The following is a 72,089-nucleotide window of genomic DNA, read 5'->3' on the forward strand; positions in this document are numbered from 1 at the left end:
TCCCTTAATGCTTTTAATATTCTTTCTTTATTTTGTGCGTTTGGTGTTTTGACTATTATGTGACGGGAGGTGTTTCTTTTCTGGTCCAATCTATTTGGAGTTCTGTAGGCTTCTTGTATGCCTGTGGGTATCTCTTTTTTTAGGTTAGGGAAGTTTTCTTCTATGATTTTGTTGAAGATATTTACTGGTCCTTTGAGCTGGGAGTCTTCACTCTCTTCTATACCTATTGTCCTTAGGTTTGATCTTCTCATTGCGTCCTAGATTTCCTGTATGTTTTGGACCAGTAGCTTTTTCTGCTATACATTATCTTTGACAGTTGAGTCAATGATTTCTATGGAATCTTCTGCTCCTGAGATTCTCTCTTCCATCTCTTGTATTCTGTTGTTGAAGCTCATATCTACAGCTCCTTGTCTCTTCTTTTGGTTTTCTATCTCCAGGGTCGCTTCCATGTGTTCTTTCTTGATTGCTTCTATTTCCATTTTTAATTCCTTCAACTGTTTGATTGTGTTTTCCTGGAATTCTTTCAGGGATTTTTGTGATTCCTCTCTGTAGGCTTCTACTTGTTCTCTAAGGGAGTTCTTCACGTCTTTCTTGAAGTCCTCCAGCATCATGATCAAATATGGTTTTGAAACTAGATCTTGCTTTTCTGGTGTGTTTGGATATTCCGTGTTTGCTTTGGTGGGAGAATTGGGCTCTGATGATGCCATGTAGTCTTGGTTTCTGTTGCTTGGGTTCCTGCGCTTGCCTCTCGCCATCAGATTATCTCTAGTGTTACTTTGTTCTGCTATTTCTGACAGTGGCAAGATGTCCTATAAGCCTGCGTGTGAGAAGTGCTGTAGACCTGTTTTCCTGTTTTCTTTCAGCCAGTTATGGGGACAGAGTGTTCTGCTTTCGGGCGTGTAGTTTTTCCTAGCTACAGGTCTTCAGCTGTTCCTGTGGGCCTGTGTCCTGAGTTCACTTGGCAGGTCACTTGCAGCAGAAAAGTTGGTCTTACCTGTGGTCCCGAGGCTCAAGTTTGCTCGTGGGGTGTTTTCCTCTGGCGTCAGAGATGTGTGCAGAGTGCAGTCTCTTCTGCTTTCCCAGGCGTGTCTGCCTCTCCGAAGGTTTATCTTTCCATTCTAGGGGATTTGGGTGCAGAGAACTGTTTATCCAGTAGGTCCCTACAGGTTATGGCGGTGCCTCAGGTGTGGCGGTCTGCTGTTCCTGGGCCCTCCTCTAAGGGAACCCAGAGGCCGTATACAGTTTTCTCTTGGGCCAGGGATGTGGGCAGGGGTGGGCAGTGTTGGTGGTCTCTTCTGCTCTGCAGCCTCAGGAGTGTCCACGTGACCAGGCGGTGAGGTCTCTCTCCCATGGGGTTTGGGAGCAGAGAGCTGCTGCAGGCCGGGATCCATGGGTTTGGGAATCCCGGTAAACAGCGGAAGTGCCCGGTCCTAGAGGAATTTTGCCTCTGTGTGTCCTGAGTTCACCAGGCAGGTCTCTTGCAGCAGAAAAGTTGGTCTTACCTGTGGTCCCGAGGCTCAAGTTTGCTTGTGGGGTGCTGCCTACGCTCTCTCCACAGGGGCAGCAACCAGGAAGATCTGCGCCGCCCTTTCTGGGAGCCTGTGTGCACCAGGGTTCCAGATGGCGTTTGGTGTTTTCCTCTGGCATCAGAGATGTGTGGAGAGTGCAGTCTCTTCTGGTTCCCCAGGCGTGTCTGCCTCTCTGAAGGTTTACCTCTCCCTCCCCGAGGATTTGGGTGCAGAGAACTGTTTATCCAGTAGGTGCCTTCAGATTATGGCGGTGTCTCAGGCACAGCGATCCTGATGCTCCTGAGCCGTCCTCTACGGGAACCCAGAGGCCGTATACACTTTTCCCTTGGGCCAGGGATGTGGGCAGGGGTGGGCCGTGTTGGTGGTCTCTTCTGCTCTGCAGCCTCAGGAGTGCCCACCTGACCAGGCGGTGAGGTCTCTCTCCCACGGGGTTTGGGAGCAGAGAGCTGCTGCGGGCCGGGATCCGCCGCAATGACTATTTCTTGATTTATTATTACTACAACCATGACTTGTCTTGATATTTTGAAATATGATCTTCTTACGCAGCTCAGGGTGGCCTTGATTTCCCAATTCTCTGGCCTTAGTCTTCCACCATTCCCTGATTCTCAGTTTGTTATTAGAGGTAGTTGTATGGACCCATTTCCAAATCAAATGTTCTTCTGGCTTTATTACTTTGCCCCTTCCACAGACTTTTATTAATTATGCAAAGTAGATGGTGTTTAATGTTTAACTACTAGATATATTAACTCATCAGTCCCAAAGACAACTCTGTGAATTAAACACTCGTTATCATCCTCACTGTGCAGATAAGGGAATTGAGTCACACAAAGGTAAAATAACTTCTTCACGGTTGAACATCTAACGGGTGTGAGAGCCAAGCTTTGAGTCCAACTACAAAGTAGATTGGCCTATAATGGGTTGGCCTGTGGTGCTGTACATTCAAATGCTAAATTCTGTACCCTAAGGTCTGGTTGCTCCAAGACAAGGAGATCCTCATGTATAACAGGTTTTTTTTTTTTTTTGCCTCCTAAGTTATGCCTGATTGGTTAATAAAATCCCTACAACATGGGCTGGGCAGAAGAGAGAGGACAGAGGAAAGTTTCCCTGGGCTTGGGGGCTCAGGCAGGGTCCACAAGGAGAGGGAAAGGACATGGAGGAGAAGGAAGGAGACACCACCCCATAGGGTAGGTAGATCGTGAGTGTATTGCCATGAGGGCCAGCCTGTCAGAACAGGAGTGACCCAGGCAGAGCATGGCAAGCAATACCTCAGGGTTATTGACAGGGAAGCAGAAAAAATAGCACAGAGGGTTGATGTCTGCCCAGCTCTAGTACTTTAAGGCTTATTCTAAATCTAAAAGTTTTGTGTCTTTTATTTGGGAACTAAATGATCTACGGTGGGGTAGAAACCCCCTAATAATATTTACTGTAGCAATGGCCACTCAATTGTTGTGGTATTTTAAATATAACACACATTGAATTTCACAATTCAGATGCAAGGCTTTTTATGTTTCCAATGTGACTGTACACCTGAGGTCATGTCTAGGTATAGAGACAGAACATGGCAGAAATACCTAGAACATTTTAAGGTCATCACACTGACCAAATGAAAGCCACAGGCTATACAGACTATGATGGATGAGGAGAAGGCTTAGTGCTCTCTGGAGTCCCCTTCCCTAGTCTTGGGATAAGACTTCCAGTAAGCCAAGACCATATTCCTCTTTCATTCCTCAAGGAGCCAGGGGTAGACCCACATGTATGATTTCTTAGCCTGCAGGGTTTTTTTTCCAAGAGCTGCCCTGTTTGAGGACTTGGCAAAGGTAAGCATCATCAGAGGAAGGCCAGCATATGAATTCTGTGTAACTCTGCTCTGACAGCATGTAGCACAATCCTGTCAAGTACTGGAAGCCTTGCTGGAAAGATTAATCAACCTCTAGGATCAAAGGGAAGCAACTCAAGGGCCACATGGCTGTAAATCAAGTCTGAAACCATAGCCCAGTATGGAAGTTCATCCTTGGATCTTATGTCAAACAGCATTAGCATCCACAAGAAACACAAAACTGAAATGGCAAGGTGACGGGTAATGACCTCATGGCAAGCATATCTAAGTCATGTGGAAAGATCCCAGTTCAAAGACATCTAGCAAAGATACATGTCCATGAAGCTTTCACCAAGAATCCCCATTCTGTGTTCTAAAATACTATATATACACGCACACACACGCAGTGAATCCTCATTTATGGTCAGCTATGGGGATTGATTCTCTGGGAACCTGACTTTGAGGTTGAGATACACGTATAAAGGTGTTTGACAATTGCTCTTGGGGACAATGGCTGTGACAAAGAGGAGAGAAGGGGATTGGGCAGAGAGCATTCTGGCTCTAATGCAGTCACAAGGGTATGCAGGCAGCCCTGTGTGGGGCTCAGGAGCTGGCCTGACCATGAAGTCTTAGCCTGCACTGGAACAAGCAGGAGGCCCGGCCTTAAAGTCCCCATTGGCTAAGGACGAGGTTCCTGGTCAGAACCTAGTTATCATATTGTAACCACAAAGGCTCCAATATCGTTCTTCCTGAATTTCCAAGTCCAATCATGAGGATATTTGGGGCTACACTCTGATCTTTTACTCAGAGCAAACATAAAAATCAGGTGGATGGGCAGGGAGTGGAATGGCCTAAGGTTAGGCTAAACCTCAATTTTAATGGGTCCATAAGTTCAGGAGGGAGTCCATTTGGCATTGTCATCTGTGGCTTCTGTGTCCTTATCCCGGGTGTGCTGACTCTGTGAAACAATGCCACCTCACCTCACATATGTCAGGGTGAAAATCATGTATGACTTTTCTGGGAAGAACTCTGCCTTTTCCTACCATCTGGAGTTGTACAACATCACTATGCAAAGCTCAGAAGAGAGTGGTGGAGATTGTGGAGGCCTTAGAAGTTGAGGATTTTTTCTGATTAAGTCACATATTTTTTCCTATGTAATTTTTCCCTTGCTCTTTCCCTAATGATGGCTGACTTCATTCCTGGCCTGTAGTCAACTGGATTCCAAGGTTTGGATTAGGGAAGCCCCTCTTTTTGAGATGACAGGCCCAGCAAGGGATCCCACTGCATACAGGTTCCTATTCCCAAGGAAGTTGCTGCTGCAGAATCACAGCATGGGGGCAGCAGCACAGGACATCTCCCAGCTTTCTCTCCTGAACCTGCTGCAAGTGTAATAAGGCTGTTTGTTTGTTTGTTTGTTTTTTATTGGAAATTCCTACAAAGCTGATCAGAATTAATACATGCCTTTAATACCAGCACCCACAAGGTATTTTTGTTTTTGCTTTTGTTTTTGTTTTATTTCATTTCATTATTTCTGTAATTGTTTTTAGGATTCTTATTGTTTTCTTTGGTAATTCCCTCTAGCTCTTCATTCTGTACCTAGAATGTGAAGCCCATATTCTGCATGGTCCTCTTATTCATGTTAAGGATTTTATTCTTTCCACCAACACCACAGATGATCACATTATTTAGTTTCAAATCAGGAAAACAGGCATAAAGAAGAGTGCTATGCTGTTTGGTCTCAGGTAACCAGCCAATCAGGAGTGTAGGATGGCTTCCCAATGTTTTGGATTAGGTAAGTTTCTGTTATTCAGATGAAAGGCCTCTGCTGAAGCCTCCAGTTGAGTCACAGAGAGCCTGGAAAGACTGAACTGCACCTTGAAGAGTGAAGGCTGGCCCTTCAGTGCCTCTGCAGCCTGAGGCAGAGTTCTGTTGGGAACACAAGAGCACTTGGCCAGAGATCATAGGGTACTGCATTTTGGTTGAACCATGAGACCTGGATGAGCAGAGGCCTCCACAGAGTGGAGTGGTTGCACCTTGAAGGTGAAGGCTGGCCCTTCAGTGCCTCTGCAGCCTGAGGCAGAGTTCTGTTGGGAACACAAGAGCACTTGGCCAGAGATCATAGGGGACTGCATTTTGGTTGAACCATGAGACCTGGATGAGCAGAGGCCTCCACAGTCCTGATAAAGGGAAGCAGGGCCACATAGATGTGAGGGAACAATGGATCTTTGAACTGCATGTTCTCCACTTCATTTAGCTTTGCTGTATACATAGTATATGTAAATGATAAGGCCATCCCACTTTATCACATATAGTCTCTAGATTTTCAAATGTGTGCTAGTTTAAACACAGTAGTGTTAGTTCAGCAATACATTGTGTCCCATTTTCTTAAAGACCTTTACTTTATTTCTATTTATATATTTTTTCTTTTTCATTTTACGTTCTGCTCACTGACAACTGATACCTAATTACTCTCTCCCACAATCCTTCCCCAATTCTCCTGGCACAGTCTTCTCTGAGTGTATGAGGGCCAACTGTCTCAGTACCTCCCTTCTTTTAACAAAGCCTTTCCTGGTTGCATTGGTGAGGAAGCTGGTTTTGAATGCCTTGGACTTGGCTTTCTTCATGCTCCGATTTCCTGGCTTTGGGAAGTTTGGGAAGAACTGTCTGTCAACTTTGTACTTCCTCCAGATGGTACACAAGAGACAATGGTTTTGTGAATATTCCTGAGAATATATTTCAATCAAACCTATCCTACTAATATCATAAAAATGACAAAGGTAATGGGAAGCTACACATCTATTCCATTAGTTTTCAGTTCTTCTCAGAGCAGCAGTGTAGAAGCCCACAAAGCTCACAAAGTTAAGTGAGGTCACGCAGGGGTCAGAAGGGATTGCAGACTGGTACAACCATTCTGGATATCAGTCTGGAGGTTCTTCAGAAAATTAGACATTGCACTAGCTGAGGACCCAGCTATACCTCTCTTGCACATATAACCAAAAGATGCTCCAACATACAACAATGCACACCCTCCACTATGTTCATAGCAGCCTTATTAATATAGTCAGAAAATGAAAAGATCCCAGATGCCCTTCAACAGAGGAATGGAAACAGAAAGTGTGGTACATCTACACAATGGAGTAATACAGAGATATCAAAAACAATGACTTCATGAAATTCATAGACAAAGAGAATGAACCAGAAAATATCCTCCTGAGTGAGTTAACACAATCACAGAAACACTCACATGGTATGCACTCACTGACAAGTGGATATTAGCCCAAATGCTCGAATTCCCCAAGATTCACAGACCAAATGAAATTCAGGAAGGATGACCAAAATGCTGGTGCTTCACTCCTTCCTTTAAAGGAGAAGAAGAATCCCTATTGAAGGGATAGGGAGGCAAAGTTTAGAACAGAGCCTGGAGGAATGGCCATTCAGAGTCTACCCCACGAGTGGCCTATACATATACAGCCTTCAAACTAGATGAGGTGGATGAAGCTAAGAGGTGCATTGCTGACAGGAACTGGATATAGATGTCTCCTGAGAGGCACAGCCAGATCATGTCAAATACAGTGGAGAATGCTAGCAGCAAACCATTGAACTGAGAACTGGACCTCAGTTGGAGGAATTACAGAAAGATTGAAAGAGTTGAAGGGACTTGCAACCCCATAAGAACAACCATGCCTGCCAAGCAGAGTTCCCAGAGACTAAACCACTACCCAATCACTATACAGGGACTGTGCCATGGCCCCATCTGCATGTGTATCAGAGGATGGTCTTCTTGGGCACAAATGGAATGAGCAGCCCTTGGTCCTGCCTAGGCTGGGAAAGTGGATGTTTGGTGAAGGGAATACATTTATAGAAGAGGGGGAGGCTGATGGTATTCGAACTTATTTCTGGAAAACAAGGAAGGAATAACATTTGAATTCAAAATGAAAAATATTCAATTAAAATTCAACAACAACAAAATGGTGTTTAGAGCTTCAAATAAAAAAAGCCACAATCAGGAAACAGAATTGTATGCCTCTGGTTTTCTTCAAAAATGCTCAGGGTCTGCGTCGGTTCTGGGACCAGGCTGGACCAAGCAGGTTCCTGCCGCTGACTGCTCCTCTATTCCTGTTTCCAGAGGCATCATGCAGATTAATATTGGGCCAGAGATGTGGGAAGAGCTGGGCAGAAGTCGCTTTCTGTCCTGTGGTCTCAGGATTATCTGCATTCCTGGGTGTTCAGCACTCTCCGCCGCAGGATTTGTCCTGGGAGATATTACAGGAAAATTAATGTTTATCCCATTAATTTTTTCAATACTGTCATCCACAGAGTATAATTTAGAGGTAACTATATATTTGACAGCAAGCATACACAGTGGGTAGTGTATGCATGATGAAGTTGAAATTCACAGATTTGGGAACACAGTGAACAGTGACTGCATAATTGCCTTTGAATCTCAGTCTGACTGGGAAGTGATTTGATGCCCAGTCCCCATGAGAATGCAGAGATCCATCCCTCCCTGATAGCTGTGGGACTTCAGATGTTGACACTAATAATCAATAAAGAAGGTTCTTAAGGGTGAAGAGTTTGAGATTACTCTTTTATTCACCAGAATACATCCAATTTACTTGATAGTAACCAGATGCAGGTAGTCAATATATACAGTCTATATCCTTATCAAAATAGAAAAGCAAATGAAGAAAACAACAACACATAAATAACAAAACTTCAAATGAATAGAAGGAAAACCAAATAACCAAAACAATTAAAACTCAACCAAACTTTAAATAGAGGAACTGCGCTAAGCATTCTTTCGCTGCTCCTTTTGCAGAATAGACTTATAGCCTGTGGCTTGCCTGGGAGACATAGTAGACAAGCAGTTACTGATGGTAATAATCTTTTCAAGAGGAGTGGAAGTAGGTCTGTTTTGTTGGAGTGGGGGTATTAAGGAAAAAGCCTACCAATACTGAGTATAAATGGTATTACAGACTTTGTTTCAAAGTCTTTCCAATGTTGTGAACTGATCTCCATGAAACTCTTCTGGATGACCCATCAGGACAAGTACAAATTTACACGTGCACAGTCTTTCTGGATGACCAGCAGCTCTTGATTGATGTGCATCCGCACTTCTCTGGGTCCCTCCAAAAGTGCACACTTGCTGGAGAGAGCTGAGGTGAAAGTAAAGCCTACTCAATCCAAAGAAGATAAAATAAAGGAGGAAAGTGCAGTCCACAATTGCTATGGACATTACAGATGAGATGCAATAGTGGTGCATTTGCTGTGCACACTTAATTCTCCTCTTGTAGCACTTCTCTCCAAGGGAGATCTTGTCCTGGTCTGTGTCATGTTCGAGTTTCTGCTGGAGAACTTCAGACCTAGCAGAGCAAGGGAATAAAGGTTTAGTGAGTGGTTGTCATTCAGCTCTCCCTCTTACATCAGCTCTATTCAGTTGGATAATCCAGCATGACCTGTCAGCTGATGTCAGTCCCTGCATCCCAAAGTGTCATAGAGTACCTGCGCTTGGATTTATATCTCAGCTTTTCAAACTGCTAGAATTTGAACTGTGGACTATGCACTGTACCGGAATTAAGAGAAAAATGAGCATATTACAGGTCCAGGTTTATTATGAATAATAACATTGTAGCTGGGTCCGAATCTGAGTTCAAGAATGGTATGAGCAACCTAGAATACCATGTGGATTCCTTCTGGAGAACATGCCCAGAATTGTGGTGAAAGTTCTGATTATGTTAGCACTGAAGGAACCTGCCTAGGTTCAATTTGTAACCACTGAATCTGCAAATACACAGAGAAGCCATCTCACTTCAAATCCATGCTCACCGCACAGATCCTGTAATCACTGAGAATGTGCTCACAGCATACACAAGGAACATTAAAGTTTATTGTGATGGACATACATAACAGCACCCTTGTAAGACTATGGTTATTGTAATGCAATTTGTGAGATGACAGAAGAGAAAATGTCCTCAGATCTTATCAGAGAGTTAACAGGAAGAAAGAATTACAAAATACAAAGAAATCCTGAGGATTATACATATTGTGTCATGGACAAAATTCCCATAAACTGTACCAGAACAATACTCTGGGTAGTTCTTTAGGTGACTGATGGTGAAAACCTTGTCAGTGGTCAGCCATCCAAAAAGGATAGTTATATAGGGACAGGAAATCCAATTGGCTTCTGCCAGTCTGTGTTCCTACCTGATCTCAAAATTATCAGAATGCTTCTACAATGTTCCTCCCAAGCTACTTCCCTGGGTGATTGGTTCTCTGCTTCAGAATGTCGTGCATTCTTTCCTCTAATCCTTCATTATTCTGATCATCAGATGAGTGTACTGTCAATGGAAGCATGCATGCCTGTGTGCACACACAAACACACACACAGACACACAGACACACTAATACAAACTCGCAAACACACAAGCCATTTGTGCTTACACAATATAAACATAGTACATTGCAGTGTTTACTTTCCCTTTTAATGCTTAATATAATGATTCCCCAGGATACTCTGGAGGCATAAAAACAAATGTTGAGGGGGACATGTACATAGTGGTCATAGCCTATAGACAGCTCAGTCAGTGTGCTGCCCTCCAATAAGCCGACATAGAATCAGGGTTCTTTCCCTATTACCTATCTGGCTTAGCAAGTTCCCAAGGCTGTGTAGAGCAGTCTTGTTTCCCAGCAAAGGATCATATGTTAGTGGTGGACTAGACTCCTGTTCTTGTTCACTGTTTCAGACTTTCCCCATAGAGTGCAGCTTCTTCTAATAGGAGCTCTCTTTACCATAGCCTGAGTGACTTCATGCCCAAAGCTATGCCCCCAGAATCATAGGAAATCTCCATAACCAGGATCCATATGAACAATGTTTCTACCTATAATGTGATTGTGTCACAGATATTTGGAGTAAATAAATAAATGCTTACATGGATGATCTCACACTGAGTCATAATCCATTGAAGGGCTCCAACCTCTCCTACAGTTTCCCTCCTTGGACCACTACAACCCAGATGTGCTCTAGTTGCTCTAGTTGGACACCTATTCTTTTCTCTGAGATCTCTGGGTCAACTAACACTTCTGTTCCACTTAAAGAACATGGCTTCTCACAGGCCTTTCTGATCGTCCACTAACAGACCCGTCTGAATTTCATCATTTCTCCTAACTCCATTGAGGCTGAAATTAACTGAGAGACAATGATGTTGATTGACAGCACTTGCAGAATGCTACACAGATAACATAGGGGAGCGCTTTAAATTATCTGTGCACCTAAAGGGGCTCCTGAAACTGCCCTGTTCTTGCACCACAGCATAGCTATGGGGCTTTTGCTGGATGACGATACAACTCCAAGCAACTCAAATTCTCAATGAATAAAATCCAAGCCAAACTCCCAGGGGAAGCTGTAGTGTGCCAAGGTAGCTGGAAAGAAATGGTAGCAGGCAATGTGGAAAGCAACCTTGGAGAAGACACAGTGAGTGACACAACCTTCCAGTGGGCTTTCACAATTCACAAAGAACAGAGAAGGATCATAAATCAGTGGATTTTATAAAGCAGCCCCCCTTACCTTCATGTACTCCATTCCTTTGATGTGCTCCAAAGGATTTTGATGCAGACCAATCATTTTTCCCCAATCACTTTAAAAATCTAACTTTACAAGTGTTTTGGGTTCTTTTGCTGTACAGAGTTAGGTGGAGATTCCAAGTGATTGGGGTGCTATATTTGATATTCATGGATGCAAAGGGAACTCTTACATTCTTTTTCTCATGAAACATGGCAATAGAGACTCACCTGTGCAATTATGCACAAAGAAACACACACACACACACACACACACACACACACACCCCAAAAATCACAAGTCGGCAGAAAACAATGAAGATCCCATCATGCTGGAGGAACAACATAATATAGACTATTCAAAGCAGGTATTTTAAGAGAGAATCACTACTCAGCCATTTTTCCTGAGAGGAACAAAAAGGCCTAGATAGCACTCTTCTTGATGAGAATGGGGGTAGATAACTCTGTTCTTGAAGTCTCAAATATCTCATGGCAATTGTCAGGTTTTGAGAACACTTTTCCACATCCCTGCTTTTCCAAGCATCTACAGAGTGTAAGGTCAAGATATGAACTCTCCAGCAACACTCGAACAAATCAGGACTGACATGCTGCTCCTCAGGCTCTGTCAGGTAACCATGATTCAGGAAGCATGAAGAGATGGTCTCGATATACAGGGAAAATGGGGGAGAAAGAACAAATCCACCAAAAGATGACAATGAGAACCATTTCTTTGGCATTTCCACCAGGCTCTCCTCCTTGAAAACTACTTACTTCCTGAGTCTCACACGATCCCTGTAAGGAAAATGGGCTCTGGGCTTTTGCTTCATCTCTCAAAGCCCTGTTCTAGTCTAAAGAGGGGCTCCCACATAGCACCCTCCATACATAATGGCATGTAGTGCTGTGCTGTGTGATCAACCTATCTCCCTTAATAAACTGCAGATTCTCGAAGAGCAGGAGCATTTGCTTTCCAAACATGCAGTTTCTTGAAAAAGGGCTATCTCCACAGAAAGCCTTGTAAACAATCACATAAATGAACACTTGGATGAGACCTAGGTCAGGACATGGATCAGTCAATAGACAGTTACATTGGTTGTCTATGTTTATGGTAAGACATGAGGACAACCTGACCCTGAGTCCTAACCCTACCTGCTGCTGCTTGGCTCTGGGGACACAGATGTTCATTCCAGCCTCTTCACAGAACCTCTTTGTCTCCACAGAGGATGCTGGCAGTTCAGTCTGCTCCACCAGCAGTTCTCTCTTCTCATTCAGCAAAATCTGTATATTGTTCTTCAATTGAGCTTGTTCACGCAGGAGCTGGGATTGCCTGATGCTGAACCACAAACAAACAATGGTAAACCCAGCCAGCTTCTATTTGCCTGTCACTCCTGCAAGTCCAATCATCCCTTCAAGGGCCCTCATCCCCAGAAATCCCCAGAATAGAGCCACACTATACAAGTTAACACCAATTAGAGGAGGTCAAATCCAGGGACACATTCCCTGTGAATCAAAGTACTTCTGAAAATCCTGACACTAAGACGGTTTATATAAATCAAGGAAGAAGAAATGGTCCATATGGGTGCTTATATGTCCATAGTATGCTGAAAACATCTTGACGGAGTGGGGAAATCCCCTCTGAGGGGTGGTTGAAGATCCAATAGCTGTATAATCTTTCCATGTGTTTCTCATGGATCATAGACATCCTGTCAGAGTTCTAGAGATTCAGAGTTGATTGATATTCCCATTATGGTGCAAACCTTTTCTATCTAGAGGATCCTTAATGGGGAAAATAACAATTGGAAGGTCTTCTACACCCTTCACATGTAGGACAACTGAGTTCAAGAGCTACAAATCTAAGACCCTTGCCACAAGGCAGGCTTCTTGTTAAGAGTCAGACACTACAGAACCAGAGCCCTGACTTTGGTTCAAAGTCACACAGGACAGAAGCATTCCCTGCCTAGTGCTGGGTTCTCATCTCTGTCAGCGACTCACCGGTAGGAACTGTTCACTTGTATGAGCTCCTTGTACCTCTCCATGGCATCACTTATTGAGTTGGTCATCATTTGCATAGCCATCATTCTCATCTCATGTTCAGATTGAAGGACTGGCAATTCGACATCCAGCCTGGGTTAGGTCATGGCCAAAGGAACAAATAACATTTTGAACTCATGATTTCAGAATTAGGTGAAATGTAAATAAAAAATATATAATAAAACAGTTCAAATTCAAGGAATGGTGGAAGGGAAGAAAGTGGCAAACTGAAAAACCAGACCAAAACGCAACAGTGAGACTCAATCCACAGAAAATATTTCCATGTACATAAGCAAACATTTGTTTTGAAATAAGGACTCCTTGGAATCTTGGGGAGATATGGTTCTGCAAAGACTCACTATATAGGAGAGGGCAGAGCCTGAGAGCTGCCTGTTTGGGGATAAGAACGGTCAAGACCACAGTGACCATTTCTAGGGCACAATGAACAATCCCTGGATAGTTAAAAAAATAAAAAACTAAAGATCAAAAGCAGGTGAAACAAATTAGGTAAAATCAGACTGTTCTCTCGATTACTTGAACTCAGTATGTACCACATACTTGCTCCTTCAAAGTATTTGTACTGGTTAAGTTTATTATCCTGGGCACAGGACAACAGAGCCAAGGGACCAATTGGAGGGACCTGACCTTCAAGAGCTGGCCAGGTGAGCATGATGGAATTGACTAGTTCAGGAAGAAAATTCCTCCAGTCTGTGCCACAGCTTTGGGCCCAAGAGAAAGCTGTGATGACATTTCTCTTGTTTTGAAAGCAGGTATACTCAATCCTTGGTTTCTATTGTTACATGAATTCTCAGAGGGCATAAATATGTTTGATAGGGAAGAGGATTTATAGCACCTCCTCCCCTCAGGAGAGTCCTGTGTGCCACCAAGGTATACAGAAGGAGCAAAGTGCTCTGTAGATCAACGTGGGCCCACGTGCTCATCACTATCATGACCTGCAAACTGTCCATCACACAAATACTCAGACCCCATCAAAGGTCCCAGACGTCCTGATCCTGAGGAAAACACCAACAAATACATCCACATATATACATACCAACCCATATCCAAACACATTTAGAATGCCAACTACATCCATGGAGGTGCCATAGAATCAGTGTATAATGAACAAATTCAGAGGAAAAGAGTGATGACCTGCAGGCATTTCATTCACACACACAGTTGCAGTAAGTGTGACCAGGTCCTTCCAGCTGTTGACAGAACCAATGCTAATCCAAGAGGCTCAGGGTCAACTACAAAACAGGTTAACCCCAAACACACAGCACCTAGCTTATCTCACAAGCTAATGCATGCCAACTCTCCTTAAAATCCAGGATGAGAGGTGAAACTCTCTCGTGCTATGAGGAAATCTTGGGTTAGCAGAGAGAGAGCACAAGACAGTGAACAGGTTACTGGGCATAATGACTACCTGTGGTCCCAATCATCATAGATATAAAGGTCCAGGATTTGGTAAAGTTCATCCCTCTCGAATTGACACTTCTGGATTTCAAATTTGAGTTCCTCCAGTTTCTTTACACACTCCACTTGCTGACTGATGACATTTTGGGATGATGCCATCCTACCAAAACCTGTAGATAGATAAACCCAAGTGAATTTGCATATTTGATGGCCCATGGGAGGAAAAGACCATTCTGAATACCAAAAGGCAGTTGAGGAAGATGAAATGGTAGACTGTGTGAATCCCAAAAAGAGCAGAAAGCTATTTTGAAGCTGGACTTTAAGCTATGACCCTCTTCCCAACCTCTAATGCCATACACGTGCCACAGTCACTATTATAGGACCCCTGACACTGAAAGTTATAACCTGACTGAGACATAAACATCTGGGATAATATTATCTCATATCAGATGTGGTGCAGTTAATCCTGGAGTTCATAATGCTTAGCTCCATCAAGCTCTAATCATCTGTGTTCCAGCCCAAAGTGTCTGAGAACTCAATTCATGACTAGGGGTGCATCCTTCCTTGTTCTCGCCATCATAGACTTATGTAACCTACAGTAATCTAGAGGATGAAGTGCTTCAACTCCCAACCATGGATGGTCACATTGTTAATCTCACAGTGCCTCCTCCTGCCATTCATTGACACTCACAGTTAAAAAACTTCAAGAAAAGACACTGAAGGCTTACCACTTTATGTCTTTCTCTCAAATTTAAGATTAGGAACTCCTGACTCTTGGTTTGCCTTTGAGAAATCCCAAGGCTCCTGCTTGTAAGGCCTAGCCTTAGAAGGCACATCTCAAACCTACCTCCTTGAGGATGTTCCCCAACTCTGCCCAGGACTCACCAAGCCTTCCCCAGAATGATTTCCTCCTTCCTGTTTCACTAGAGAGGAGGTCAGCTTCCCTCTGACCTGGTATGGTCTCTCCTTGATCTCCCCTTTCCTTCTGAAATAGCCTGAGCAGCTGGCGAAACATGACTGCTTGTGAACCCAAAGGGAACTGAAGTAATATCCCAAAGGCAGTTGGTGTCACCACAACACTGGTGACATCACAGAAGATTCTAGGGATCTCTTAGATACAATAGATTGCCCAGTGAAGTGCTTACTGGTGATGTCACTGGAAAGTTCTATGGCCTACCTAATAACCAGCTCTCCCCAAACTAATGATTTTCTGTGGGGACCCTTTCCTCCAGTCTCTCATGTGTCGCTGGGAATACCATTTGGCAACCTCTATTTCAAAGCTAGATATTTCTCTCTGCTTCATTAGAAGTCAACAATGCTTTTGCTGGGGAGGGTTGCTTACAACCCTGAATTTGAGAGCAGATTTTTTTTAGCACCCAAATCTCTAGGGACCAAGGAGGAGGGAGACTTTACTTAAAAGTAAATCTACTACTTGAGACAATGCATGTGACACACATTTCCATTCCTAAGGTTTTCCCTTTTTCTGGAGGCCAATATATTTCTTCTATACCTCTGAGTGTATAAAACCTGGAAATATTTGCTTACTGTGCAGTCCTTGAAAGCCGACATTGTTTCCATTTACATATCCATGTATTTCACAAAATCAATGGTCTATAATCCTATTTTTTTTTGCAATAAAAACTCCTTTTCCATGGGAACATAGGGATCAACTACAGGGCATATATAAAAGAATAAGTTTCTGTCCATTTTATATATTATGTAGGATATCTTCCCTTTCTCAAATATAACAAGACAATTAAATTGGACATCAGTGAGCAAATGTCAACCTGGACCTTGTGTTACTACATTGTAACTACGTAGCCATCACTTTTACAATATCATTCTTCCTGAATAGCCAAGTCCAGGCATGAGAATATTGGGGGCTGCACCATGATCTTTTACTTCTAGCAAACATAACAATCACGAGGACGGGAAGGGAGTGGAATGGCGTGAGGTCAGGTTGAAGCTCAATTTTAATGGGTCCATAAGTTCTGGAGGGTGTCCATTTGGCATTGTGATATGTGGATTCTGTCTTCTTATCCTAGGTTTTATAATCCCACCTGAATGTGTGCTATAATGCCACCAAACCTCACAGATGTAAGAGTGAAAATCATGTATGACGTTTCTGGGAAGAACTCTGCCTTTTACTACCATCTGGAGTTATACAACATCACTATACAAAGCTCAGAAGAGAGGGGTGCAGATGTGCGGGCCTTAGAAGTTGAGGATCTTTTCTACTGATTAAGCCACTTGTTTTTCCTATGTAATTTTTCCCTTGCTCTTTTACTAATGGTAGCTGACTTCTTTCCTGGCCTGAGGCAAACTGGAGTCCAATCTTGTGGATTACTGAACCTTCTATTTTTGAGATGACAGGCCCACCAAGGGTCCTACTGCATAGAGAAGGTATGAGTAAGTCTCATGGGCTGGAGTAAGTTAAAAAGGTCTGTGACAACAAAGAACTGATTAAGAAAACAAGAGACCAGCTGCTCATCAAGATCACAGTTGTATGATAGTAAGAAAATGTGAATAGGGCATCAGCTGACAAGATAAATTAGTTTGGAGGTCATAGGCCTAGAAGGGTTATCGTTTGCTCTCAGTGGAGCTTCCATTCTTCCTGCCATTCCTCGCCCTCTGCCACAGGACCAGAGACTTCCCCAGACAACTGGCTGGCCTTGCCAAAGACCTGGCAGGGCTTCTCCCTGCAGAATAGGACATGTAGAGTCCTTGAGGACTCACCAAGAGGTCTCCTCCACACAGGTTCCTTGTTGTCAAAGGGAAATGTTCCTGTAGAATCCTGCCATGGCAGCAGGAATTTCAACCTGGCTGCTCTTGGTCCAGCTCACTGGGTGCAGGCCTGAGGCCCAGGGGTATCTGGGGAAAGAAGCAGCACGCACTACCTCACAGCTCTCTCTTTGTTGGATGCAACTGCTAGGACTGTGATAGGATTTTTGTTTCTTTGTGTGTTTATTAGAAATACCTACAAAGCTGATTAAAGTTGTAACAGGCCTTCATACCCAGAGTGCAGAATGTTTTTAAATCATTGTTGTTCCTGTTTTATGTTTGGATTTTGTTCTTTAATTCCCTCAGGAAATTTCCCTGTGCTTAGAATGTTAAGCACATGCTCAGGAGGGATCGATTATTCAAGTTAGGCAAAGCTTTTGTTCTCACCATCATTCCACAGATGATGCCATTACTTACTTTCAAATAAGAAAACAGTCATAGAAAAGTAAATTAACCTGTAAGCTATCACAGAAGAAACACATCATTATTGTGGAATGGTAACACAGTATTTTGTATTTCCTAATTTATTTTTATTTTAAACTTTTTTATTGGATTTTTTTGGGTACATTTCATTTTTTTTAAATCTTTAAAGGTATCTTTTATTCCTCTCCTCCCATTTACAAGGTGGAATTTCACCTGTGATTGTTAGTCCAGATGGTTTGGTCAATGTGTTAGATATCACCTTGGCCTAGTTTCCTTGGCATAAGCTGAGTTAGAAGCAGACACAAAGGATCAGGACTCAACAAATAATGAATTCCACTACATCTGGATACCTAGCCTCACAGCCAGGAAGGGACTGTATTTCCATTCACTATTTAAAAAAAAGATGCAGTTCATTAACATGTAAAAAATTTCTCACGTATATTAAAGTGTTTACCATGGTCATACAGTTTTTCAAATACCTGGCATTCATCTTTTTCCAAATATTAAACTGTCTTTCTTATTCATATTTTTTGATTATTTTTTGGCATTAGTATCATTTTTTTAAATTTTAGTTTTTTTAATAGATATATATGTTTTATTCAAATGTTATTCCCTTTCCCAGCTTTTGGTCCATAAACCCCCTGCCGTGCCCTCTCCCATATATATGGTCTGCCAATCCATGCCACTTAGAAACCCCTTCCCGGACATTCCCCTGCACTCAGGGTCCAACTTTGTTAAGAACAAGGGCTTCCACTTCCACAGGTGCCCCAACAAGCCTATTCTCTCCTACATATGCAGTTGGACCCCTGAGTCAGTCGATGTATAGTCTTTTGCTAGTGGTTTATTTTGTTAGCATTGCTGTTCTTATGGGGTGGCAAGCCCTTCAGCTCTTTGAATCCTTCCTCTAATTCCCATAAAGGGCGTCCTGTTCTCAGTTCACTAGTTTACTGCCAGCACTGACCTCTTTATTTGAAATGCTCTGGATGTGTCTCTCAGGGGAGATGTATATCCGGTCCCTTTCAGTAAGCACTTTTTAGCTTCATCAATCTTACCTAGTTTGGTGGCTCTATATATATGGGCCACATGTGGGGCAGGCTCTGAATGGCTGTTCCTTCAGTCTCTGCTTTAGATTTGGCCTCCATATCCCCTCCTATGAATACTTTTGTTCCCCATTTTAAGAAGGAGTGGGAACATCTGCACTTTGGTCATCCTTCTTCTTGAGTTTCCTGAGATCTGTAGATTGCATCTTGGGTAATTTGAGGTTTTGGTCAATATCCACTTATCAATGAGTGCATACTGTCAATGAGGGGTGCTGAGAATCTGGAAGAGAATGGGGGACAAGACACGTGACGAAGGACTCCAAGACAAGAGTCTGATCAAGGCGACAATTTTATTTTTCCCCAAGGCTGAATTTGTACCATAAAAAGGGTAACAGAGAGAGGAGAGAAGTAAGAAACAATTACCCACGCCAAGGACACAATATTCATGTGGTCAGGGAATCGGCTGATGTTGACAGGTTGTCAGAAAGGTCACAGGTTTGTCATATCTATTAGTCAGCAGGATGATGTTGGTTTTTCAGAAAGGTTACAGGTCATGACATTGGGTATCTTAACGTCACACGTTATCATATGATTATTCATCTTGACCACCACATTTGTATTAGTCTTCTGCAGCTGGCTGGGGATTTTCCATGAACCCAGTCATACTTAATGCTAACCATAATAATAACATCAATAATGGAGGGCTTCAAGGCCATCGCTCCCAAGAGCATACCAAGTGTGTTTTTCTGTGATTGGATTGGCTCACTGTGGATGATATTTTCTAGTTTTTTCCATTTGCCTATGAATTGAACGTAGTCATTGTTTTTGATAGCTGAGTGGTACTCCATTGTGTAGATGTACCACATTTTTCGAATCCATTCCTCTGTTGAAGGGCATCTGGGTTCACTTCAGCTTCTGGCTATTATGAATAAGGCTGCTATAAACTCAGTGGATCATATGTGTTTGTTTTATGTTGGAGTATCTTTTGGGTATATGCCCAGGACAGGTATAGCTGTGTGCTCAGGTAGTGCAATGTCCAATTTTCTCAGGAACCTTCCGACTGATTTCCAGAGTGCTTGTACCAGTTTGCCATCCCAGCAACAATGGAGGAGTGTTCCTCTTTCTCCACATCCTCACCAGCATCTGTTGTCACCTGAGTTTTTGATCTTAGCCATCCTGACTGGTGTGAGGTGGATTCTCAGCCTGTTTTGATTTGCATTTCCCAGATGACTAAGGATGTTGAGCATTTCTTTAGGTGCTTTTCAGGTATTCTATATTCCTCAGCTGAGAATGTTTTCCTTAGCTCTGTATCCCATTTCTTAACAGGGTTGTTTGGCTCTCTGTAGTCTAACTTCTTGTGTTTTGTGTATACTTTGGATATTAGCCCTCTATCAGATGCAGGATTGGTAAAGATTCTTTCCCAATCTGTTGGTTGCCTTTTTGTCTGAATGACACTCTCCTTTGCCTTACAGAAGCTTTTCAGTTTTATGAGGTTCCCCCATTTGTCGATTCTTAATCTTAAAGTATAAGCCATTGGTATTTTGTTCAGGAAATTTTCCTTAGTTCTTATGTCTTCGGGACCCTTCCCTAATTTTATCTATTACTTGTAGTGTATCTGGTTTGATGTGGAGGTCCTTGATCCACTTGGACTTAAGGTTTGTACAGGGTAATAATGATGGGTCAACTTGCACTCTTCTGCCTGCTGACCTCTAGTTGATCCAGCACCATTTGTTAAAAATGCTATGTTTCTACCATTGGATGTTTTAACTCCTTTGTCAAAGATCAAATGACCATAGGTGTGTGGGTTCATTTCTGTGTCTTCAATTATGTTCCGCTGATCTGCCTGTCTGTATGCCAATACCATTCAAACTATTGCTCTGTAATACTGCTTGAGGTCAGAGATGGTGATTCCCCCAGAAGTTCTTTTATAGTTGAGTATAGTTTTTGCTATCCTGGGTTTTATGGTATACCAAATGACGGCAAATTGTACTTTCTACCTTTATAAAGAATTGAGTAGGAATATTGTTGGTGTTGGCATTGAATCTGTATATTGCTTTTGGCAAAATAGCCATTTTTTACCATATTCATCCTGCCAATCTATGAGCATGGGAGATATTTCCATCTTCTGAGATCGTCTTCAATTTCTTTCTTCAGAGATTTGAAGTTCTTGTCATACAGATTTTTTACTTGCTTGGTTCAAGTAACAGCAAGTTATTTTATATTATTTGGGACTATTGGGAAGGGTGTCATTTCCCTAATTTCTTTCTCAGCCTGTTTACCCTTTGAGTAGAGGAAAGCTACTGAATTGTTTGAGTTAATTTTATACTTGGACAGTTTGCTGAAGTTGTTGATCACATTAAGTAGTTCTCTGGTGGAATTTTCGTGTTGCTTAAGTAGACTATCATATCATCTTCAAATATTAGTGTTTTGACTTCATCCCTTCTAATTTTTTCTCATTGACCTAATTTCATTGTGTGATTGCTATGGCTAGGACTTTAAGTACCATATTAAAAAGTAGGGAAAGATTGGGCAGCCCTGTCTACTCCCTGATTTTAGTGGGATTCCTTCAATTTTCTCAGTTTAGTTTGATGTTAGCTACTGGTTTGATGTATTTTGCATATTCCTATATTTAGATTCAGGCCTTGAATTCCTGAACTTTCCAGGACTTATTAATGAATTTTGTCAAAAGATTTCTCAGCATCTAATGAAATGATCATGTGGTTTTGACTTTGTTTATATGATGAATTTCGTTGATGGACTTCCGTATATTAAACCATCCCTGCATCCTTGCCATGAGGCCTACTTGATCATGATGGATGATCGTTGGAATGTGTTCTTGGATTCAGTTTGCAAGAATTTTATTGAGCTTTTTTGATCAATATTCATAAATCAAATAGGTCTGAATTCCTCTATCTTTGTTTTATCTTTGTATGGTTTAGGTATAAGAGTAATTGTGGCTTCATAGAAGGAATTTGGTAGTGCTCTGTCTGTTTCTATTTTGCGGAATAGTTTGGATAGTATTGGTATGAAGTCATCTATGAAGGTCTGATAGAATTCTGCACTAAATCCATCTGGTCCTGGGCTGTTTTTGGATGGGAGATGTTTAATAGTAGTTTCTATGTCTTTATGAGTTACGGGTTTGTTTCGAAGGTATATTTATTCCTGATTTAACTGTGGTACCTGGTATCTGTATAGAAAAGTGTCCATTTCCTCTACATTTTCCAGTTTTGTTGAATATACGTTTTTGTAGTAGGATTTGATGATCTTTTTAATTTCTTCAGATTTTGCTGTTATGTCTCCCTTTTATTTCTGATTTTATTAATTTGGATACACTCTCTGTGACCTCTGGTTAGTATGGCTAAGCGTTTATTTATCTTGTTGATTTTCTCAAAGAACCAGCTCCTGGGTTTGCTGATTCTTTTGATACTCAGTTATGTTTCTTCTTGTTTGATTTCAGCCCTGAGTTTGATTATTTCCTGCTTTCTACTTCTCTAGGGTTTATTTAATTTTGTTCTAGAGCTTTGAGGTGTGCTGTCAAGCTGCTGACATATGCTCTCTCTTGTTTCTTTTTGCAGGCACTCAGAGCTATGAGTTTTCCTCTTAGCGCTGCTTTTATTGTGTCCCATAAGTTTCAGTATGTTGTATCTTCATTTTCATTTACTTCTAAGAAGTCTTTAATTTCTTTCTTATGTCTCCAATGACCAAGTTGTCACTGACTTCAAATTCCATGTATATGTGGGCTTTCTGTCCTATTTGTTGTTATTGATCAGTAGCCTTAGTCCGTGGTTTTTTGATAGGATACATGGGATTATTTCTATCTTCCTGTATCTGTTGAGGCCTGTTTTGTGACCGATTATATGGTCAATTTTGGAGAAGGTACCGTGGGATGCTGAGAAGAAGGTATATCCTTTGGTTTTAGGGTGGAGTGTTCTATAAATATATGTTAAATACATTTGGTTCATAACTTCTGTTAGTCTTTCTATGTCTCTGTTTAATTTCTGTTTCCCTGATATGTCCATTGATGAAAGTGGGGTGTTTAAATCTCCTACTATTATTGTTTGTGGTGCAAAGTATGATTTTTTTGAGCTTTAGAAAGGTTTCTCATTGTTTAGGGACACAACTGCTATATACTTGACAAATATAGCAATCACGCAGAACATCTGTAGAAAGCCTGTGACCGTTGGCCATATGAGGATGAGTGTCTTTCAAAGATGATCATGATTTTTGGTAAGATCTTCCCTGTAATTGGTGGCATGGCTTCCCACAAACATGGTCCAGTTGTCTAAAATCTACTCCTTGGTAAGAATCTTTTTTTATCTGACTCATACACCAGATGCCAGAACTCTGCCTGTGCATGGTCATAGTCCTGAGGGAGGATCCAGTGGCGAATCTCATCCTAGTCCAGCTTCCCATCCTTGTTCAGATCTGGGAAATCATAGAACTGCTCCCCAGACAAAACCAAGTCTGTCTCAGGGCAATTGTCCTCGTGAGAAAAAGATGTTCACAATGTACTCATCCTGGTCCACAAAACCATCCCCGTTCTTGTCGATATCCTCCAGGGTTTCCAGAACTACAATCTCCTTCATATGTTCTAAATCCTCTTAGTGTAGAAAAGCAATGAACCCGTCCTGAGTAGCTGTCAGGTCACCGTCAAGGCCTTAAACCTCCTCTCATCTCATGGAGGCAACTTTTTAAAGTTGTGATGATCAGAGCTATCTTGGAATTCAGCAAGGTTAACCAGGTAGTAGCCATAGTTGGCCTGATTGTATTCTTCCCAGGAGATCTTTTTGTATATGTCCCTATCCCAATCGTTCCAGAGTTTAGCCACATTTTGGTTGATGTATCTTTTCTGTACCTGTTTGATCCAAACTTTCAGGTCTTCAGTAGTAACAAGGCCACCTCCATCACTGTCAATTGGATCAACAATTTTCCCCAGCCTCTCCTGCTCTCGTCCAGGCTTACTATCAAAGGTCTTGGAGTCCTCCTTGCCCAGGAAGTCCTCATGATTGTACAGGAAACTGTCCTTGTCCTCTGGTTGCCACTCGCCCAGCTCTGAATCGGGACAAACCATGTGCTCCTTGCTCATCATGCTCTTGGCCCTGAACACCAGGACCAGTGCCAGCAGCATCCCATGGGGAGTCCCAGGCTGACACCATACACCACAGTCGTGATCAAAGGGAGGCAGCAGGGAAGTAGTTGCTCAGAGCACCTTAGCCGCTGTCCATCCCCAGAGAGGGCTTTTATTACATTTCAAATGTTATCCCTTTTCCTGGTTTCCCATCCACTAAACCCCTTATAACAGGCCTCCCCCTTCTACTGTTAGGGTGTTACCACCCACCCAAACTCCCAGGCCGACCTGCCTCCCTGTTCTGGTTTCCTCTATACTGGGGCATCAAGCCTTGACAAGACCAAGGGCTTCTCCTCCCATTTGTGCCCAAGAAGGCCATTCTCTTCTACATATTCAGCTGTAGCCATGGGTCTGTCCATGTGTACTCTTTGGATGGTGGTTTAGGCCCTGGGAGCTCTGGGTGTTTCTTACTGTTGTTCTTATGTGGCTGTAAACCCCTTCAGCTCCCTCAATCCTTTCTCTTAACTCCCCATTTGGGACCCTGTTTTCAGCTAAATGGTTGACTGCAAGCATCTGCCTCTGTATTTGTCATGCTATTTACCCCACTCTTTTGAGCAGATCACCACAGAGCAACGAAGATGTATTGTCTTGGCGTGATGATGTATAGACAAATAGTTGATTTCTTAATTCCTAATGATGGTTCTATAAGAATTCCTAAATTAGATTAGTAATTTTAAGCTTTTATAATAGGATTGCTATTATGTTTTCTCTGGTAATCAAAATTGCATTGAGATCTCTTCTATTCTTAAAGTTTCATGAGTGAATTGCTTCTCCAATACCAAGGAGGCATCTACAAATTAGAGCCCATCCTAAGAGGGTATAAACCAATTAACCAAAGTTCATAAAAAGAGAACGAATCATTTACTATAGGTGCAAGGACTGAACATAAATAACTGACTGGATTTGCCTATAGGTAATTTCACTTATTTTTTTCTCATAAAAATTACAGCTTTTAACTCTCCATGAATGTGCGGAGCTGGTGACAGATGGTGACTGTTAATCCTGAGGATTACTCTTCATGGATATGCATGTAAACATTCTCTGTCGTAAACTGATTATCCAACTTATGATTTGAATTCCTGTGCAAACTTGTGGTGAACATTTCACCATGTGATGCTGTGTTCAGAAAGATATACAAATACTGAGTACAAAGAGAGAGAAGCTTTTTAGACAGAACTGAACTGAAGAGAACAGAACTCAAGAAGAACTTAGAAGTAAAGGCATAGCGTTGAGAGGAAGGCCTTGAGAGTAAGGAAATTATTGTGTCATAAGAGCAAGAGGAAAGGAGATAAGAAGAAGAGAGCAAGGAGAACCTCTTTAGTCAAACTTTATGGAGGGAAACTTTTGTCTTTTAGGAAAACTGAAGAACTTAGAAATAAAGGTTAAAATCACTGCTCTTCAGCCTTCAGTCAGGCTCACTGGCTAGCCTGTGCTCTTCAGTCAGGTTCACTGGTTAGCCTCTGCTCTTCAGCCTGGCTCACTGGCTAGCCTCTGCTCTTCATTCAGGCTCACTGGCTAGCCTCTGCTCTTCATTCAGGCTCACTGGCTAGCCTCTGCTCTTCAGTCAGGCTCACTGGCTAGCCTCTGCTCTTCAGTCAGGCTCACTGGCTAGCCTCTGCTCTTCATTCAGGCTCACTGGCTAGCCTCTGCTCTTCAGTCAGGCTCACTGGCTAGCCTCTGCTCTTCAGCCTGGCTCACTGGCTAGCCTCTGCTCTTCAGTCAGGCTCACTGGCTAGCCTCTGCTCTTCAGTCAGGCTCACTGGCTAGACTCTCCTCTTCAGCTGGGCTCACTGGCCGATGGAGCCCTAGCACATTGCTTAACCATCTGCTCATGACTACGTGACCACACTGACCACCTGACCGCCCTGACTTCTTAAAGTCATTCTCTAGAAAGAGCACAAGAAACCAAAGAGAAACACCACAGCAAACTTTTCCCATGGGCTTTGCTTAACCTTAAGTGCTTTCATTATTTCTTTAAAAGAGTGAAATATAATTTAGGCTATTTATATGTCCAAGAGAACTGTGCAGTAGTCATTGCTTTAGGGAATTTGGTGCTCAATCAACAGATTCCTTTATTCTATTACGATGTGATCTGTATGCTGTACGATGTATGTTTAGAAAACACAAAACTAAATTCCTAAATCTAGATGTTTTAAGACATCAGCTCATGGAGAAACATATCTGCTTACCTATCTAGACTGGCCTTTTTTGCTATACTGCAGGTAAAATCAATTTTCCACATTAATTCCATGATTTTCAAGAATGATTAAGAGTAAAATATGTTGAACATAATGGCCAGAAAGGGGGTTCTGTCAAGTTGTGTTATGTGGGTCAAGATACCAAGCTATAACTGGTCAACCTAAAACCACCTGTTCCCAAAACTAACAGAACTTACAGAAAATACATACTTTCTTATCATTCCTCGTCCCCAATGGTCAGTGATTTATTGAGCACCTACTACGATCCTAGCACTGTGCATCTAAGGGTGTAATGGTGAATAAAAAGCTTAATAAAAAGCCTCATTAACTAATAAAGAAAAATGAAACATAACTTTGAAACTCAGAATTCAATATAAGCAAAACCACCATTTCTTCAACTGGTGATTTCTGAAAACTTCATCATTTTTTCCATGGGCTTCGACAGTAATGATACTCAGTCTTGATATTGTAAGTCACAAAAAGCAAGTCACACTTCTTTCTTGGCTCCCACAACTGTCAAAGAGAACAACACTGTCACTGTCCATTTCGCTTCCCTATCAATCCTGCTATGGATGGTAATGAATTCCAGTCTTTTCAATGTGAAAACAGGCCACCACTTGAGGGGAAAGGTTATTAAAATTACCCAAACCCGTATATTCTCTAAAATTTTCACATAGCATTTTACTGATATCACAATGTAAATTCACCACAAATATTTATCCAATGAAAATATTGAATAGCTCTGCAAATAGGAGCGATAATCATATATACTTGAAAACAACTATCATGGAAACAAATGATGTAATAGGAGAAAAGTTACATCACTAAAAAGTACAGAAGCAGCAAAAAAGACACTACATTTCTTAGTTTGAAAGTTAGGTGATACACTTGATCTCTAAAGACAGGCAATGTACTTGATTTTTAAGCCCCTTCAACTGTGCCCTGTCCACACAGAAACTACAGTAGATGACAATATTTTGTAAGATTTATTTATTTATATGTGAGACCATGCAGCTGTCTTCAGACACAACAGAAGCGGGCATCAGTACTCCTTACAGATGGTTGAGAGCCACCATGTGGTCGCGGGCATTTGAACTCAGCACCTCTGGAAGAACACTTGGTGCTCTTACCCATTGAGCCATCTCTCCAGCCCTCACAATGGCCTCTTACACAGCATCACAGTGGTCTATTTCACTAGATGGATCCAGGGTGATAACAGACAAACTTTCACAGTTCCTGAGCACTTCTGAGTTCAAACACCACCAGTGCCCACTCTGTGATGTTGGCACATTCTGACCTTCTCCTAAGGGTTGTCAGCCACAAAAGGGACGGGTTAGCACCAGACAGCATTCACTGCCCAATCCTAAAAACCCCCTCGATTCTGAAAAAGCCACATTCCATGCTTGCTCCATATTTGAGGAAGCCAAATGGTTGATCTGGCTCAAGGCTCCTCTTTTCTTAGCTCATCAACTTTCTTTTTCCTGTTCTTGTCACAAGAAGTATGTTTTTATGCTGCAACTACACTGCAGTGTTTGAAGGAAACCACCATAAACTCTGGGTGTCACCTCTTGAAATTTAAAATTCACAAAACAATTCATGGCTTTCTAATCAGCACCATAAAAAATAAACAAAAACAAGAAAACCATTCCAAAGGAACTTGCTGATCTGGAGGCCTGCTCATAGCAGGCAGGAAAGAATTAAATTATGCAGAACTGTAATCTGCATAAATTGCCTGAGGTATAAGAAAATATATTCCCAAGATCCCCATCCTTTAACATACAATGGAAAAATTACAGGGAGTGTGCCACCAGGCTAAGCTGCCTCTGAAAAGCCTGTCCTGCCCTGGCAGGTACAGGTCATTTAATTCTAAGTCAATCTAGAGAGAGGTGACAACCCCATGTTGCTCTGGGGATGTCAGAGCACAGCTCTCATGCACACTCCAGAGCACCTCTCCATTCTTTCCCAATGCCATAGGCTTTCCAATCCCTGCTTCAGCTCTCCATACATCCCTGAACCCTCCCTTCCCCTACCCAATGGGCTCACTTTGCATTGCCTCCTTCTGCCACTGCTTTCCCAGGGCTGGGGTGGGGGCGGCCCAGAAGGAGCTGTAGGAGGGACGCGGGTCTCCTATGTACCTTGATGATGCTGCTCTTAAGGTGCAGCCCGCCCTGCTTGCTGCTTGCTGTCCCTGGGGAGCAGACAGGAGGTCGGGCTAGGGGTCCGCCCAGGCGCCAGGCCTCCAGGTCCCCTGGCAGGACTAGCCTTGGCTTCTTCCCTGGAAACTTCAGGGTGGAGTCGCCCTTGGAAACCCCGACACTGTCTTAGCGCGCCCTCCCGTGGCCGAGGTGACCCCCAACGCCGTTACCGCCCCCTTCCCTGTCAGCTTCTTCTGATTTTTCTTTTCATTTTTTTCTTTTCTCTTTTTGTTCGCGACGTGGCGCCTGCGAAGAGCTCGTCTCCAGGAAGGAGGACGTCGTGCAGGCAGAATCACCTCTGGGCCCTGCCGGGGTCGGAGAGGGAGAGAGAGGAGTCAGCTTGGGCGGCGGCGCCCCGGCTGCCGGCACCCGCGGAAGGAAAACTCGCCCAGGCACACGCGCTGCTGCCGGCGCCAAATATAACGTGCGCGCCCCGCCCCCTCAGGCCCCGCGCTCACCCACGAGCTCCGCGTGCCCTGAGGCCCGGCTCGGGCGCGGTCGAGCTGCGGGGTGGGAAGGACACGTGTGCCCACTCCGTGGCGCAGACAACACGGGGAGGCGCGACACGCGGAGGCGTGTGGTGTGGATCTCCGGGCTCCGCTCAGGCCAGTCAGTCCCCTCTCAGGTCCCACGGAGGCCCGGGCGGCTTCTTCAGGCCTCCAGGCCCACCGTGACCAACCCGCGGCCATCACAGCCGGAGCTTCCTGGTGCCCCAGGCTGGAGGCTTGGGCATGGCGATTGTGGTTGCCACTCTCCTAGGCTGGCTCAGCAGGGCACAAGCCACCACCTGCTGTCCTCACCTGAAGGCATCCTGAGAGCCCACATCCAGCAGGCGAGCCTCAGGGCGTGGGGCCATGGTCTTGGCTCTGCACCTTGTTGCCAGCCCCTCACACATATGGCAGCATCACACATATGGCTCCTTCTACCAACCGCCACTAATCACCATTTGGACATTCCATTACAGTGTTCTCAAGAAGAAAGATTGCAAACAAACACAAAAAGAATGAAATTTAAAATCTTTTTTATCAGGTTGGAGAGATGGCTTGGTGGTTAAGAGCACTGCCTCTCCATTGCTCCCAAGTTCAATTCCCAGCAACCACATGGTGACCCACAACTATCTGTAGTGGGATCCAATGCCCTCTTCTGTCTGAAACTCTCTTCTGACATGCAGGCACACTCGCAGAGTGTTCATGTACATAAATAAATAAATCTTTAAAAATAAAACCTTCTAATCAGTTAATGTATCTACATCTAGAAGCTAGAAAAGGGTCACAGCAATATTAAAAATAATTCAGAAATGGTAAAGTGATGTACAAGAGTCACAAAATTCACTGGGCAACATGGTATATGCCTGGAATCCCAACACTCACAAGACTGAGGTAGGTGGATTGCCTTGATTTCAAGGCTAGACTAAAGTGTGAGACCTTATATTAGAAAACAAAACAATTGGGGAGGGGATGGAGAGAGAGACAGAGAGACAGAGAGACAGAAGAGACAGAGAGGGAGACAGAGACAGAGAGGGAGACAGAGAGACAGAGAGACAGAAACAGAGAGAGAGAGAGAGAGCTTGATGTCATTTCCTGCACTGATGACAAGCTACTGAAGAATGTGAATGTCTCCTATCAAGCACTGAGATAATCCTAATGACAGAATGGGTTTCTTATTAAGATATCATAAACTATAGATGGAAAAGTAAAGGAATGTATAATAATTAAAAGAGAAATCAGACATTGGAAAGCCTAAATTTAGAAGACTGTAAATGTTGAAGTCATACGGGAGGGGATGAGACGATGTGTGGGAGAGAATAATCAGAATAAATTATATATGCGTATAAAAATGTTAACTAAGACCAACCAATTAAAAGAGAAAAGCAGGTTTATTTTACAATGAAATTGAGCTCCCATATGACACTATGTAACATTTTGTAAATTGATTATATGAATTATCTGCCATAAAAAATCAATTGTTATTAAAGATGTGGTTGTGTTCATATTAATTAAAAATGTTTTAAATTCTTTTTATTTATTTGCTTATTTATTGATTGATTTTTTTTAAGATAGGGTTTTCCTATATAGACCAGGTTGACCTCCAAAAATAGATCCACCTGCCTATGCCTCCAAAGAGTTAGGATCAAAAGTGTATACTGACACATGAAAGTTACATTCTTAAAGTGATAAAAAAGAAAGTAAGTTATCAACTAGGTACAATTATTGAACAGTGATCAAGTGAATGGAAATATCAGAAACACATTTAAGGCATTAGGTCACTGTTGTTAAAAGGATCTTGAGCAGCATATATAATTCAAATCATTCAGGAGACACATTTTGAAAAAAAACAAGAAACTGGGTAAAATGATTTTAATATTTTTAATCTATTAAAAATTGTAACGTGCATTCTATATGAAAGCTGTAAGTGATATACTTCACATTTTTGCTTATATACCATCTTCAATTTTATGTGCATTCTGCAAATATTGTCCGTGTTTATTCAGGCTCTTAATATTTCCCCATGACATTCACAGAAATCATATTGAGCAAACTGTATATGTTGACGTATAATAGAATTGTATTCTACACAGTATAGCATAGAAATATGTATATATAACTTCCCATATATGTGTGTATATACATATGTAAATGGCTCAAGAAAATGAGTATCACTTTATCATTGAAGTATTATTTTCATCAAAATCCTGAGAACATTGAAATGGCATCAAATACTGACCAGATTGGCAAACAAAAAAAAAAAAAAAAAGAAAGAAAGAAAAAAAGACTCCAAAAAAATAAAACTCTTATAAAGAATCTAACGATACTAGCAAAAGATGCAAAAATATTAATGTCTCAATGAAAAGAAAAAGCCCAGATGAAATACTGTATAATATTTTCTCATCTCTAGGATAATGTATTTTTTACAACTATCAATAAAAGTCCTGAATTTTAAAGAATTCAAAAATAGTGCAGTATAATTATGCAGTGGTCAATACTGTTGCATACCATTTTACATAACTGCATACACTCTCGTTCTTTTGTTCCGTGGTCTAGCAAGGAACTCGGGTAGAATTATGGGGAACTTGGGTAGATTCATGGGGAACCACTGCACTGTAGACTTAAACTGGATTAATTTGGGGATGAGTAAGTCATATTTTGTTAAAGTCACTTTAAAAATAAACCTTTGGATATTAGTACGGCAAGTAATTCTCCCTGAAGGAAATACCAGACACCAAGAACCTAGACCACTGCTGTCCAGGAGAAATTTCTAGATGATAGAAATATTCTATATCTGCTGTGTTTCTGGCTATGGATTCTGGCTGGCTGTTTGCCTCCTGGTTTGCCTGCTGTGGCTAAAGAGGGAGATTTTAGTTCTAAGTTAAGTTCATCTCAAATAGCCATGTGTGACCAGTGGGTGCCATTTGGACAGTGTAGCCACAGAAAACTGAAGCAGTGTAACCAAAGACTCACCTAGGGGTCAGTTGACCTCCTAGAAGGTGATGTGGGAAAACGTTGGCAATGATAGCCTCTTGGGGAGCTCAGCTTCACCAAAAGCAAACTGTGAATCCTTTACTCTTCTGCAATAGTCAGAATGTAACTGGTCTCACACCCACCCCAACCCTCACCAAAGACACTTGAGAGGGAGGGAGCTGAACCCACTGTGTGCTTTAGATTTCAGTGTAGAAAGCACTTCTTTCAAAGTGGAGCAGACTGAGATTGCCAAGTCCTTTGTGTGGCTCCAGGGACTTGGGCCTGATGTGGGTGAGTAGGAAATGAAGATTGACATTGGACACACATACATGGGGAAGGCTGGGTCCAAGAGCTGGAGAAAATGCAGCATCCCAGAAGCTCAGCATGTTTATTATATAGAGCTGGCCAGGAAGCAGGGCTGTTGCACAGGGCAGCAAGGAGGTGGGCATTACATGCAGATAAACAAGGAGGGGAGGACTATGCATATGTAACTGACAAGGGGCAGATTTAGCTAATCTCAGTAGGAGCAGTCTCTGCAGGGAGCAGTCTTCAGCCTGTAAATATCCAGATGGGGCCAGGGAGAAAGGTAGAGTTGACTTTTTTTGCACACACTATCAATGCCATCCTGAGAAGGCTTTGTCATGTCTCTGAGCCTCAAGGGGCATGGGGGCCTTTGCCTTTTCCCCATGGATAAATGGCTCTGGGTCCATGGCATGGTCATATCATGTTTACAGCACACATGCACTTAGGGCTGTACTTCCTCAGGGCTTCCTCTGTTCCCACAGTGAGATCTCAAAAGAAAAACAGAACCAAACAAACAAAAAATGTGCTCAGTGAACTGGTTAATTCCCTAAAGTATAAGGATCCAGTGTCCTAAGTCTAGGACTTCCTCAAAGGCTACAGAAAATCCTGTGGACCTAAAATAAGCAAGAAAAATAAAAAGAAAAAAAGAAAAAAACAAAACATAGACCCTTGTCCCCAACATAAAAAATGAATGGGAGAAAAAATCATTAAAGGTTTTCATAGAAAATTGTTTAAGAAAAACACACGGGAATTGTACTTAATAGAGTTAGTGTGCTGAGATGTGAGGCCCACTCACAGCATGCAGCATTTGGAAGTCTCAGAAAACTTAACAGAAGAGGACTCCTAATTATTCTTTGTGACCACTCTCCACATAACTCACAGCTTAATACTAACCTTCATAATTGAGTTGGGGACAGTATTCACAATAGCAGATAATTGAAGCATAAGTACACACAGACACACACACACACACACACACACACACACAAAACACACACACATTCAGGAGCACACACAAGAGAAATGCATATTCTATGAAGTTTCTTGGCATATTTTTATTTGTAAGCCTCAATGCTGGAGTATTCTTGGTTTTGCATAAAGTGGGGGGAAAAGTCAGGCTTCATTTCCCCCTTTTGAAATGACAGATATCTGTGTGTTAAACATACTCTGATGGCTGTCCAGGCTGCCTCGGCCTATTTGACAGCATCCAGGTCACCTTGGTCAGGACAGTGGTTGCTCTTCTTATTGGCAACTGGTTTGCATCACAAGAGTTTTTCACATCCTTACCAATATTAGAAGTTTGGTGACACAAGCAGCTTGAGAAACAGTAAAATTATTGTGGTTTTGCCTTTCTGGAGGACATTAAAATTTACATGGTTTCATATGGCTTTTTTTCTTAGCATTTAGTCCTGCTTTAGCACTGTTCAAATGTGGCCATGCAGCCAGCATCCCTTTGCTCCAGGCTCTCAGCACCCCATTCCCATCACTGATCTGATGCATACTTGGTCCCAGAGATGGACAGCAGAGGGACTTGACACACAGCATCCACTCTGCTCCACTGCTTTGCTTTTTGTAAATTCTTAACATTGGCTATTTCTTGATTTATTATTACTATGAACCTGACTTTTCTTGATATTTTGAGATAGGATCTTATTACGCAGCCCAGGGTGGCCTTGATTTCCCAATTCTCTGGACTTAGTCTTCCACCATTCCCTGATTCTCAATTTGTTATTAGAGGTAGTTATATGGCCCCATTTCCAAATCAAATGTTCTTCTGGCTTTTTTACTTTGCCCTTTCCACAGACTTTTATTAATTATGCAAAGTAGATGGTGTTTAATGTTTAAATACTAGATATATTAACTCGTCAGTCCCCAAGACAACTCTGTGACTTAAACACTCATTATCATCCTCAATGTGCAGATAAGGGAATTGAGTCACACAAGGTAAAATAACTTCTCCACGGTTGAACATCCAATGGGTATGAGAGCCAAGCTTTGAGTCCAACTACAAAGTAGATCAGACTATAATGTGTCTGGTGCTGCTGTATATTCGAATGCTGCTGCTGTATATTCAAATGGTAAATTCTGTACCCTAAGGTCTGGTTGCTCCAAGACAAGTTGATCCTCATGTATACCAGATTTTATTTTGCCTCCTAATTTATCCATGATTGGTTAGTAAAATCCCTACAACATGGGCTGGGCAGAAGAGAGTGGACAGAGCAAAGTTTCCCTGGGCCTGTGGGCTCAGGCAGGGTCGAGGAGAAGAAGGAAAAGACATGGAGACAAGGAAGGACACCACCCCATAGGGTAGGTGGATAGTGAGTGTATTGCCATGAGGGCCAGCATCTCAGAACAGGAGTGGCCCAGGCAGAGCATGCCAAGCAATACCTCGGGGTTATGGACAGGGAAGCAGAAAAAATAGCACAGAGGATTGATGTCTGCCCAGCTCTAGTACTTTAAGGCTTAGTATAAATCTAAAAATTTTGTGTCTTTTATTTGGGAACTAAATGATCTACAGTGGGGTAGAAACCCCCTAATAATATTTACTGTAGCAATGGCCACTCAATTATTGTGGTATTTTAAATATAACACACATTGAATTTCACAATTCAGATGCAAGGGTTTTTATATTTCCAATGTGACTGTACACCTGAGGTCATGTCTAGGTATAGAGACAGAACATGGCAGAAATACCTAGAACATTTTAAGGTCATCACACTGACCACATGAAAGCCACAGGCTATACAGACTATGATGGATGAGGAGAAGGCTTAGTGCTCTCTGGAGTCCCCTTCCCTAGTCTTGGGATAAGACTTCCAGTAAGCCAAGACCATATTCCTCTTTCATTTCTCAAGGAGTCAGAGGTAGACCCACATATATCATTTCTTTGCCTGCAGGGTTTTTTCCAAGCGCTGCCCTGTTTGAGGACTTGGCAAAGGTCAGCACCATCAGAGGAAGGCCAGCATATAAATTCTGTATAACTCTGCTCTGACAGCATGTAGCACAATCCTATCAAGTACTGGAAGCCTTGCTGGAAAGATTAATCAACCTCTAGGATCAAAAGGAAGCAACCCGAGGGCCACAGGGCTGTAAATCAAGTCTGAAACCATAGCCCAGTAAGGAAGTTCATCCTTGGATCTTATGTCAAACAGCATTAGCATCCACAAGAAAAAAGAAACTGAAATGGAAAGGGGATGGGTAATGAGCTTATGGCAAGGATATCTAAGTCGTGTGGAAAGATCCCAGTGCAAAGACATCTAGCAAAGACACATGTCCACGTAGCTGTCACCAAGAAACCCCATTCTGTGTTCCAAAATATTATATATACACACATACAGTAAATCTTCACTTTTGGTCAGCTATGGGGATTGATTCTCTGGGAACCTGAATTTGAGATAGAGATAGATGTATAAAGGTGTTTGACAAGTGCTCTTGGGGACCATGGCTGTGACAAAGAGGAGAGATGAAGATGGGGCGGAGAGCACTCTGGCTCTAATGCAGTCACAAGAGTATGCAGGCAGCCCTGTGTGGGGCTCAGGAGCTGGCTTGACCCTCAAGTCTTAGCCTGCACTGGAACAAGCAGGAGGCTTGGCCTTAAAGTCCCCATTGGCTAAGGATGAGGTTCCTGGTCAGAAACTAGTTGCCACATTGTAACCACATAGCCATCCCTTCTCCAATATCATTCTTCCTGAATTTCCAAGTCCAATCATGAGGATATTTGGGGCTACACTCTGATCTTTTACTCAGAGCAAACATAAAAATCAGGCAGAGGGGCAGAGAGTGGAATGGCCTAAGGTTAGGCTAATCCTCAATTTTAATGGGTCCATAAATTCAGGAGGGAGTCCATTTGGCATTGTCAACTGTGGCTTCTGTGTTCTTATCCCGGGTGTGCTGTCTCTGTGATACGATGCCACCTCACCTCACAGATGTCAGGGTGAAAATCATGTATGACTTTTCTGGGAAGAACTCTGCCTTTTCCTACCATCTGGAGCTATACAACATCACTAGGCCAAGCTCAGAAGAGAGGGGTAGAGATACTGGAGGCCTTAGAAGTTGAGGATCTTTTCTGATTAAGGCCCATATTTTTTCCTATGTAATTTTTCCCTTGCTCTCTCACTAATGATGGTTGACTTAATTCCTGGCCTGAAGTAAACTGGATTCCAAGGTTTTGGATTAGGGAAGCCCCTATTTTTGATGTGACAGGCCCAGCAAGGGATCCCACTGCATACAGGTTCCTATTCCCAAGGAAGTTGTTGCTGCAGAATCACAGCATGGGGGCAGCAGCACAGGATATCTCCTAGCTTTCTCTCCTGCACCTGCTGCAACTGTAATAAGGCTGGTTGTTTGTTTGTTTGCTTTTTATTGGAAATACCTACAAAGCTGGTCAGAGTTAATACATGATTTTAATTGCAGCACCCACAAAGTATTTTTGTTTTTGCATTTGTTTTTTATTTATTTCATTTCATTATTTCTGTAATTGTTGTTAGGATTCTTATTGTTTTCTTTGGTAATTCCCTCTAGCTCTTCACTCTGTACCTAGAATGTGAAGCCCATGCTCTGCATGGTCCTCTTATTCATGTTAAGGATTTTATTCTTACCACCAACACCACAGATGGTCACATTATTTACTTTTAAATCAGGAAAACAGGCATAAAGAACAGAGCTATGTTGTTTGGTCTCAGGTAACCAGCCAATCAGGAGTGTAGGATGGCTTCCCAATGTTTTGGATCAGGTAAGCTTCTGTTATTGAGATGAAAGGCCTCTGCTGAAGCCTCCAATTGAGTAATAGAGAGCCTGGAAAGGCTGAAAGAGTGGTTGCACCTTGAAGGTGAAGGCTGGCCCTTCAGTGCCTCTGCAGCCTGAGGCAGAGTTCTACTGGGAACAGAAGAGCACTTGGCCAGAGATCATAGGGGACTGCATTTTGCTTGAGCCCTGAGACCTGGATGAGCAGAGGCCTCCACAGTCCTGATAAAGGGAAGCAGAACCACATAGATGTGAGGGAACAATGGATCTTTGATCTGTGTGTTCTCCACTTCATTTATCTTTGCTGTGTACATAGTATATGTAAATGACAAGGGCATCCTACTTTATCACATCTAGTCTCTCTAGATGTTAAAACGTGTGGAAGTTTAAACATAGTAGAGTTCAGCAATACATTGTGTCCCATTTTGTTAAAGAACTTTATTTTATTTCTACTTATATATTTTTTCTTTTTCACTTTACATTCTGCTCACTGACTACTGATACCTAATTACTCTCCCACAACCCTTCCCCAATCCTCCTGGCACAGTCTTCTCTGAGTGTATGAGGGCCAACTCTCTCACTACCTCCCCTCTTTTACCAAAGCCTTTCCTGGGGGCATTGGTGAGGATGCTGGTTTTGAATGCCTTGGACTTGGCTTTCTTCATGCTCCAGTTGGCTGGCTTTGAGAAGTTTGTGAAGAACTGTCTGTGAACTTGGTACTTCATCCAGATGGTACACAAGAGGCAATGGTGTTGTTAATATTCCTGGGAGTATATTTCAATCAAACCTTTCCTACTAATATCCTAACAATGACAAAGGTAATGGGAGGCTACACATCTATTTCATTAGTTTTCAGTTCTTCTCAGAGCAGCAGTGTAGAAGCCCACAAAGCTGGCAAAGTTAAGTGAGGTCACACAGGGGTCCTAAGAGCACAGTCCTACTTTCTTAGAGTAACTCCTAGGGACTTACTATATCCACACAGCCATAGCTCCATATGCACTGGACCCCAGCGAAGTGCTCAACATTCATTGCTTTTGTCACTCAGTTTACCACAAATGTTAGAAACCTGAAATGTTCAGGAAACTTGAAGATGTGAATAAGTCCCAGTGACTGGAGTAAGCTCAAACAGTCTGTGACAACAAAGAACTGACTGAGCATCCAAGAGACAAGAAGCTCACCAGGACCATAGTTTTATCCCAGTAAGAAAATTTGAATAATAAGGCTTCTGGTGAAGAGATAAATTAGGAGGTCTAGGCCAAATATTTTAACCTCTGGCCTCAAGGTTGCAGCCATTCTTTCAGCCTTACCTTGCCCTCTGTCCCAGGATCAGAGTTCTCACCTGGAAGCAGGAATATCTGGAAGGCACATAATACATATCCACAGACGACTCTTTGGGTACAAACTGACAGGCAACTTCAAGGCTTAAAGTAATTCTCTCTCTCTCTCTCTCTCTCTCTCTCTCTCTCTCTCTCTCTCTCTTTCTCTCTCTCTGTCTCTCTCCCTCTCTCTGTCTCTCTGTATGTCTCTGTCTCTGTCTCTGTCTCTCTCACACAGTTTTCTGCTGCACACACTCTGCATTCTTTTGTGCACTCTGCCTTTTTTATTGCAGTTTTCTTTTCTCAAACTCCCACAATCATGCACACGTCTGTTCATTACCCTTTCATTCTCACACACGATCTTCATACCCACCTCACACATATCTCACACACACCACATGCACTCTCCCGTCACTCACAGACACACTCTTCACACACAACTCACACATCTCTCACACACATCACATGCACTCTCCTGTCACGCACACACACAGTCTTCATACACACCTCACACATATCTCACACATACCACATGCACTCTCCTGTCACACACACACACACACTCTTCATACACACCTCACACATATCTCACACACACCACATGCACTCTCCTGTCACACACACACACACTCTTCATACCCACCTCACACATATCTCACACACACCACATGCACTCTCCTGTCACGCACACACACACTCTTCATACATACCTCACACATATCTCACACACACAACATGCACTCTCCTGTCACGCACACACACAGTCTTCATACATACCTCACACATATCTCACACACACCACATGCACTCTCCTGTCATGCACACACAGTCTTCATACATACCTCACACATATCTCACACAGACCACATGCACTCTCCTGTCACGCACACACACAGTCTTCACACACACCTCTTACATATCTCACACACAGCACATGCACTCTCCTGTCACGCACACACACAGTCCCACACACACCTCAAGTTCTCTCCTCACTCATTCTCACATGCTCTCCTCATGCTCTCTCCCTGGCTCTCACGTTTGTTCTCAGACTTGCTCTCTCATTAGCTCCCTCATTCACTATCACATTCTCTCTCCACTCACTCTTCACATGCTCGTCTCATGCTCTCTCATTTGCTCTCACATTTGTTCTTACATTTGCTCTGTCATTTACTCTCTCATTCACTCCCTCATGCTCTCTCTCATTTACTCTTCACATGTTCTGTAGCCTTTCTCTTGCCCCAGTCCTTTATTAATAATCCAAAAGCGGGTAGAAAAAAAGACATTTTATAATCATTGCCAAATCAAATGCAAAGTGTAACTACATCTCACCAAGAACTAAGAGTTACAACTGTGCCCCAAAGTTTCAGGCTTCCCCTATACCCAGACCTGTGGCCAATATAATAATAATTGTAAACTTATCATTATTTAAAATTTAACTCTTTACTTTTATACTTCAGAGTCCAAAGCTCCAAGGTCAGCTACCTGCATTTTCCTGTGAAGCTCTAATGATAAATGACATAGGCAAAACTGCCAGGCAGTGGCCAGAAAGAATCAAGGTAACTCTTAGCACAGTAATTCCACTAGCTTTCTGTTCCTTGCACTCAATGACTCTCATAAGAGTTCCAGTAGCTTGACTTAGTTTACTAGTATATTATTTTATATATTCTATACTTCCATATCCAGGAACCAGTCTGAAATATTATGGAAAATTTATATCCTAACTTCAATAACTTTTTCCTTTCTTAGGGTCCCAATGTTGTCTCTAATTCATTTTCTCTTATTTTCTTCAAGCTATCTTTGCAAGTCAAACCTTATTCTGGAACTACAATTGTGCAGTTATTACATTTTTTCCAAGATGAGAACACACACTATGTACCTGGGCAATTAGGGATGTGCTGTGCTGTGCCCCTATGCATCAATTTCAATTGTCTAAGAATCATAACATCAAGGGACATCTAGTTTCACAGAATTCACCAGAGAAGAAGGAGAAAGAAGTAAGAAAGTCAGATACAATAGAGTAATTATGCACACCAAGGCCAACTGATAGGCAGTCACACACAAATGAAATCTAAACAGCCCTCGTCCAGTGATAAGGTTAGGGAAATGGAAACAACCAGTTTTTACAAAGAGCTACTGCGGGCTACTGAGATGTCTCCATCCCGGACTGCTGCAGGCAGCCTCTTATTTCAGATGGTGGGTCCCCTGGAGATATGTGTCTCCTGATAGTCAGGGTTCCAGAAGCCACCCTACTTTACTAGGAGCTGCTGCTGGCTTCTGAGAGGTCTCCATCCTGGCCTACTGCTGGCAGTCCCTGTCATTGTATGTTGTTCCCAGCATTAGTCAGAGCAATCAGACAACAAGAGGAGGTCAAAGGGATACAGATTGGAAAGGAAGAAGTCAAAATATCACTATTGCAGAGGATAGGATAGTATACATGAGACACCCCAAAATTTACACCAGAGAACTCCTAAGCCTGATAAACAACTTCAGCAAAGTGGCAGGCTATAAAATTAACTCAAACACATCCTCTACACAAAGATAAACAACCTGAGAAAGAAACTCGGGAAATGACACCTTTCATAATAGTCTCAAATTATATAAAAATACCTCAGTGTGACTTTTATGAAGCAAGTGAAAGATCTGTGTGACAAGAACTTCCAGTGTCTGAAGAAAGAATTTGAAGGTCTCAGAAGATGGAAAGATCTCCCATGCTCATGGCTTGGCAGGATGAAGAGAGTAAAAATGGCCATTTTTCCAAAAGTGACCTACAGATTCAAGGCATTCCCCATCAAAATTCCAAATCAATTGTTCATAGGGTTAGAAGAAATAAATTGCAAATTCATTTGGACCAACAAGTAATGCAGGATAGCTAAAACTATCCTCAACAATAAAAGGACTTCCCTGGGAATCACCATCCCTGAACTCAAGCAGTTTACAGAGCAATAGTGATAAAAACTGTATGGTAGTGGTACAGAGACAGGAAGATAGACCAATGGAATAGAATTGCAGACCCAGAAATGAACCCACACACCTGCGGTCATTTGATTTTCAACAAAGGACACAAAACCATCCAGTGGAAAAAAGATAGCATTTTCAGCAAATGGGGCTGATTCCACTGGAGGTCAGCATATGGAAGAGTCCAAATCATCACCTTCTTATCACCCTGTACAAAGCTTAAGCACAAGTGGATCAAGGACCTCTACATCAAACCAGATACACTCAAACAAATAGAAGCAAAAGTGGGGAAGCATCTTGAACACAATGACACTGGAAAAAATTTCCTGAACAAAACACAAATGGCTTATGCTCTAAGATCAAGAGTAGACAAATGGGACCTCATAAAGGTACAAAGATTCTGTAAGACAAAGGACACTGTGGTTAGGACAAAACACCAACCAACAGATTGGGAAAAGACCTTTACTAATCCTACAACTGATAGAGGGCTAATATCCAAAATATACAAAGAACTCATGAAGTTGGACTGTAGGGAGACTAATAACCCTATTAAATATTGCTGTTGAGAGCTAAACAAAGAATTCACAGCTGAGGAATATGGAGTGGCTGAGAAGGACCAAAAGAAATGTTCAACATCTTTAGTTATAACAGAAATGGAAATCAAAACAACCCCGAGATTCCACCTCACACCAGTCTGAATGGCTAAGATAAAACACTCAGGTGGCTGAAGATACTTGCAGGGATGTGAGAAAGAGGAACACTCCTCCATTGTTGGTGAGATTGCAGACTGGTACAACCATTCTGGATATCAGTCTGGAGGTTCCTCAGAAAATTAGACATTGTACTAGCTGAGGACCCAGCTATCCCTCTCTTGCACATATACCCAAAAGATGCTCCAACATACAACAATGCACACCCTCCACTATATTCATAGCAGCCCTATTAATAATAGTCAGAAAATGAAAAGATCCCAGATGCCCTTCAACAGAGGAATGGAAACAGAAAGTGTGGTATATCTAAACAATGAAGTACTGTAGAGATATCAAAAACAATGACTTCTTGAAATTCATAGGCAAATAGAACGAACTAAAACATATCATACTGAGTGAGTTAACCCAATGACAGAAACACACACATGGTATGCACTCATTGATAAGTGGATATTAGCCCAAATGCTCAAATTCTCCAAGACTCACAGACCAAATGAAATTCAGGAAGAATGACCAAAATGCTGATGCTTCACTCCTTCCTTTAAAGGAGAAGAAGAATCCCTATTGAAGGGATAGGGAGGCAAAGTTTACAAGAGAGCCTGGAGGAATGTCCATTCAGAGTCTACCCCATGAGTGGCCTATACACATAGAGCCTTCAAACTAGATAAGGTGGATGAAGCTAAGAGGTGCATTGCTGACAGGAACTGGATATAGATGTCTCCTGAGAGGCACAGCCAGATCATGTCAAATACAGTGGCGAATACTAGCAGCAAACCATTAAACTGAGAACTGGACCTCATTTGGAGGAATTACAGAAAAATTGAAAGAGTTGAAGGGACTTGCAACCCCATAAGAACAACCATGCCTGCCAACCAGAGTTCCCAGTGACTAAACCACTACCCAATCACTATACAGGGACTGTGCCATGGCTCCATCAGCATGTGTATCAGAGGTTGGTCTTCCTGGGCACAAATGGAATGAGCAGCCCTTGGTCCTGCCTAGGCTGGGAAAGTGGATGGCTGGTGAAGGGATACCTTATAGAAGAGGGGGAGGGCGATGGTATTCGGACTTATTTCTGGAAAACAAGGAAGGAATAACATTTGACTTCAAAATTAAAAATATCCAATTAAAATTCAACAACAACAAAATGGTGTTTAGAGCTTCAAATAAAAAGAGTCACAATCAGGAAACAGAGAATTGTATGCCTCTGGTTTTCTTCAAATATGCTCAGGGCTCAGGTAGGTTCTGGGCCCAGGCTTGACCAAGCAGGTTCCTGCCGCTGACAGCTCCTCTATTCCTGTTTCCAGAGGCATCATGCAGATTAATATTGGGCCAGAGATGTGGGAAGAGCTGGGTAGAAGTTGCTTTCTGTCCTGTGGTCTCAGGATTATCTGCATTCCTGGGTCGTCAGCACTCTCTGCCCCTGGATTTGGGTCCAGGCTTACCAATTGCTTAAACTCCCTTATACCATGTTTATATGTCCTGGGAGATGTTACAGAAAAATTAATGTTTATCCCAATAATTGGTTCAACACTCTCATCCACAGAGTATAATTTAGAGGTAACTATATATTTGACAGCAAGCATACACAGTGGGTAATGTATGCATGATGAACTTGAAATTCACAGAGTTGGAAACACAATGAACAGTGACTGTATAAATGCCTTTGAATCTCAGTAAGACTGATGCCCAGTCCCGATGAGAATGCAGAGATCCATCCCTCCCTGATAGCTGTGGGACTTCAGATGTTGACACTAATGATCAATAAAGAAGGTTCTTAAGAGTGAAGAGTTTGAGATTACTCCTTTATTGACCAGATAACATCCAATTTACTTGATAGTAACCAGATGCAGGTAGTCAATATATACAGTCTATATCCTTACCAAAATAGAAAAGCAAATGAACAAAACAACAACAGATAAATAACAAATCTTCAAATGAATAGAAGGAAAACCAAATAACCAAAAGAATTGAAAATTAACCAAACTTTAAATAGAGGAATTGCACTAAGCATATTTGCTGCTCGTTTTGCAGAATAGACTTATAGCCTGTGGCTTACCTTGGAGACATAGAAGACAAGCAGTTAGTGATGGTAATAATATTTTAAAGAGGAGTGGAAGTAGGTCTGTTTTGTTGGAGTGGGGGTATTAAGGAAAAAGCCTACCACTACTGAGTATAAATGATATTAAAGACTTTGTTTCATAGTCTTTCCAATATTGTGAACTGATCTCCATGAAACTCTTCTGGATGACCCATCAGGACAAGTACAAATTTTCACGTGCACAGTCTTTCTGGATGACCAGCAGCCCTTGATTGATGTGCATCAGCACTTCTCTGAGTCCCTCAAAAAGTGTACACTTGCTGGAGAGAGGCAAGGTGAAAATACAGCGTATTCAATCCAAAGAAATTAAACTAAAGGAGGAAAATGCAGTCCACAATGGCTATGGACATTACAGATGAGATCAATAGTGGTGTATTTGCTGTGCACACTTAGTTCTCCTCCTGTAGCACTTCTCTCCAAGGGAGATCTTGTCCTGGTCTGTGTCATGTTTGAGTTTCTGCTGGAGAATTTCAGACCTAGCAGAGCAAGGGAATAAAGGTTTAGTGAGTGGTTGTCAATTCAGCTCTCCCCCTTACATCAGCTCTATTCAGTTGGACAATCCAGCATGACCTGTCAGCTGAGGTCAGTCCCTGCATCCCCAAGTGTCCTAGAGTACCTGCGCTTGGATTTATATCTCACCTTTCAAACTGCTAGAATTTGAACTGTGGACTATGCACTGTACTGGGATTAAGAGAAAAATGAGCATTTTTTCCCACTGGTCCAGGTATATGACATTGAATAATAACATTTTAGCTATGTCTGAATCTGAGTTCAAGAGAGGTATGAGCAACCTAGAATACCATGTGGATTCCTTCTGAAGAACATGCCCTGAATTGAGGTGAAACTTCTGATTATGTTAGCACTGAAGGAACCCGTCTAGTTTCCATTTGTAACCACTGTATCTGCAAATACACAGAGAAGCCATCTCACTTCAAATTCATGCTCACCGCACACATCTTGTAATCACTGAGAATGTGCTCCATGCAAATCTTCCCAGAGTACACATGGACATTAAAGGTGATTGTGATGTAGAAACAGAACAGCACCCCTGTAAGTCTATGGCTAGTGTAAGGCAATTTGTGAGAGGACAGAAGAGAAAATGTCCTCAGATCTTTCCGGAGAGATCACAGGAAGAAAGGAGTAGAACATAGCAAGAAATCCAGAGGATCATATATATATTGTTTCATGGGCAAAATTCACATGAACTGTACCAGAACAATACTCTGAGTAGCTCTTTAACTGCCTGAGGCTGAAATCCAGGTGGGGTGGTCATCCACCCAAAAAGGGTATTTATATAGGGAAGGATATTCAAATGGCCTCTTCCAGCCTATGTTCCTACCTGAACATTAATGCTTAATGTAAAGATTCCCCAGGATTCGCTGGAGGCATAAAAACAAATGTTGAGTGGCATATGTACATAGTGGCCAGAGCCTATAGACAGCTCAGTCAGTGATGTGCTGTCCTCCCATAAACCGTCATAGACTCAGGGTTCTTTCTCCATTAACAATCTGGCTTAGCAAGTCCCAAAGGCTGTGTAGAGCTGTCTTGTTGCTCAGCAAAGGATCATATGTTGGTGGTGGACTAGACTCTTGTTCTTGTTCACTCTTTCAGACTTTCCCCAAAGTGTGCAACTTCTTCCAATCGGAGCTGTCTTTACCATAGCCTGAGTGACTTCATGCCCAAAGCTAGAATCATAGGAAATCTCCATAACCAGGATCCAAATCAACAAATTTTCTCCCCGTAATGTGATGGTTCCACAGATAATTTGAATAAGTAAGTAAAAGCTTGCATGGGTTATCTCACACTGAATCAGAATGCATGGAAGGGCTCCATCGTATGGTACACTTTTACTCCTTGGCTGATGGACGTCTGGATAGATTCTCCTTCAAGGTTACTCTGGGACCACAACAACATTGATGCTCCCTAGTTGCAATGGCAATACCTACTCCTTGTTGTGGAATCACTGGGTTAACTAAAACTTCTGTTCCACTTTCTGAACATGGCTTCTCATAGGGCTACCTGTTCTTACACTGTCAGACCCATTTGAAGCTCATCATTTCTCCTAACCCATTGAGGCTGAAATTAACTGAGAGAAAATGATGTTGATCGACCAGCACTTGCAGAATGCTACACAGATAACATTGGGAAGCGCTTTGGATTAACTGTGCACCTAAAGGGGCTCCTGAAACTGCCCTGTTCTTGCACCACAGCACAGCCATGGGACTTTTTCTGGATGACGATACAACTCCAAGCAACTCAAATTCTCAATGAATAAAATCCAAGCCAAACTCCCAGGGGAAGTTGTAGGGTGCCAAGGTAGCTCGAAAGAAATGGTAGCAGGCAATGTGGAAAGCAACCTTGGAGAAGACACAGTGAGTGACACAACCTTCCAGTGGCCTTTCACAATTCACAAAGAACAGAGAAGCAGAATAAACTCATGGATTTTTCTAGAGAAGCCTTGCCCTTACCTCCCAGTACTCCATTCCTTTGATGTGCTCCAAAGGATTTCAATGCATATCAGTAGTTCTGCCCCTAATCACTTGAAAATCTAACTTTACAGGTGTTTTTGTGTCCTCTTTTTGGGGGTTGCATTTCTAAAGGATTTTATTGTCCTGCTTCTACACCATAACAAAAAGGGACCTGCAAGCTCTAGGCCTGTACCATTTGTTACCCCTGTGAAACACAACTCACTTGAACATATTTCCACTCCTCCCCCAGACTTCACAAGATAATTCTGTTCTGAAATTTTTGGAAACAGAATAAATTAGTAATTTAAGTGTCCTTTTGCTGTACAGAGCTAGATGGAGATGCCAAATGACTGGGCAGCTCTATTTCATGTTTCATGGATGTAAAGTGAACGCTTAGAGTACTTTTCTCATGAAACTTGGAAATAGAGGGAAACACACGTTCACTACTGCAAACACACACACACACACACACACACACACACACACACCACACACACCACACACACACACACAAACACACACACACACACACAGACATACACAGATACTCACTCGCATGCACAAATGAAAACTTTGCTCTTATGCAGCACATTTCCTGTTGAGTGAGGAATTAGTGGGAACAATGCTGTGTACAAGTCTCTTAGACTCAAGCAAGATGTGCTGCCCTGGCTTGTACTCATTTCCACTTCAGGAAACATTTCTATGCAGATACTTGCCGGTCCGACAAGTAAGTTACATGTTCTGCACAGATAGCCTAAACAACACAACATCAAATCCCCAAGAGAGAGATTTCTAGGAAAAGACTCCATCGAGCTCTATGCTGACTCATCATAGGCCCCTCACTAAAACTACCCTGTTTCCTTCATAGAAGACTTTGGAAGCATCAGAGAAGACAGTATCTCATGGTCAGTTCCCAGGAACATTTGATCACATTAGAGTTCCTGTGATATTAAAACAACCTCAGTGTCAGTCAGAAAAAGGCCAAATAAATAACATACAGTGAATTTTCTGAAACGCAGCACTGTGTGCAATATTGAGAGGGAATCTATCCTGAAAGAATGCAGTGCCCATGATATAGTCAGCAAAGCAATGTCAGCAGAGGGTTGCACTCTATGATTCCATGCAATATCATGGTGAAGCCAATAAGACAATCCAGAATCTTCCCGGGGGATAACTCTGTTCAGGTAAAGTGAAGAAATCTAATCCTTATTTTTAAAATAGCTGAATGGTTTAAGAATGTGTTGAGACAAATGAGAGAGGGGGCTCCACTTAGAACTGGACTGGTGATGCAAAGACTGCTGGCCAGCACAAAACAGGAAGCTTCATGTTTGTTGAGAGACCTAGGCTTAAAGGACTAAGTTAGATAATGACTGGACAAAACTGCATGTCATGAACTGGCCTCCCCGCATGCTCCCTAAGATGCAGGTCAGCACAGCAATGCACCTTTCTTGGTGAGAATTGGGGTACATATGGATAACTTTGTTCTTGAAGTCTCAAGTCTATCATGCCAACCCTCAGATTTGAGAAACCTTTTCCACATCCTTCTCTTCTAACCAGCTTCAGGTTGTAAGGCCCAGTTATGAACTCTCCAGGAGCACTCAAATAAGACAGGACTGACATGCTGATACACAGGCTCTGTAGTTACCCAAGATCTATGAAGCATGAAGTCACCATCTCCATATACAGAGACATGAGGGGAGGAAGAACAAAAGCCACCACAAATGACAATGAGAACCATTTCTTTGGCATTTCCACCAGGCTCTCCTCCTTGAAAACTACTTACTTCCTGAGTCTCACATGATCCCTGTAAAGAAAATGAGCTCCAGGCTTTTGCTTCATCCCTCAAAGCCCTGTTCTAGTCTAAAGAGGGGCTCGCACATAGCACCCTCCATACATAATGGCATGTAGTGCTGTGCTGTGTGATCAACCTATCTCCCTTAATGAAGTGCAGATTCTCGAAGAGCAGGAGCATTTGCTTTCCAAACATGCAGTTTCTTGAAAAGGGGCTATCTCCAGAGAAAGCCTTGTAAACCATCACATGAATGAACACTTGGATGAGACCTAGGACAGGACATGGATCAGTCAATAGACAGTTACATTGGTTTGTCTATGGTTATGGTAAGACCTAAGGACAACCTGACCCTGAGCCCTAACCCTACCTGCTGTTGCTTGGCTCTGGGGTCACAGATGTTCATTTCGGCCTCTTCAGAGAACCTCCTTGTCTCCACAGAGGATGGTGGCAGTTCAGTCTGCTCCACCAGCAGTTCTCTCTTCTCATTCAGCAAAATCTGTATATTGTTCTTCAATTGAGCTTGTTCACGTAGGAGCTGGGATTGCCTGATGCTGAACCACAAACAAAAAATGGTAAATCCCAGGCAGCTTCTATTTGCCTGTCACTCCTGCAAGTCCAATCATCCCTTCAAGGGTCCTCATCCTCAGAAATCCCCAGAATAGAGCCACACTATACAAGTTAGCACCAATTAGAGGAGGTCAAATCCAGAATCCACATTCCACATGAATCACAGTACTTCTGAAAATCCTGACACTAAGACGGTGTATATAAATCAAGGAAGAAGAGATGGTCCATAAGGGAGCTCATATGTCCATGATATGGTGAAACCATCTTCACGTTGTGGGGAAAGCCCCTCTGAGGGGTAGTTGAAGACCCAATAGCTATACAATCTTTCCATGTGTTTCTCATGGATCACAGATCTTTAAATCTCCTTTCAGAGTCCTAGAGATTCAGAGTTGATTGATATTCCCATCATGGTGCAAACCTTTTCTATCTAGAGGATCTTTAACGGGGAAAATAACAATTGGAGGGTCTTCTACACCCTTCACATGTACGACAACTGAGTCCAAGAGCTACAAATCTAAGACCCTTGCCAGGAGGCAGCCTTCTTGTTAAGAGTCAGACACCATGGAACCAGAGCCCTGATTTTTGTTGAAAGTCATACAGGACAGAAGCATTCCCTGCCTAGTGCTGGGTTCTTATCTCTGTCAGCGACTCACCGGTAGGAACTGTTCACTTGTATGAGCTCCTTATACCTCTCCATGGCATCACTTATTGAGTTGGTCATCATTTGCATAGCCATCATTCTCATCTCATGTTCAGATTGAAGGACTGTCAATTCGACATGCAGCCTGGGTTAGGTCATGGCCAAAGGAACAAATAATGTTTTGAACTTACGATTTCAGAATTAGGTGAAATGTAAATAAAAATATATAATAAAAAATTTCAAATTCAAGGAATGGTGGAAGGGAAGAAAATGGCAAACTCAAAAACCAGACCAAAACCCAACAGTGAGACTCAATCCACAGAAAATATTTCTATTTAAATAAGCAAACATTGGTTTTGAAATAAGGACTCCCTGGAATCCTGAGAGATATGGTTCTGCAAAGACTCACTATATAGGAGGGGGCAGAGCCTGAGAGCTGCCTGTTTGGGAATAACAACTGTCAAGACCACAGTGACCATTTCTAGGTCACAATAAACAATCCCTGGATAGTTAGAAAAATAAAAAACTAAAGATCAAAGCAGGTGAAACAAATTAGGTAAAATCAGACTGTTCTCTCTATTACTTAAACTCAGTATGTACCACATACTTGCTCCTTCAAAGTATTTGTACTAGTAAAGTTTATTATCCTGGGCACAGGACAACAGAGCCACGGTACCAGTTGGAGGGACCTGACCTTCAAGAGCTGGCCAGGTGAGCATGATGGAATTGACTAGTTCAGGAAGAAGATTCCTCCAGTCTGTGCCACAGCTTTGGGCCCAAGAGAAAGCTGTGATGACATTTCTCTTGTTTTGAAAGCAGGTATACTCAATCCTTGGTTTCTATGGTTACATGAATTCCCAGAGGGCATAACTAAGTTTGACAGGGAAGAGGATTTATAGCACCTCCTCCCCTCGGGAGAGTCCTGGGTGCCACCAAGGTATACAGAAGGAGCAAAGTGCTGTGTTGATCAGTGTGGGCCTCCACGTACTCATCACTATCATGACCTGCAAACTGTTGATCAAACAAATCCTCAGACCCCATCAAAGGTCCCAGACGTCCTGATCCTGAGTAAAACACCACATGTACTTCCACATACATGCATACCAACCCATATCCAAACACATTTAGAATGCCAACTACATCCATGGAGGTGCCATAGAATCAGAGTATAATGAACAAATTCAGAGTAAAAGAGTGATGACATGCAGGCATTTCATTCACACACACAGTTGCAGCAAGTGTGACCAGGTCCTTCTAGCTGTTGACAAAACCAACGCTAATCCAAGACGCTCAGGGTCAAGTACAAAAGAGGTTGACCCTAAACACACAGCACCTAGCTTATCTCACAAGCAAATGCCTGCCAAAGCTCCTTAAAATCCATGATGAGAGGTGAAACTCTCTCGTGCTATGAGTAAATCTTGAGGTAGCAGAGAGAGAGCTCAAGACAGTGAACAGGTTACTGGGCATAATGACTGCCTGTGGTCCCACTCATCATAGATATAAAGATCCAGGATTTGATAAAGTTTATCCCTCTCGAATTGACACTTCTGGATTTCAAATTTGAGTTCCTCCAGTTCCTTTACACACTCCTCTTGCTTACTGATGACATTTTGGGATGATGCCTTCCTACCAAAACCTGTAGACAGATGAACCCAAGTGAATTTGCATATTTGATGGCCCATGGGCAGAATAGATCATTCTGAATCCGAAAAGGAGGTTGAGGATGGGGAAATGGTAGAGACTGGGTGAATCCCTGAAAGAGCAGAAAAGCTTTCTTAATGGTTGATTCTTAAGATATGTCCCTCTTCCCAACCTCTAAAGCCATACATGTGCCACACTCACTATTACACAACCCCCGGCACTGAAAGTTATAATCTGACTGAGACATAAACATCTGCGACATTGTTATCTCATATCAGATGTGGTGCAGATAATCCTGGAGTTCATAATGACTTCAAAATGCTTACCACCATCAAGCTCTAACCAAGTGTGGTCCAGCCCAAAGTGTCTGAGAACTCAATTCATGACTAGGGGTGCATCCTTCCTTGTTCTCGCCATCAGACACTTATGTAACCTACAGTAATCTAGAGGATGAAGTGCTTCAACTCCCAACCATGGATGGTCACATTGTTAATCTCACAGTGCCTCTTCCTGCCATTCGTTGACACTCACAGTTAAAAAGCTTCAAGAAAAGACACTGAAGTCTTACAACTTTATGGCTTTCTCTCAAATTAAAGATCAGGAACTCCTGACTCTTGGTTTGCCTTTGAAAAATCCCAAGGCTCCTGCTTGTAAGGCCTAGTCTTAGAAGGCACATCTCAAACCTACCTCTTTGAGGATGTTCCCCAACTCTGCCCACAGCTCACCAAGCCTTCCCCAGAATGATTTCCTCCTTCCTGTTTCAGTAGAGAGGGGGTCAGCTTCTCACTGACCTGGTGCGATCTCTCCTTGATAAACACTTTCCTTCCGAAATAGCCTGAGCAGCTGGCGAAACATGCCTGCTTGTGAACCCAAAGGGAACTGAAGTAATATCCCAAAGGCAGTTGGTGTCACCACAACACTGGTGACATCACAGAAGATTCTAGGGATCTCTTAGATACAATAGAGTGTCCAGAGAACGGCTTACTGGTGATGTCACTGGAAAATTCTATGGCCTACCTACTAACCAGCTCTCCCCACACTGATGAATTTCTGTGGGGACCCTTTCCTCCAGTCTCCCATGTGTCACTGGGAATACCATTTGGCAACCTCTATTTCAAAGCTAGATATGTCTCTCTGCTTCATTAGAAGGCAACAATGCTTTTGCTGGGGAGGGTTGCTTACAACCCTGAATTGGAGAACAGATTTTTCTTAGCACCCAAATCTCTAGGGACCAAGGAGGAGGGAGATTTTTCTTAAAAGTAAATCAACTACTTGAGACAATGCATGTGACACACATTTCCGTTCCTAACTTTTCCTTTTTTCTGGAGGCCAATATATTTCTTCTATACCTCTGAGTGTATAAAACCTGGAAATATTTGCTTACTGTGCAGTCCTTGAAAGCTGACATTGTTTCCATTTACATATCCATGTATTTCACAAAATCAATGGTGTATAATCCTATTTTTTTGCAATAAAAACTCCTTTTCCTTAGGAACATAGGGATCAACTACAGGGCATATATAAAATAATAAATTTCTGTCTGTTTTATATAATATGTAGGACATCCTCCCTTTCTCAAATATAACAAGACAATTAAATTGGACATCAGTGAGCAAATGTCAACCAGGGCCTTGTGTTACTACATTGTAACTATATAGCCTTCACTTCTTCAATATCATTCTTCGTGAATAGACAAGTCTAGGCATGAGAATATTGGGGACTACACCATGATCTTTTACTTGTAGCAAACATAAGAATCAGGAGGATGGGAAGGGAGTGGAATGGCCTGACTTCAGGTTGAACCTCAATTTTAATGGGTCCATACGTTCAGGAGGGAGTCTATTTGGCATTGTGATATATGGATTCTGTCTTCTTATCATAGGTGTTATAATAATTCAACATGAATGTGTACTATAATACCACCCCATCTCAGAGATGTAAGAGTGAAAATCATGTCTGACCTTTCTGGGAAGAACTCTGCCTTTTACTATCATCTGGAGTTATACAACATCACTTTACAAAGCTCAGAAGAAAGGGGTGCAGATGTGCGGGCCTTAGAAGTTGAGGATCTTTTCTTCTGATTAAGCCACTTGTTTTTCCTATGTAATTTTTCCCTTGCTCTTATACTAATGGTGGCTGACTTCTTTTCTGGCCTGAGGTAAACTGGAGTCCAATCTTTTGGATTACCGAACCTTCTGTTTTTGAGATGACAGGCCCACCAAGGGTCCTACTGCATACAGAAGGTATGAATAAGTCTCAGGGGCTGGAGTAAGTTAAAAAGGTCTGTTACAACAAAGAACTGATTAAGAAAACAAGAGACCAGCTGCTCATCAAGATCACAGTTGTATGATAGCAAGAAAATGTGAATAGGGCATCGGGTGAAAAGATAAATTAATTAGGAGGTCATAGGCCTAGAAGGGGTAGCCTTTGCTCTCAGTGGAGCTGCCATTCTTTCTGCCATTCCTCGCCCTCTGCCACAGGACCAGAGACTTCCTCAAACAACTGGCTGACCTTGCCAAAGACCTGGCAGGGCTTCTCCCTGTAGAATAGGACACATAAAGTCCTTGAGGACTCACCAAGAGGTCTTCTCCACACAGGTTCCTTGTTGTCAAAGGGAAATGCTCCTGCAGAATCCTGCCATGGCAGCAGGAATTTCAACCTGGCTGCTCTTGGTCCAGCTCACTGGATGCAGGCCTGAGGCCCATGGGTATCTGGGGAAAGAAGCAGCACGCACTACCTCACAGCTCTCTCTTTGTTGGATGCAACTGCTAGGACTGTGATAGGATTTTTGTTTCTTTGTGTGTTTATTAGAAATACCTACAAAGCTGATTAAAGTTGCAACATGCCTTCATACCCAGAGTGCAGAATGTTTTTACATCGTCGTTCCTGTTTTATGTTTGGATTTTGTTTTTTAATCCCCTCAGGAAATTTCCCTGTGCTTAGAATGTTAAGCACATGCTCTGGAGGGATGGATTATTCAAGTTCCGCAAAGCTTTTGTTCTCACCATCACTCCACAGATGATGCCATTACTTACTTTGAAATAAGAAAACAGTTATAGAGAAGTAAATTAACCTATAAGCTATCACAGAAGAAACACATCATGATTGTGGAATCGTACCCCAGTATTTTGTATTTCCTAAATTATTTTTATTTTAAACTTTTTTATTGGATTTTTTGGGTACATTTCATTTTTTTAAATCCTTAAAGGTATCTTTTATTCCTCTCGTCCCATTTACAAGGTGGAATTTCACCTGTGATTGTTAGTCCAGATAGTTTGGTCAATGGCTTAGATATCACCTTGGCCTAGTTTCCTTGGCATAAGCTGAGTTAGAAGCAGACTCAAAGATTCAGGACTCAACAAATAATGAATTCCACTACATCTGGATACCTAGCCTCACACCCAGGAAGGGACTGGATTTCCATTCACTATTTAAAAAAAAGATGCAGTTCACTAACATGTAAAAAATTTCTCAAGTATATTAAAGTGTTTACCATGGTCATACAGTTTTTCAAATACCTGGCATTCATCTTTTTCCAAAACCTAAAATATCTTTCTTATTCACAATTTTTTGATTATTTTTTGGTATTAGTAACATTTTTTCACATTTCAGTTTTTTAAATAGATATATATGTTTTATTCAAACGTTATTCCCTTTCCCAGCCGTGCCCTCTCCCATATGTATGGTCCCCCAATCCATGCCACTTAGAAAACCCTTCCCAGACATTTCCCTGCACTCAGGGTCCAACCTTGTTATGAACAAGGGCTTCCCCTTCCACAGGTGCCCCAACAAGGCTATTCTCTCCTACATATGCAGTTGGACCCCTGGGTCAGTCCACGTATAGTCTTTTGCTAGTGGTTTATTTGGTTGGCATTGCTGTTCTTATGGGGTTGCAAGCCCTTCAGCTCTTTGAATCCTTCTTCTAATTCCCATAAAGGGCGTCCTGTTCTCAGTTCAGTAGTTTACTGCCAGCACTGACCTCTTTATTTGACATGCCCTGGATGTGTCTCTCAGGGGAGATGTATATCTGTCCCTTTCAGTAAGCACTTTTTAGCTTCATCAATCTTACCTAGTTTTGGTGGCTGTATATATATGGGCCACATGTGGGGCAGAGTCTGAATGGCTGTTCCTTCAGTCTCTGCTTTAGATTTGGCCTCCATATCCCCTGCTATGGTTATTTTTGTTCCCCTTTTTAAGAAGGAGTGGGAGCATCTGCACTTTGGTCATCCTTCTTCTTGAGTTTCCTGAGATCTGTAGATTGCATCTTGGGTAATTCGAGGTTTTGGTCAATATCCACTTATCAATGAGTGCATACTGTCAACGAGGGGTGCTGAGAATCTGGAAGAGAATGGGGGACAAGAGACACGAAGAAGGACTCCAAGACAAGAGTCTGGTCAAGGCGACAATTTTATTTTTTCCCAAGGCTGAATTTGTACCATAAAAACGGTAACAGACAGAGGAGAGAAGTAAGAAACATTTACCCACGACAAGGACACAATATTCATGTAGTCAGGGAATCAGCTGATGTTGACAGGTTGTCAGAAAGGTCACAGGTTTGTCATATCTATTAGTAAGCAGGATGTTGGTTTTTCAGAAAGGTTACAGGTCATGACATTGGGTATCTTAACGTCACACGTCATCATATGATTATTCATCTTGACCACCACATTTGTATTAGTCTTCTGCAGCTGGCTGGGGATTTTCCATGAACCCAGTCATACTTAATGCTCACCATAATAATAACATCAATAATGGAGGGCTTCAAGGCCATCGCTCCCAACAGCATACCAAGTGTGTTTTTCTGTGATTGGATTACCTCACTGTGGATGATATTTTCTAGTTCTTTCCATTTGCCTATGAATTGAACGTAGTCATTGTTTTTGATAGCTGAGTGGTACTCCATTGTGTAGATGTACCACATTTTTCGAATAAATTCCTCTGTTGAAGGGCATCTGGGTTCATTCCAGCTTCTGGCTATTATGAATAAGGCTGCTATGAACATAGTGGATCATATGTGTTGTTGTATGTTGGAGCATCTTTTGTGTATATGCCCAGGAAAGTTATAGCTGTGTGCTCAGGTAGTTCAATGTCCAATTTTCCAGGAACCTTCAGACTGATTTCCAGAGTTCTTGTACCAGTTTGCAATCCCAGCAACAATGGGTGAGTGTTCCTCTTTCTCCACATCCTCGCCAGCATCTGTTGTCACCTGATTTTTTTTTTATTAACTTGAGTATTTCTTATATACATTTCGAGTGTTATTCCCTTTCCCAGTTTCCGGGCAAACATCCCCGCCCCCCTCCCCTTTCTTATCGGTGTTCCCCTCCCCACCCTCCTCCCATTGTCCCCCTCCCCCCAACAGTCTAGTTCACTGGGGGTTCAGTCTTAGCAGGACCCAGGGCTTCCCCTTCCACTGGTGCTCTTACTAGGATATTCATTGCTACCTATGAGGTCAGAGTCCAGGGTCAGTCCATGTATAGTCTTTAGGTAGTGGCTTAGTCCCTGGAAGCTCTGGTTGCTTGGCATTGTTGTACATATGGGGTCTCGAGCCCCTTCAAGCTCTTCCAGTTCTTTCTCTGATTCCTTCAACGGGGGTCCTATTCTCAGTTCAGTGGTTTGCTGCTGGTATTCGCCTCTGTATTTGCTGTATTCTGGCTGTGTCTCTCAGGAGCGATCTACATCCGGCTCCTGTCGGTCTGCACTTCTTTGCTTCATCCATCTTGTCTAATTGGATGGCTGTATATGCATGGGCCACATGTGGGGCAGACTCTGAATGGGTGTTCCTTCAGTCTCTGTTTTAATCTTTGCCTCTCTATTCCCTGCCAAGGGTATTCTTGTTCCCCTTTTAGAGAAGGAGTGAACCATTCACATTTTGATCATCTGTCTTGAGTTTCATTTGTTCTAGGCATTTAGGGTAATTCAAGCATTTGGGCTAATAGCCACTTATCAGTGAGTGCATACCATGTATGTCTTTTTGTGTTTGGGTTAGCTCACTCAGGATGATATTTTCCAGTTCCAGCCATTTGCCTACGAATTTCATAAAGTCGTTGTTTTTGATAGCTGAGTAATATTCCATTGTGTAGATGTACCACATTTTCTGTATCCATTCCTCTGTTGAAGGGCATCTGGGTTCTTTCCAGGTTCTGGCTATTATAAATAAGGCTGCAATGAACATAGTGGAGCACGTGTCTTTTTTATATGTTGGGGCATCTTTTGGGTATATGCCCAAGAGAGGTATAGCTGGATCCTCAGGCAGTTCAATGTCCAATTTTCTGAGGAACCTCCAGACTGATTTCCAGAATGGTTGTACCAGTTTGCAATCCCACCAACAATGGAGGAGTGTTCCTCTTTCTCCACATCCTCGCCAGCATCTGTTGTCCCCTGTGTTTTTGATCTCAGCCATTCTCACTGGTGTGAGGTGAAATCTCAGGGTTGTTTTGATTTGCATTTCCCTTATGACTAAAGATGTTGAACATTTCTTTAGGTGTTTCTCCGCCATTCGGCATTCCTCAGCTATGAATTCTTTGTTTAGCTCTGAGCCCCATTTTTTAATAGGGTTATTTGTTTCCCTGTGGTCTAACTTCTTGAGTTCTTTGTATATTTTGGATATAAGGCCTCTATCTGTTGTAGGATTGGTAAAGATCTTTTCCCAATCTGTTGGTTGCCGTTTTGTCCCAACCACAGTGTCCTTTGCCTTACAGAAGCTTTGCAGTTTTATGAGATCCCATTTGTCAATTCTTGATCTTAGAGCGTAAGCCATTGGTGTTTTGTTCAGGAAATTTTTTCCACTGCCCATGTGTTCCAGATGCTTCCCTAGTTTTTCTTCTATTAGTTTGAGTGTGTCTGCTTTAATGTGGAGGTCCTTGATCCACTTGGACTTAAGCTTTGTACAGGGTGATAAGCATGGATCAATCTGCATTCTTCTACATGTTGACCTCCAGTTGAACCAGCACCATTTGCTTAAAATGCTATCTTTTTTCCATTGGATGGTTTTGGCTCCTTTGTCAAAAATCAAGTGCCCATAGGTGTGTGGGTTCATTTCTGGGTCTTCAATTCTATTCCATTGGTCTATCTGTCTGTCTCTGTACCAATACCATGCAGTTTTTATCACTATTGCTCTGTAATACTGCTTGAGTTCAGGGATAGTGATTCCCCCTGAAGTCCTTTCATTGTTGAGGATAGCTTTAGCTATCCTGGGTTTTTTGTTATTCCAGATGAATTTGCAAATTGTTCTGTCTAACTCTTTGAAGAATTGGATTGGTATTTTGATGGGGATTGCATTGAATCTGTAGATTGCTTTTGGTAAAATGGCCATTTTTACTATATTAATCCTGCCAATCCATGAGCATGGGAGATCTTTCCATCTTCTGAGGTCTTCTTCAATTTCCTTCTTCAGTGTCTTGAAGTTCTTATTGTACAGATCTTTTACTTGCTTTGTTAAAGTCACTCCGAGGTACTTTATATTATTTGGGTCTATTATGAAGGGTGTCCTTTCCCTAATTTCTTTCTCGGCTTATTTCTCTGTTGTATAGAGGAAGGCTACTGATTTATTTGAGTTAATTTTATACCCAGCCACTTTGCTGAAGTTGTTTATCAGCTTTAGTAGTTCTCTGGTGGAACTTTTGGGATCACTTAAATATACTATCATATCATCTGCAAATAGTGATATTTTGACTTCTTCTTTTCCGATCTGTATCCCCTTGACATCCTTTTGTTGTCTGATTGCTCTGGCTAGAACTTTAAGAACTATATTGAATAAGTAGGGAGAGAGTGGGCAGCCTGGTCTAGTCCCTGATTTTAGTGGGATTGCTTCAAGTTTCTCTCCATTTAGTTTAATGTTAGCAACTGGTTTGCTGTATATGGCTTTTACCATGTTCAGGTATGGGCCTTGAATTCCTATTCTTTCCAGGACTTTTATCATGAAGGGGTGTTGAATTTTGTCAAATGCTTTCTCAGCATCTAATGAAATGATCATGTGGTTTTGTTCTTTCAGTTAGTTTATATAATGGATCACGTTGATGGTTTTCTGTATATTAAACCACCCCTGCATGCCTGGGATGAAGCCTACTTGATCATGGTGGATGATTGTTTTGATGTGCTCTTGGATTCGGTTTGCCAGAATTTTGTTGAGTATTTTTGCGTCGATATTCATAAGGGAAATTGGTCTGAAGTTCTCTTTCTTTGTTGTGTCTTTGTGTGGTTTAGGTATAAGAGTAATTGTGGCTTCGTAGAAGGTATTCGGTAGTGATCCATCTGTTTCAATTTTGTGGAATAGTTTGGATAATATTGGTATGAGGTCTTCTATGAAGGTTTGATAGAATTCTGCACTAAACCCGTCTAGACCTGGGCTCTTTTTGGTTGGGAGACCTTTAATGACTGCTTCTATTTCCTCAGGAGTTATGGGGTTGTTTAACTGGTTTATCTGTTCCTTATTTAACTTCGGTACCTGGTATCTGTCTAGGAAATTGTCCATTTCCTGAAGATTTTCAAGTTTTGTTGAATATAGGTTTTTGTAGTAAGATCTGATGATTTTTTGAATTTCCTCTGAATCTGTTGTTATGTCTCCCTTTTCATTTCTGATTTTGTTAATTTGGACGCACTCTCTGTGTCCTCTCGTTAGTCTGGCTAAGGGTTTATCTATCTTGTTGATTTTCTCAAAGAACCAACTTTTGGTTCTGTTGATTCTTTCTATGGTCCTTTTTGTTTCAACTTGGTTGATTTCAGCTCTGAGTTTGATTATTTCCTGCCTTCTACTCCTCCTGGGTGTATTTGCTTCTTTTTGTTCTAGATCTTTTAGGTGTGCTGTCAAGCTGCTGACATATGCTCTTTCCTGTTTCTTTCTGCAGGCACTCAGCGCTATGAGTTTTCCTCTTAGCACAGCTTTCATTGTGTCCCATAAGTTTGGGTATGTTGTACCTTCATTTTCATTAAATTCTAAAATGTTTTTAATTTCTTTCTTTATTTCTTCCTTGACCAGGTTATCATTGAGTAGAGCATTGTTCAATTTCCAAGTATATGTGGACATTCTTCCTTGATTGTTATTGAAGAAGAGTTTTAGGCCGTGGTGGTCCGATAGCACGCATGGGATTATTTGTATCTTTCTGTACCTGTTGAGGCCCGTTTTTTGACCAATTATATGGTCAATTTTGGAGAAAGTACCATGAGGAGCTGAGAAGAAGGTATATCCTTTTGCTTTAGGATAGAATGTTCTATAAATATCCGTTAGGTCCATTTGGCTCATGACTTCTCTTAGTCTGTCTACATCTCTGTTTAATTTCTGTTTCCATGATCTGTCCATTGATGAGAGTGGGGTGTTGAAATCTCCCACTATTATTGTGTGAGGTGCAATGTGTGTTTTGAGCTTTAGTAAGGTTTCTTTTACATATGTAGGTGCCCTTGTATTTGGGGCATAGATATTTAGGATTGAGAGTTCATCTTGGTGGATTTTTCCTTTGATGAATATGTAGTGTCCTTCCTTATCTTTTTTGATGACTTTTAGTTGAAAATTGATTTTATTTGATATTAGAATGGCTACTCCAGCTTGCTTCTTCTGACCATTTGCTTGGAAAGTTGTTTTCCAGCCTTTCACTCTGAGGTAGTGTCTGTCTTTGTCTCTGAGGTGTGTTTCCTGTAGGCAGCAGAATGCAGGGTCCTCGTTGCGTATCCAGTTTGTTAATCTATTTCTTTTTATTGGGGAGTTGAGGCCATTGATGTTGAGAGATATTAAGGAATAGTGGTTATTGCTTCCCGTTATATTCATATTTGGATGTGAGGCTATGTTTGTGTGCTTTCATTCTCTTTGTTTTGTTGCCAAGACGATTAGTTTCTTGCTTCTTCTAGGGTATAGCTTGCCTCCTTATGTTGGGCTTTACCATTTATCCTTTGTAGTGCTGGATTTGTAGAAAGATATTGTGTAAATTTGGTTTTGTCATGGAATATCTTGGTTTCTCCATCTATGTTAATTGAGAGTTTTGCAGGATACAGTAACCTGGGCTGGCATTTGTGTTCTCTTAGGGTCTGTATGACATCAGTCCAGGATCTTCTGGCCTTCATAGTTTCTGGCGAGAAGTCTGGTGTGATTCTGATAGGTCTGCCTTTATATGTTACTTGACCTTTTTCCCTTACTGCTTTTAATATTCTTTCTTTATTTTGTGCATTTGGTGTTTTGACTATTATGTGACGGGAGGTGTTTCTTTTCTGGTCCAAACTATTTGGAGTTCTGTAGGCTTCTTGTATGCCTATGGGTATCTCTTTTGTTAGGTTAGGGAAGTTTTCTTCTATGATTTTGTTGAAGATATTTACTGGTCCTTTGAGCTGGGAGTCTTCACTCTCTTCTATACCTATTATCCTTAGGTTTGATCTTCTCATTGAGTCCTGGATTTCCTGTATGTTTTGGACCAGTAGCTTTTTCTGCTTTACATTATCTTTGACAGTTGAATCAATGATTTCTATGGAATCTTCTGCTCCTGAGATTCTCTCTTCCATCTCTTGAATTCTGTTGGTGAGGCTTGTATCTACAGCTCCTTGTCTCTTCTTTTGGTTTTCTATATCCAGGGTTGTTTCCATGTGTTCTTTCTTGATTGCTTCTATTTCCATTTTTAATTCCTTCAACTGTTTGATTGTGTTTTCCTGGAATTCTTTCAGGGATTTTTGCGATTCCTCTCTGTAGGCTTCTACTTGTTTATTAATGTTTTCCTGTGTTTCCCTAAGTGTGTTCATGTCTTTCTTGAAGTCATCCAGCATCATGATCAGATATGATTTTGAAACTAGATCTTGCTTTTCTGGTGTGTTTGGATATTCCATGTTTGTTTTGGTGGGAGAATTGGGCTCCGATGATGGCATGTAGTCTTGGTTTCTGTTGCTTGGGTTCCTGCGCTTGCCTCTCGCCATCAGATTATCTCTAGTGTTACTTTGTTCTGCTAATTCTGACAGTGGCTATACTGTTCTATAAGCCTGTGTGTCAGGAGTGCTATAGACCTGTTTTCCTCTCTTTCAGTCACTTATGGGGACAGAGTGTTCTGCTTTCGGGCGTGTAGTTTTTCCTCTCTACAGGTCTTCAGCTGTTCCTGTGGGCCTGTGTCTTGAGTTCACCAGGCAGCTTTCTTGCGGCAGAAAATTTGGTCTTACCTGTGGTCCCGAGGCTCAAGTTTGCTCGTGGGGTGCTGCCCATGGGCTCTCTGCGGGGGCAGCAACCAGGAAGACCTGTGCAGCCCCTTCCGGGAGCTTCAGTACACCAGGGTTCCAGATGGCCTTTGGTGTTTTCCTCTGGCATCCGAGATGTATGTACAGAGAGCAGTCTCTTCTGGTTTCCCAGGCTTGTCTGCCTCTCTGAAGGTTCAGCTCTCCCTCCCACGGGATTTGGGTGCAGAGAACTGTTTATCCGGTCTGTTTCCCTCAGGTTCCGGCGGTGTCTCAGGCAGGGGTCCTGCCGCTCCTGGGCCCTCCCCCACGGGAGCCCAGAGGCCTTATACAGTTTCCTCTTGGGCCAGGGATGTGGGCAGGGGTGGGCAGTGTTGGTGGTCTCTTCCGCTCTGCAGCCTCAGGAGTGCCCACCTGATCAGGCGGTGAGGTATCTTTCCCACAGGGTCTGGGAGCAGAGAGCTGCTGCGGGCCCGGGATCCGCGGGCGTGGGACCTCCGGCAAACACAGGACCTGCCTGGTCCTAGATGAACTCTGCCTCTGTGTGTCCCGATCTCACCAGGCAGCTCTCTTGCAGCAGACAAGTTGGTCTTACCTGTGGTCCCCAGGCTCAAGTTTGCTCGCGGGGTGCTGCTCACGGGCTCTCTGCAGCAGCAGCAACCAGGAAGACCTGTGGTCACCTGATTTTTTGATCTTAGACATCCTGACTGGTGTGAGGTGGATTCTTAGGGTTGTTTTGATTTGCATTTCCCTGATGACTAAGGATATTGAGCATTTCTTTAGGTGCTTTTCAGCTATTCTATATTCCTCAGCTGAGAATGTTTTCTTTAGCTCCGAACCCCATTTATTAACAGGGGTGTTTGGCTCTCTGTACTCTAACTTCTTCTGTTTTGTGTTTACTTTAGATATAAGCCCTCCATCCGATGCAGGATTGGTAAAGATTTTTTCCCAATCTGTGGGTTGCCTTTTTGTCCTAATGACACTGTCCTTTGCCTTACAGAAGCTTTTCAGTTTTATGAGGTCCCATTTGTCGATTCTTGATCTTAAAGCATAAGCCATTGGTATTTTGTTCAGGAAATTTTCCTTAGTGCTCATGTCTTCGAGACTCTTCCCTACTTTTTATCCATTACTTTTAGTGTATCTGGTTTGATGTGGAGGTCCTTGATCCACTTGGACTTAAGCTTTGTACAGGGTAATAAGAATGGGTCAACTTGCATTCTTCTACATGTTGACCTCCAGTTGAATCAGCACCATTTGTTAAAAATACTATCTTTCTTCCATTGGATGTTTTAACTCCTTTGTCAAAGATCAAATGACCATAGGTGTGTGGGTTCTTTTCTGTGTCTTCAATTATGTTCCACTGAGCTGCCTGTCTGTATGCCAATACCATCCAAACTATTGCTCTCTAATACTGCTTGAGGTCAGAGATGGTGATTCCCCCAGAAGTTCTTTTATTGTTGAGTATAGTTTTGCTATCCTGGGTTTTATGTTATACCAAATGACGGCAAATTGTACTTTCTACCTTTATAAAGAATTGAGTAGGAATATTGTTGGTGATGGCATTGAATCTGTAGATTGCCTTTGGCAAAATGGTTATTTTTTACCATATTCATCCTTCCAATCTATGAGCATGGGAGATCTTTCAATCTTCTGAGACCTTCTTCAATTTTTTCAGAGATTTGAAGTTCTTGTCATACAGATTTTTTACTTGCTTGGTTCAAGTAACAGCAAGTTATTTTATATTATTTGGGACTATTGTGAAGGGTGTCATTTCCCTAATTTCTTTCTCAGCCTGTTTACCCTTTGAGTAGAGGAAGACTACTGAATTGTTTGGGTTAATTTTATACTCGGACAGTTTGCTGAAGTTGTTGATCAGGTTAAGTAGTTCTCTGGTAGAATTTTGGTGTTGCTTAAGTGGACTATATATCATCTTCAAATATTAGTGTTTTGACTTCATCCCTTCTAATTTTTATCCCTTTGACCTACTTTCATTGTTTGATTGCTATGGCTAGGACCTTAAGTACCATATTGTACTTAAGTAGGGAAAGAGTGGGCAGCCTTGTCTAGTCCCTGATTTTAGTGGGATTCCTTCAATATTCTAAGTTTAGTTTGATGTTAGGTACAGGTTTGATGTATTTTGCATTTTCCTATATTTAGATTCAGGCCTTCAATTCCTGATCTTTCCAGGACTTTATTAATGAAAGGGTAATGAATTTTGTCAAATGATTTCTCAGCATCTAATGAAATGATCATGTGGTTTTGACTTTGTTTATATGATGAATTTCGTTGATGGACTTCCGTATATTAAACCATCCCTACATCCTTGCCATGAGGCCTACTTGATCAGGATGGATGATTGTTTGGATGTGTTCTTGGATTCAGTTTGCAAGAATTTTATTGAGCAATTTGATCAATATTCATAAATCAAATAGGTCTGAATTTCTGTATCTTTGTGTGGTTTAGGTATAAGAGTAATTGTGGCTTCATAGAAGGAGTTTGGTAGTGCTCTGTCTGTATCTATTTTGCGGAATAGTTTGGGCAGTATTGGTATGAAGTCTTCTATGAAGGTCTGATAGAATTCTGCACTAAATCCATGTAGTCCTGGGCTCTTTTTGGATGGGAGATGTTTACTAGCAGTTTCCATGTCTTTATGAGTTATGGGGTTGTTTCGATGGTTTATTTGTTCCTGATTTATCTGTGGTACCTGGTATCTGTATAGAAAATTGTCCATTTCCTCCACATTTTCCAGTTTTGTTGAATATATGTTTTTGTAGTAGGATCTGATGATCTTTTTAATTTCTTCAGATTTTGTTGTTATGTCTCCCTTTTATTTATGATTTTATTAATTTGGATAAACTCTCTGTGACCTCTGGTTAATATGGCTAAGCGTTTATGTATCCTGTTGATTTTCTCAAAGAACCAGCTCCTGGGTTTACTGATTCTTTTGATACTCGGTTTTGTTTGTTCTTGTTTGATTTCAGCCCTGTGTTTGATTATTTCCTGCCTTCTACTCCTCTAGGGTTTATTTAATTTTTTCTAGAGCTTTGAGGTGTGCTGTCAAGCTGCTGACATATGCTCTCTCTTGTTTCTTTTTGCAGGCATACAGAGCTATGAGTTTTCCTCTTAGCGCTGCTTTTATTGTGTCCCATAAGTTTGGGTATGTTGTATCTTCATTTTCATTAAATTCTAAGAAGTCTTTAATTTCTTTCTTATGTCTCCAATGACCAAGTTGTCATTGACTTCAACTTCCATGTATATGTGGGCTTTCTGTCCTATTTGTTGTTATTGATCAGCAGCCTTAGTCCGTGGTTTTTTGATAGGATGCATGGGATTATTTCTATCTTCCTGTATCTGTTGAAGCAGGTTTTGTGACCAATTATATGGTCAATTTTGGAGAAGGTACAATGGGATGCTGAGAAGAAGGTATATCCTTTGGTTTTAGGGTGGAATGTTCTATAAATATATGTTAAATCCATTTGTCTCATAACCTGTTAGTCTTTCTGTGTCTCTGTTTAATTTCTGTTTCCCTGATCTGTCCATTGATGAAAGTGGCGTGTTTAAATCTCCTACTATTATTGTTTGTGGTGCAATGTATGATTTTTTTGAGCTTTAGAAAGGTTTCTTATTGTTTAGGGACACAACTGCTATATACTTGACAAATATAGCAATCACCCAGAATAACCGTAGAAAGCATGTGACTGTTGGCCACATGAGGATGAGTTTCTTTCAAAGATCATCATGATTTTTGGTAAGATCTTCCCTGTAATTGGTGGCATGGCTTCCCACAAACATGGTCCAGTTGTCTAGAATCTCCTCATTGGTCAGCATCTCATCCTTGTTTTTATCTGACTCATACACCAGATGCTGGGCCTCAATCTGTGCATGGTCATAGTCCTGAGGAAGGATCCAGTGGTGAATCTCATCCTAGTCCAGCTTCCCATCCTTGTTCAGATCTGGGAAATCATTGAACTGCTCCCCAGACAAAACCCAGTCTGTCTCAGGGCAATTGTCCTCGTGAGAAAAAGATGTCCACAATGTACTCATCCTGGTCCACAAAACCATCCCCGTTCTTCTCGATATTCTCCAGCGTTTCCAGAACTACAATCTCCTTCATATGTTCTAAATCCTCTTAGTGCAGAAAAGCAATGAACCCGTCCTGAGTAGCTGTCAGGTCACCGTCAAGGCCTTAAACCTCCTCTCATCTCATGGAGGCAACTTTTTAAAGTTGTGATGATCAGAGCTATCTTGGAATTCAGCAAGGTTTCCCAGGTAGTAGCCATAGGTAGCCTGCTTGTATTCTTCCCAGGAGATTTTTCATCTATGTCCCTATCATAATCCTTCCAGAGTTTAGCCACATTTTGGTTGATGTATCTTTTCTGTACCTGTTTGATCCAAACTTTCAGGTCCTCAGTAGTAACAAGGCTGCCTTCATCACTGTCAATTGGATCAACAATTTTCCCCAGCCTCTCCTGCTCTCGTCCAGGTTTAGCTATCAAAGGTCTTGGAGTCCTCCTTGACCAGGAAGACCTCATGATCGTACAGGAAGCTGTGCTTATTCTCTGGTGGCCACTTGCCCTGCTCTGAATCGGGACAAACCATGGGCTCCTTGCTCATCATGCTCTTGGCCATGAACGCCAGGACCAGTGCCAGCAGCAGCCCATGGAGAGTCCCAGGCTGACACCATGCACCACAGTCGCGATCAAAGGGAGGCAGCAGGGAAGTAGGGGCTCAGAGCACCTTATCCGCTGTCCCTTCCCCAGAGAGAGCTTTTGTTACATTTCAAACGTTGTCCATTTTCCTGGTTTCCACAAAACCCCTTATAAAACCCCCTCCCCCTTCTACTCTGAGGGTGTTACCACAACCACCCAAACACCCAGGCCTACCTGCCTCCCTGTTCTGGTTGCCGCTACACTGGGGCATTAAGCCTTGACAAGACCAAGGGCTTCTCCTCCCATTTGTGCCCAAGAAGGCCATTCTCTTCTACATATGCAGCTGTAGCCATGGGTCTGTCCATGTGTACTCTTTGGATGGTGGTTTCGGTCCTGGGAGCTCTGGGTGTTTCTCAGTGTTGTTCTTATGGGGCTGTAAACCCCTTCAGCTCCCTCAATCCTTTCTCTTACTCCTCCATTGGGGACCCTGCTCTCAGCTGAATGGTTGGCTGCAAGTATCTGCCTCTGTATTTGTCATGCTCTTTACCCCACTCTTTTGAGCAGATCACCACAGAGCAACGAAGATGTATTGTCTTGGCGTGATTATGTACAGACAAATAGATGATTTCTTAATTCTTATGATGGTTCTATAAGAATTCCTAAAATTAGATTAGTAATTTTAAGCTCCTTTATAATGGGACAGCTATTATGTTTTCTCTGGTAATCAAAATTGCATTGAGAACTCTTCCTTCTTAAAGTTTCATGAGTGAATTGCTTCTGCAATACGAAGCAGGCATCTACAAATTAGAACCCATTCTAAGAGGGTATAAACCAATTAACCAAAGTTCATAAAAAGAGAACTAATGATTTACTATAGGTGCAAGGACTGAACGTAAATAATTGACTGGATTTGCCTATAGGTAATTTCACTTATTCTTTTCTCATAAAAATTACAGCTTTTAACTCTCCATGAACATGCAGAGCCAGTGACAGATGGTGACGGTTTATCCTGATGATTACTCTTCATGGATATGCATGTAAACATTCTCTGTCGTAAACTGATTATCCAACTTATGATTTGAATTCCTGTGCAAACTTGTGGTGAACTTTTCACCATGTGATGCTGTGTTCAGAAAGATATACAAATGCTGAGGACAAAGAGAGAGAAAGCTTTTTTAGACAGAACTGAACTGAAGAGAACAGAACTCAAGAAGAACTTAGAAGTAAAGGCATAGCGTTGAGAGTAAGGCATTGAGAGTAAGGAAATTATTGTGTCATAAGAGCAAGAGGAAAGGAGATAAGAAGAAGAGAGCAAGGAGAACCTTATAAGTCAAACTTTATGGAGGCAAACTTTTGTCTTTTAGGAAAACTGAAGAACTTAGAAATAAAGGTTAAAATCACTGCTCTTCAGCCTTCAGCCTCGCTCACTGGCTAGCCTGTGCTCTTCAGTCAGGCACACTGGCTAGCCTGTGCTCTTCAGTCAGTCTCATTGGCTAGCCTGTGCTCTTCAGTCAGGCTCACTGGCTAGCCTCTGCTCTTCAGTCAGACTCACTGGCTAGCCTCTGCTCTTCAGTCAGGCTCACTGGCTAGCCTCTGCTCTTCAGTCAGGCTCACTGGCTAGCCTCTCCAGTTCAGCCTGGCTCACTGGCTAGCCTCTGCTCTTCAGCCTGGCTCACTGACTAGGCCTCTGCTCTCTCAGGCTCACTGGCTAGCCTCTGTTCTTCAGTCAGCCTCACTGGGTAGCCTCTGCTCTTCAGTCAGTCTCACTGGCTAGCCTCTGCTCTTCAGTCAGGCTCACTGTCTACACTGTGCTCTTCAGCCTGGCTCACTGGCTAGCCTCTGCTCTTCAGTCAGACTCACTGGCTAGCCTCTGCTCTTTAGTCAGGCTCACTGGCTAGCCTGTGCTCTTCAGCCTGGCTCACTGGCTAGCCTGTGCTCTTCAGCCTGGCTCACTGACTAGCCTCTGCTCTCTCAGGCTCACTGGCTAGCCTCTGTTCTTCAGTCAGCCTCACTGGGTAGCCTCTGCTCTTCAGTCAGTCTCAGTGGCTAGCCTCTGCTCTTCAGTTAGGCTCACTGTCTACCCTGTGCACTTCAGTCGGGTTCCCTGGCTAGCCTCTGCTCTTCAGTCAGGCTCAATGGCTAGCCTCTGCTCTTCAGTTAGGCTCACTGACTAGCCTGTGCTCTTCAGTCAGGCTCACTGGCTAGCCTCTGCTCTTCAGCCTGGCTCACTGGCTAGCCTCTGCTCTTCAGTCAGACTCACTGGCTAGCCTGTGCTCTTCAGCCTGGCTCACTGCCTAGACTCTGCTTTTCAGCTGGGCTCACTGGCTAGCATCTGTTCTTCAGTCAGGCTCACTGGCTACCCTCTGCTCTTCAGCTAGGCTCACTGGCTAGCCTCTGCCCTTCAGTCAGGTTCACTGTCTAGCCTCTGCTATTCAGTTAGGCTCACTGGCTAGACTCTGCATCTCAGTTGGGCTCACTGGCCTATGGGGCCCTAGCACATCGCTTAACCATGTGCTCATGACTGCCTGACCACACTGACCACCTGACCGCCCTGACTTCTTAAAGTCATTCTCTAGAAAGAGCACAAGAAACCAAAGAGAAACACCACAGCAAACTTTTCCCAAGGGGTCTGCTTAACCTTAAGTGCTTTCATTATTTCTTTAAAAGAGTGAAATATAATTTCACTCATATGGCCAAGAGAGCTGTGCAGTAGTCATTCTTTTAGGGAATTTGGTGCTAAATCAAAAGATTCCTTTATTCTCTCACGATGTTATCTGTATGCTGTAAGATGTATGTTTAGAAAACACAACACCAAATTCCTAAAATCTAGATGTTTTAAGACATCAGCTCATGGAGAAACATAACTGCTACCTATCTAGACTGGGCTTTTTTGCTATACTGCAGGTACAATCAATTTTCCACACTACTTCCATGATTTTCAAGAATGATTAAGAGAAAAATAAGTTGAACATAATGACCAGAAAGGGGGTTCTGTCAAGTTGTGTTATGTGGGACAAGATACCAAACTATGATGGTAAACCTAAAACCACCTGTTCCCAAAACTAACAGAACTTACAGAAAATACATACTTTCTTATCACACCTCCTCCCCAATGGTCAGTGATTTAATGAGCACCTACTACCATCCTAGCACTGTGCATCTAAGTGTGTTATGGTGAATAAAAAACTTAATAAAAAGCCTCATTAAGGAATAAAGAAAAATGAAACATAACTTTGAAACTCAGAATTCAATATAAGCAAAACCACCATTTCTTCAACTGGTGATTTCTGAGAACTTCATAATTTTTTCCATGGGCTTCTATAGTAATGATACTGAGTCTTGATTTGGTAAATCACAAAAAGCAAGTCACACTTCTTTCTTGGCTCCCACAACTGTCAAAGGGAACAACACTGTCGCTGTCCATTGTGCTTCCCTATCAATCCTTTTATGGATGGTAATACATTCCAGTCTTTTCAGTGTGAAAACAGGCCACCACTTGAGGGCAAAGGTTATTAAAATTACCCAAACCGGTATATTCTCTAAAATTTTCACATAGCATTTTACTGATATCACTATGTAAATTCACCACAAATATTTAACCAATGAAAATATTGAATAGCTCTGCAAATAGGAGCGATAATCATATATACTTGAAAACAACTATTATGGAAACAAAGGACGTACTAGGAGAAAAGATACATCACTAAAAGCTACACAAGCAGCAAAAAAGACAGTATATTTCTTGGTTTAAAAGTTAGGTGATACACTTGATCTTTAAAGACAGGCAATGTACTTGATCTTTAAGCCCTTTAACTGTGGCCTGTCCACATAGAAACTGCAGTAGATGACAATCTTTTGTAAGATTTATTTATTTATATGTGAGACAATGCAGCTGTCTTCAGACACACCAGAAGAGGGCAACAGTACTCCTTACAGATGGTTGTGAGCCACCATGTGGTTGCTGGGATTTGACCTCTGGAAGAATACTTGGTGCTCTTACCCATTGAGCCATCTCTCCAGCCCTCACAATGGCCTCTTACACAGCATCACAGTGGTCTATTTCACTAGATGGATCCAGGGTGATAACAGAGAAACTTTCACAGTTCCTGAGCACTTCTGAGTTCAAATACCACCAGTGCCAACTCTGTGCTGTTGGCACATTCTGACCTGTCTCCTAAGGGTTGTCAGCCACAAAAGGGACGGGTTAGCCCCAGACAGCATTCACTGCCGAATCCTAAAAACCCCCTCCACTCTGAAAAAGCCACATTCCATGCTCGCTCCATATTTGAGGAAGCCAAATGGTTGATCTGGCTCAAGGCTCTACTTTTCTTAGCTCATCAACTTTCTTTTTCCTGTTCTTGTCACAAGAAGTATTTTTTTATGCTGCAAATACACTGCAATGTTTGAAGGAAACCACAATAAACTCTGGATGTCACCTCTTGAAATTTAAAATTCACAAAACAATTCATGGCTTTTTAATCAGCACCATGGAAAATAAACAAAGACAAGCAAAACCATTCCAAAGGAACTTGCAGATCTGGAGGCCTGCTCATAGCAGGTAGGAAAGAATTAAATTATGCAGAACTGTAATCTCTCAGAGCTTTGGAGGCTAAAAAAGAGGAAATCTCTGTTTATGTTCCCTTTCTCCAAGTAATTGAAGGAGGGTATTTTATATCCTCCAAATACAATTTCTTGCAAGGGGCAACCAATTACAAAGTAGATCAGAAGAAATCTATTAAATAATACATTCATTGCCTGAGGTTTTAAGAAAATATTTTCCCATGATCCCTGCCCTTTAACATACAATAGAAACATTACAAGGAGTGTGCACCAGGCTAAGCTGCCTCTGAAAATCCTGTCCTGCCCTGGCAGGTACAGGCCATTTAATTCCAATTCAGTCTTGAGAGGTGTGACAGCCCCAAGTTGCTCTGGGGATGTCAGAGCACAGCTCTCATGTACACTCCAGATCACCTCTCCATTCTTTCCCAATGCTATAGGCTTTCCAATCCCTGCTTCAGCTCTCCATACATCCCTGAACCCTCCCTTCCCCTACCCAATGGGCTCACTTTGCATTCCCTCCTTCTGCCACTGCTTTCCCAGGGCAGAGGTGGGGTGGGCAGAACAAGTCCAAGGAGGGGTCTCCTACCTACCCTGATGCTGCTGCTCTGGCGGTGCAGCCCGCCCTGCTTGTTGCTTGCTATCCCTGAGGACCAGACCGGCGGCCAGGTCCGCGCGAGCGTCAAGCCTGGATGTACCCTGGCAGGACTGGCCAGGGGTTCTTCCCTGGACACTGCGAGGCTGTAGTCTCCATTGGTAACCCCGTCGCTGTCATAGCGCGCCCTCCGGCGGCCGAGGTTACCCCTAACGCCGCTAAGGCCCCCCTTCCCTGGCCGCATCTTCTGCTTTTTTTTTCTTTTGTTCTTTCTCTTTTTGTTCACGACGTGGCGCCTGCGAAGAGCTGGCCTCCAGGAAGGAGGACAGCGTGCAGGCAGAATCACC

General features: G+C 42.3%; 1 protein-coding gene across 2 annotated transcripts; it reads right to left on the reverse strand.

Annotated features, from left to right (window-relative positions):
• Positions 1-7,265: 7,265 nt before the first annotated feature.
• LOC134480520 (uncharacterized) lies at positions 7,266-15,461 on the reverse strand. Of its 2 annotated transcripts, XR_010054926.1 has the most exons (6): positions 15,232-15,461; positions 14,357-14,516; positions 12,892-13,023; positions 12,049-12,232; positions 8,324-8,708; positions 7,266-7,598 (listed from the first exon to the last, which is right to left on the reverse strand). XR_010054926.1 is itself a non-coding variant. In XM_063268037.1 (5 exons), exons 1-5 carry the CDS (start codon positions 15,359-15,361, stop codon positions 8,703-8,705), a joined length of 612 nt encoding a protein of 203 aa, XP_063124107.1. In that variant the 5' UTR covers positions 15,362-15,461; the 3' UTR covers positions 7,920-8,702. The 2 variants fall into 2 exon arrangements, 1 of the variants encoding a protein (XP_063124107.1); XM_063268037.1 differs by lacking the exon at positions 7,266-7,598 and having other exon boundaries at positions 7,920-8,708.
• Positions 15,462-72,089: the final 56,628 nt, after the last annotated feature.

The sequence above is a fragment of the Rattus norvegicus genome, chromosome 9, assembly GCF_036323735.1.
Source record: "Rattus norvegicus strain BN/NHsdMcwi chromosome 9, GRCr8, whole genome shotgun sequence".
Taxonomy (NCBI): Eukaryota; Metazoa; Chordata; class Mammalia; order Rodentia; family Muridae; genus Rattus; species Rattus norvegicus.

What these genes read in the sequence shown, in the direction of transcription:
- LOC134480520 (XM_063268037.1), bottom strand. Translation starts at nt 15,361, where the DNA reads ATGTTTCGCCAGCTGCTCAGGCTATTTCAGAAGGAAAGGGGAGATCAA. An exon ending in TATGATGATTGGGACCACAG is followed by an intron (nt 13,024 to 14,356) that starts GTAGTCATTATG and finishes GACCTAACCCAG; the next exon opens with GCTGGATGTCGAATTGCCAG. An exon ending in CAAGTGAACAGTTCCTACCG is followed by an intron (nt 12,233 to 12,891) that starts GTGAGTCGCTGA and finishes TTTGTGGTTCAG; the next exon opens with CATCAGGCAATCCCAGCTCC.